General features: G+C 37.9%; 1 protein-coding gene across 1 annotated transcript; it reads left to right on the forward strand.

Moving 5' to 3' along the window:
• Positions 1-16,445: 16,445 nt before the first annotated feature.
• ANKRD50 (ankyrin repeat domain containing 50) lies at positions 16,446-47,642 on the forward strand. Its single transcript, XM_072788482.1, has 5 exons — positions 16,446-16,672; positions 18,252-19,197; positions 36,608-36,837; positions 39,434-42,984; positions 44,580-47,642. The coding sequence occupies exons 2-4, from the start codon at positions 18,686-18,688 to the stop codon at positions 42,979-42,981; spliced, it is 4,290 nt and encodes a 1,429-aa protein (XP_072644583.1). The 5' UTR covers positions 16,446-16,672; positions 18,252-18,685; the 3' UTR covers positions 42,982-42,984; positions 44,580-47,642.
• Positions 47,643-72,089: the final 24,447 nt, after the last annotated feature.

Consider the following 72,089-nt stretch of genomic DNA (forward strand, 5'->3'; position numbering starts at 1 on the left):
TTTATCCCAATGGCCATTAAAATAGAGTGCTACTTACTATTTGTCATTTTATTTCATCAATATTCTTCAGTTAACATTCAGTATTGGCAGCATGGAGAGGGTGTGGCTGTAGAAATGGACACTTAGAAAATCAAAGGGTGGTTCCAGCAGAGACACTGACTTGTGTTTCTTTTTTTTTTTTTTAAAGATTTTTTATTTATTCATGATATACAGAGAGAGAGAGAGAGCGACAGAGAGACAGAGAGAGAGAGGCAGAGGGAGAAGCAGGCTCCATGCAGGAAGCCCGATGTGGGACTCGATCCCAGGTCTCCAGGATCACACCCTGGGCCAAAGGCAGGCGCTAAACTGCTGAGCCACCCAGGGATCCCCTGACTTGTGTTTCTGACTTTAACCAAGGACACCCATTTTATGTGTATTGCTGAGATACTGCGGGCTTCTTACCGCTTACAATTAAAATGGGTTCATACACTCAAATACCAGAACAAAGTTTGAAATTGAGAAGAGAAAGTCAGAGGTGTTCAAGCAGAAGGAGGATTCAGTGTACCTTTGCTGGCTTTGAAGAAAGTGGGGTGGGGGGGCATGCACAAAGGTAGGTAGGTGGGCCGTAGGAGATAAGCCTGGGCCCCAGCCAATAGCCAGCAAGGAAACTGGGGACTACAGGGAACTGAACTCAGCCAACAACCTGAATGAACTTAAAGCCAGATTCTTCCTCTGAACCCCAACACAGGAGTCCAGCCTGGCTGACATACTGATTTTGTCCTTGTGAGATGCTGAGAAGCTGGATGAGCCATAGTAAACTCTGACCTGGAGAACTGAGGGACAATCAATTTGCGTTGTTTTAAGTCACTCCGTTTGTGGTGATGTGTTACACTGCAATAGAAAATGAATACAGTTTTAAACAGTCCGGCTCCAAAGCAAGGAAGATGGAGTTCGTTCTAAATCCAGCTGGTAAGGCCCCATTAGGTTTCAAGGTTTAAGGATATTCTCTGTGACTTTCACCTCTGCCTTCTGGGATCTCAGCTCTGAGTCATCTCTCCTTTCTCCTGAAAGGGAGATCCTGTTTGTAGCTGACTAGGATTATCAGACCCTGCTATCTACCTGGAGAATTTGGGTATGTGGAGAGTCTCCTTTTATTTCATATTCTTTCTGCCCTTTCAGTCCCAGCTGGCAGGGCTCCTGCTAGTAAAATATTCCCAAGTACCTTGTGGCTTTACGTGGATTTCTGGGGGGTTCACTCCATTAGGCAAAGGGCTCACTCATAGATTTTTTCCTGAGATAATTCATTTTCTATTTTTGGCTTGAGCTGAGATGGCTAAGAGACATTGCCAATAAGCTTCTCAGAGAGGCTTCAGGTCTGATTGAGATCTCTGGGGCACACCTTTAATCTCTGGTGATTGAACACTCTGACCTTTTGATCTTTCCAGAGTGACAGCAAAATGTTGTATAGACACACCCGCACCTTTTACTTGTGCCACACCTTCAGGAGTAATCTCTTAATTTTAGCATCTTTTGCCATCTATATAGGCTGATAATTTCCCAAATCCACATGTCCTGCTTCCTTTTTGGTTAACAGTCCTTCCTTCAATTTCTTTCTTTCCTCTTCTGTTTTATTATAAGAGGAAAGAAGGAACCAGGCCTCACCTTAAACACTTTGCTTAGCGATCTCCTCAATTTAATATCCAAGTTTATTATTTACAAGTTCTGCTTTCTTTGTAACAGCAGGAAACCACTTTTCTAAATTTTCCACTACTACATAGCAAGGATCTACCTTTCTCCAGGGTTCAGTAGCAAGTTCCTCACTTCCTGCTGAATCTGCAGCAGCATTTTATTTAAAGATTTCATTTATTTATTTTAGAGAAAGAGAGTGTGTGTGCACATACAAGCAGGGGGGAAGGGCAGAGGGAGAGGGAGAAGCAGATCCTCCTCTGAGCAGGGAGCTCTACCCACCTCAGGGCTTGGGCTGGATCCCAGGACCCCAGGATCATGACCTGAGCAGAAGGCAGATGCTTAATCAACTGAGCCACCCAGGTGCCCCCAACAGCAGCATGGTTAGTGTCCATATTTCTACTAACCGTCTTCTCAAAGCAATCGAGGCTTTTCCTATCATGTTTCTCAATCTCAGTCCGCCCCCCCCCCCCCCCCCACCAATTCCAAAACCACTTGTACACTTATGGGCATTTGCTCTGGTAGCATCATGGACACCAACATCAGCATTAATTTTCTATTGCTAGAGAATAAATGATCCCAAATTTGGGAGCTTAAAACAACACACACTTAATATCTCACAGTTTCTGTACATCAGAAGTCTAGGCAGGCTTGTGTGGGTTCCAAGTATTCAAAGCTTAACTAAAGGAGTCAAGTAGCTGCATTTTCATCTGGAGTTCAACTTTTTCTTCCAGGCTTATTCTCACTATAGGTAGAATTTTGTTCCTTGCAGCTGTAGACCTGAGATCGCCATTTCTTAGTTGGCAGTTAGTCAGGGTTACTCCGAGCTCCTTGCGGGACTATCCTGTCCTGCACATAGCCCCTCTTCCATCTTCAAAGTCACCAATGGTGTATCAAATCCTTCTCCAGCCTTGGATCTCTGTGTATATATAAAAAAAAAAAATTCTAAAAATCATCACTTATAGTTCGGTTTAGTCCAACTGTGAGGTTTGAACTGTAGATTTTTCACTTAATGTATACTTTGTGGACTTTGGTTTTAATGTAAACTCCCCACAATGAAGTCTTCAATAATTTTTTCTGCCTTGGTCTGAGAGCATATCTTTTTTTTTTTTTTAATTTCTTTTTATTTTTTGGTCTGAGAGCATATCTTGATGAAGGTATTTTCCTCTTTCCAGCCTCTACCTCTTGTTATCAAATGGCAGTACCTTGTCCCCTCTCAAATTTCAGGAACCATGTAAGGGTTTCCTTTATGTAACCTGTGTACATATCTGAAAGTCTTGCTTTTATCTTATCAATTGAAGATTATAGACTGAAACGCCAGGCACTTACTTATGTGACATTTTTAAATTCTTCCGGGAGCAAATAATAAATGTATATAAATAAATAAAAGTACTAAAATAAAATAGTCTTTATTTTAATTGGGATTTAGCCAACTTAAACCACCATGTGTCATAATACTTGTTTATATCACAAAGATTATATTACATAAGAACTATGTCTTCAGAAGGCATTTCTAATGTCAGTAATTAAAAATGAAATTATTTTTGAAAAATGTTATGTTGATGTGTGTTCCAACATACACTTATATAAGTTTTTCATTATTAATCAAAATTATGCAAAAACTCTACTTCACTTTCCTGTTTGAGAGATCTTTCAACAACCAGTAACTAAAGAAGATAAAAATAGGGTGCTTTTAGACTTCTTAAATTAAAAGAATTTAATCAGAGACAGAGTGACAAGTTGATTAAAGTCAAAAGATTTTTAAAGAACTAGAAAGGAGAAATTATCTTTTGTTATGTATTAATTTATATTAGTAATCATTTCATCCATAGTCAAGGAAATTATGAGTCTCTGTTCAACTATGATGTAAGTATTCTGTGCCTTAACTCTTCAAAGTCCTGTTAAGTAAAAACATAAATTTTAATATAGAATATAGAATCTAACTCTGAGAAAAATGTCAGTGCAGATGGCCATATATTTTTTTAATCTTTTGCAAATCTTTTTAACTGTATTCCTGTTTATTCATGTTACGTTGCACATTGAAGTTAGGAAGAGCTGTTTAAATCGGGGACTCAACCTGGAGTCCCATGATGTGAAAGGCTATTTTTGCTTTAAAATTAACACAGACTTTGTGCACATTTACCTTTTTTTTTTTTTCCTGGTGGAGAGTTTAAATTATTTGTCAAATTCTCAAACTTTTCTATTTGTAGTACCTAAAAATGCTAACACTAATATTCTGCATGTCTGTTTTTCCACCCCTTGAATCTGATCTGCCCTCCTAAATTGCTTTGACCTATAAAACATGGTGGAAGGGACATAGTGTGAGTTCCAGACCACAGCCTCAAGAGACTTCCCAGGTTCTGCCTTAGCTCACATGGAATTCTGAGACCACCTTGCTGTGAAAAAGCCGTGGGAAGAAAGCCCAGCCACCTCATTCTTTGCAGCCGACCCAGCTGGTGACCCAAACATGGGAGTGAAACCAGCTGAATACAACTACATTAGAGATCCTGGGTAAGACCAGCAGAACCACCCAGTCAATCCACAAAGAATGTGAAATATTTAAAGTATTGTCCTAAGCCACCAAGCTTTAGGTTATAATATGTGATGTAGCAATAGATAACTGATCCACCAAAAATCTAATATGCCTCCAAAAGCTGGATTAGAGGCAAATAGCAAGTTTTCCTTCATATACTTTTTCCTTTACTACAGAGCCATCTTGACAAATGTGCCAAAAATGGAGACTTTTTTTTTTTTTAAGATTTTATTTATTTATTCATGAGAGACACAGAGAGAGATGCAGAGGGAGAGCAGGCTCCTTGTAGGGAGCCCGATGTGGGACTCGATTCCAGGACCTCAGGATCACACCCTGAGCCAAAGGCAGACATTCAACCACTGAGCCACCCAGCTGCCCCTGGAGCCTCTTTATCAGCATTTTGATGCTACTTTTCGTCTACTCTTTAAGTCAAAAGGAGACCATACTGATTTCAGAAAAATGTATTATTTTACAATGCTTTTGTAATTTTAGAAAATACTTTTGAAATAATTTTATTAAATATAAATGTTTAGGGCAGCCCCGGTGGCTCAGCGGTTTAGTGCCATCTTCAGTCCAGGGCGTGATCCTGGAGACACGAGATCGAGTCCCACATTGGGCTCCCTGCACGGAGCCTGCTTCTCCCTCTGCTTGTGTCTCTGTCTCTCTCTCTCTCTCTCTCTCTGTGTGAGTGTGTGTGTCTCTCATGAGTGAATAAATAGAATCTTTTTAAAAAATAAAAAAATAAGTAAAATAAATAAAAGTTTACTGTGAGGTAGTCAAAATTTCCAGATCTTTTTATCAGTACAAGAGCTCACAGGCCTAAACCATATTCAGTTTCTCAGTTAGGCAGCCACTTTTGCAGGTTATATTTGCTCTGTTCTTTTACTGTCTGATTTTTGCTTTTTCTTGATTTTTCCTCCTTAGCTTAGAGAAGTAAGAAAGACTTTGGGGTAAAATTGACCTATGCCATTATAGGAAATAGAGCACAAGTCTGGGAAGTCTTGTGCTCTAGAAGGAGAAGTACAAGAATTGCGTGCCTCAGGAGATTGTCAACCAGGACACAGCTACTGCACATTGATCGGCAACTGCTTTCTTTAGCTGCCTCATAAGCTTATCGTCTTAGTTTCTTCATTCCCAATTCTTACAATAGTGTCAGTGGAATTTCTTGACCTTTTCTATGCAAATATATGGAATCTCCAATTGGAACGTTTAAAAGCTGTCATGGAGGAGGAGTCTGCCTCTAAGAAATAGATCATTTTATGTTCACTGTGTCTTGCCTTAAAAGTAGTTACTTATCTCTATCACCTATTCTAAATCTTCTTTGCCCTATGTATTTCCCATCTGAATAAATGCATAGGATATGAATTTTAATGTGGTTTAATTTAAACAGAAAGTGATCTCAATTCAGTGGTTGTTTATGATTTAAAATAAATGGTGTTGCTTTTCTTTTTAAAAAAGATATATTTATTTATTTGAGAGAGAGAGAGAGAAAGAGAGAGAGCGAGCATGAGCTGGGGAAGGGGTAGAAAGACTGGAAGAGAGAGTCTTTTTTTTTTTAATTTAAATTCAATGAATTAACTTATAGCATATCATTAGTTTCAGATAGAGTTCAATGATTCATTGGTTGCATATTATACCCCATGCTCTTTATATCATGTGCCCCTCTTAATGTCCATCACCCAGTTACCCCTTCCCCAGTCTACCTCCCCTCCAGAGACCTTAGTTTGTTACCTATAGTTAGAGTCTTCAGGCAACCCTGGTGGCTTAGTGGTTTAGCGCCGCCTTCAGCCCAGAGCATGATCCTGGAGATCCAGGATTGAGTCCCACTCAGGCTCCCTGCATAGAGCCTGCCTCTCTCTCCCTCTCTTCGTCTCTGTCTCTGTCTCTGTCTCTAATAAATAAATATAATCTATTTTAAAAAGGGTCTTTTATGGTTTTTCTCACCTCTGACTCCTTCTTATTTTATTTTTTCCTCCCTTCCCCTATGATCCTGTTTTTTTTTCTTAAATTCCACATATGAGGGAAATCATATGATAATTATCTTTCTCTAGTTGACTTATTTTGCTTAGCATAATACACTCTAGTTCTATCCACGTCCTTGCAAATGGCAAGATTTCATTTTTGATGACTGAGTAATATTCCATTGTGTGCAAGCACACACACGCATGTATGTATGTATTTATATATATATACATATATATACACACATATATGTACATATATATCTTTTGGATAAATACCTTGTAGTGCAATCGCTGGGTCATAGGGTAGCTCTATTTTTGACTCCTTGAGAAACCTCCATACTGTTTCCCAGAGTGGCTGCACCAGCTTGCATTCCTACCAACAGTGTAAGGGAGTTCCCCTTAGGGAACTTTTCCCTTAGGGAAAAGTTTTCCCTTAGGGAAAGAGAGTCTTAAGCAGACTGTGCAAGGATCACAAAGGGAGCTCAGTCTCACGACTCAGAGATCATGAGCCAAAAATCAAGAGTTGGGTGCTCCACCAACTGCACCACCCAGACACCCCTGGTGTGCTCTTCATTCAATGATTTATTCAGTTGTTATGTGACATTAAAAAACTTTGCACACACATTTTCATTAAAATATTTTTTTTAAATCCTTCGTTAACTCACTACCTATTTTTCTATTAGGTTTTCATTGTCAATGTGTTTATTGGTTTATTATTGATATTAACAAAAATGTTGGGATCCCTGGGTGGCGCAGCGGTTTAGCGCTTGCCTTTGGCCCAGGGCGCAATCCTGGAAACCCGGGATCGAATCCCACGTCGGGCTCCCGGTGCATGGAGCCTGCTTCTCCCTCCGCCTGTGTCTCTGCCTCTCTCTCTCTCTCTCTGTGTGTGACTATCATAAATAAATAAAAAATTTAAAAAAATGTTAAAATTTTAAGACAAATCTAAATAAAAATTTCTCCCTAAAGTTTAGTGTTAAAATAAATAAAACAGAACTACTTGGTGAATATTATGAATATTATTATGAATATATGAAGGTAAACAATCTAATACCAATAAAATGAAAGAAATAATAGACTTTCTCACACGAGGTATCTCCCCCAGGATTGAAAAGGAATCTTAATATTTCATTCTAAGTTTCTAATTCCTCTATCATTTTTCTCTGTGGGTGATACCCTTCCTAGTTTTATTGAACTTTTCCCTCAGTATGAATTGTATGATGAGCCATTTCAATAATGATATACGTACCCCAAAATAATGTGTTTCCTTATCCTTCTGAAATTCTTTCTTTGACAATCTCCAGCTCGGGTTTGCCCCCTTGTTTGCCTTCTCTATTCTTATCCTAGAGATGCTGACTACTTCTAGAAAAAGTGGCAAAATTATGCACATACTGCTAACTGTCTTCCTAGGTTTCTTTCTGTTTCTCCTTACAAATGGAAACCTGATTTTTTTCAGGGTAGCAATGTGTCTAGCTAATATAATCCATTTCCCAGCTTATCTTGGTAGTTCTGGTAACTTAGATGTGTGCTGAGAATTATTAGAAGTTTTACTCTCCTGACATAGGTTCTATGCACCCCTCATTCTCTACTTATCCTCATCTTCTTGTCTCCAAGATATGAGAAGGATATGAGGAAAGAACATGAGAAACTAGAGGCAGAATGCCATGTTGGCACCATGTAAGGTGACTAGCTGTCCTGGTTTACTAGGACTAAGGAGGTTTCTTAGATATGTGACTTTCAGTTTTAAAGCTGGGATAAGTTGGTCATCCCAGCATGATGTGACAATGAAAATGAAAGATATATACTTAGGATGGTAGAGGAGAAAGAAGAGGCTAGAAGGGTGATTCCTGATGGCACTCTGGAGGTACTGTATGAGCCATGCCATCTGGCTTTTTATTACTAAAAGAAATAAGTCCTATGTATCAAACCATTGGATGTTGTTTGTCATAGATGCTCAAATATGATCTCTAACTGCACTCACTATCTTCAAGCACTCTGATTTATGTGAAACACATGAGAGTCCATCTGAATGGTGTCATCTGCACTTGTACAGCACACAGCCTATGCAGACCAAAGCTATACTTTCTTAAAGCTACAAACCTCCTACGGTTCCAACAATGGTGATTTCCTGCAAGTAATGTTCATTGTTTCTTAGATATCTTCCCTCGCAAAATCTCCTCAAACTGTATCCCCTTTTTGTTCTTCATAGTTTTTTAGAAAAAAGAAATTAGTTCTCTTTTTCAAAGTGTATCTCTCCAAGTATGAAGTTGATTACTTCCTTTTCCATCTTACCTGGGGTCTTAATTTATCTGATTTGATTGAAAAATGTCTAGTTTTCTCTTTTTGAGATTATAACAATAAATTTGATGGAATTTATATGATGATATGATCCTAGGGTAAACTAGTTTACCTCCATGTTAAATATTCTAGTAAAAAAAATGAGATTTTGAATAAGTTATTAATGAGCTTGCTCACCTAAATCGTTCAAAAATTAGATTTATCTTTTATTTGTTAAGTTTCTTAATAGTATATTAAGAGCAAATATACAAAATCTTCTATGGAAAAAAATCAAAACCTCCTACTTAAGGTTAATGCTAAACTATTTTTTTTTTAATTTTGAAGTAGCTACAAACATTCAGAACTTAAATCAACATTGTTGAAATAATTTACTTCTGATTTATATATCCCCCTGCTGTCCCCAACATATCATCCTAGTTATATATAAAACTTCGGTAGTAAATTGAGTAAACCTGCTTCAGGTTTTCATTTATTAGTAAGGAGTTTGCTAGAACCTGATGTTTTTGTATATCTGGAAATATCATGTGGGTATCCAGTAGGCTAAAGTCAGAAACATCTTTGTTGAATAAAGGTTTCTAATGTAATAAGGAATATGCAGTGGAGAGAAAAAACACTTGGAAATAAATATAAGTCCTCATTCAGTCTATATGATCTTAAAGAGTTCACTTCTGTCTCATTTTTCCTATTTATTTCCCAAATGGATTGTGCATATACTACAGAAAAGTAGGATGGTATAAATAAAGGTATATTGTTTCAGATCCCCAGAGCTATTTAAATAGCCTAAGACACTGGGTGAAAAGAGGGACAGGAGAAATTATATGTAGTATTTGTGAAATACTAGATTTATTTCTATCATATAACATTTTAGTTATTTATTACAATATGACAAATCATTTTGCAACTTAGATGCTTAAATAGCAATCATGTTGACTATAATCACTTATAGTTTGTAGTCCCACTGGGCTCAGCTGGACAAATCTTGCTAGACAGATCTTGGCCTATTTGGGGTTCTTTATGAAATTGTAGTAAATGATGGCTGGGGTGGAGTCATCAGAAGGCCTAACTGGGATGATGGGCTGAGTGGGTCTCTCCACTCCTCCAGGTGGTCTCAGGGCCTCTCCACGTGGCCTCCTGGTGTGGTCTCTCCACACCAGCAAAGTAGCCAGACTTCTTTAATGGTGGTTTCCAAAGGTGACCATTCCAAGACATGACACAGAAGCTACCCGTTCTCTTCAAATCAAGGTTAGGAGACAGGATAGTGTCACTCTGCCTCATTCTTTTGGTTAATACAAGTACAGGTCAGACTAGATACAATGTGAGGCAACGCTTAGGGGTGTAGACTCCAGTAAGCATGGTTCATTGAGGGTATCTTTGGAGTCTACCTAGGACAGGTATTCTTAATAGCTTAAAGAAAGGCATAAAAACAGTGCTTCCTTTTTCCAGTGTGGGAATCGATAGATGTGCCTTTTAAAAAATAACTTTTGGGTGGTATTTTCATTATGTTTCTAGTGTACCGATTATCTCTGATAGAATGCTGTGATTCATAGTCAAGAGACTCAGCCTATGGTACTTCTCAACCAATTTGGTTCTAGACTTGGGATTTCAGTTACATTTTTCCATCAGAGGAATTTTCAAAAAAAAAAAAAGAGGGGGCTTAATCAAAATGAAATGAAAATAAAAGGAATGCTCTAAACGAATGATCATATATTAGGCTATCTGAAGAGCACAGGCACCTAGATAAAACTGATTAGGAAGGAGACTTCGAATTACTCCATGGAGGTCATTTAATATCTAGCTTAATGGAGAGAAAACAAAACAAACTTTCTGAGAAGTTAACCATTCTTCCATAGGTCTCTTGGCAATGCTACATTATGACTGTTCCCGATTCCACCATCACCACAGTGAAATATAAATGAGTTCCCTGGCAACATGTGTGGGATGGGAAGCGTGGGATTCACAGGAGCCTTTGTGACCTTAGGAAAATGTTTTCTAAGATGAACTACTCCCACACATTCTTTGGTCAGTTTATTTTTATGCTTTCTAGTATATTATATTAATCTTCCAAATTAACACAACCTACCTCTCAGAGATTGCTGATGCCACAGTGTACTGGTGTAGCAAACAAGAGGCTTGGAGAAAAAAAAGAATGGTGTCTAGAAAAGCAGAGAGACTGAGGACAATAAATAAATATCTGTCATTAACCTTGGGCCTATCAAGTTAACAAATTATGTGCTGCAAATCAAGAGGTTAATTCTGTCTCATATTTCACTGAAATTTTATCAAAGAATGCATAGTACATAGACATAATAAAGTTAGAGAAATCCACCTTGACAAATGACATTTTGCATTATTTTAAATTACTATAATTATATGTAATTATTGTTGTTTTTACATATGACCATATGACACAGGAGTTAGGAATATAATTTATTACTAAGTCAGTTTCAGCTGTTCTAGATATTTAAAATGTGATTTAGAGAATACACAAATGACCTTTATCCGGATACGAGATTTGATAAAAGGCTGATGGTGACATCATAGTTGGAACTGGGCATTTAAAGTATATATAAGTCTATATTAGAAAAGGTAGGGAAGGGCAGCCCAGGTGGTTCAGCAGTTTAGCGCCACCCTCAGCCCAGGGCGTGATCCTGGTGTTTCAGGATCGAGTCCCACATCGGGCTCCCTGCATGGAGCCTGCTTCTCCCTCTGCCTGTGTGTGTGTCTCTCTCTCTGTGTCTCTCATAGATAAATAAAATCTTAAAAAAAAAAAAAAAAAGGTAGGGAAATGCAGTATGAGAATCCAATGGAAGGACATATGTTAGCAGATTCTAATTTGCTACTTTAAACACCTAGCTGTCTTTGGTAGCTGGGCAAAGATACGAGTTTCAGATTTACGTGTACTATAGGTGTAATTTTAGGGTCTATTGAGAGTTTTTGCTCCATCTAGGAGCCTGTAGGATACAAAGAGCACTGTAGCAGCTACTCAGTAACCACAGCTAGGGAGTCTTTATTCGGGTTAGCTTTAACTCTGCAAAATACATCTTATTTTGGAGTTTGTTTAATCGTTTGAAGGAAAGGGGACTACACCTTACACATTTTATAAGCAAAAACTACTTTTAGGCTTGTTTTTAAGAACAGTAACAAATAAAGCTGGCAACAGTACTTTTAAAATGTAAAGCTTAAATAAGCTTTCTTTTAAAAGGAGCATATAAGCAGACAGCCACAGCTGGATGTTCCTATCATAATGCTTACTATGTCAAAGACTTCTGTAGTCTAGGGCCACATCAGGGCCAATTAACTAACATAACTTGTGTATGTTGGTGTAAACAAAGCATTGTTATGAGCAGTAACTGTATTACAATAATCTGGAAGGGGTTTGGTAGAACTTCATAGTTATTTGCAGCTTCTGCTATGGTCTTGTTTAATATTAATAGCGTGTGAGATGCATTAGCAGTGAACAGAGTTCTTTAAATTTGTGGGGAAATTTGAAAGACTGCCAGCAATAACTCTTTTCCGGACTCTTTCCAGATGCAAAGTAACTAACTCCTTCCTTTCAAGGGTAGTGTGAAGGATAGCAGCTGGGGAAAAAAATACAGTTTGACTATGGGAGGCTAGGTACAGCCAACTCCTGGTGTTTGTAATAGAGAAACTTTCAAGTTTGTTGATCCTACCAGGCATTTGGTATACCAGTCAGGTGTGCTGTGGCCTACTGCTGTTACTGTGGCTGCAGCCTTTGACATGCATGAACTCACCAGGCTGCCACTTCAGAGAATCAGGAGTAAATATGGAATGTTACAGGTAAGGTGTAGCTGAAATGGAGACTGAGTTACCCTGTAGGAGAACATAGAGCAAGTAGGCTGAATGCTTTGTGAAGTAAACAGAGTTCTTTAAACTTGTGGCATAATATGGAAGACTGCCTGCCATTGATATTTATTTTAAAAATTACAGTGTACACAAATCTGAGTGATGGACACTAGTTACACTAGAGGATTAAAAGGAATCCTTTGAATTTTCACTTAAAATCATTAACCCTAAAATTAAAATAGTAGACTTTTGCAGTTTTTAGGTATTGTAATTATTGAAAGCAAAAGTTGCAAACAGGAAAATATTGAAGTATACCTCTACCAATCAAGAAAGGAACTGAATGGGGGATCCCTGGGTAGCTCAGCAGAATAGCACCTGCCTTTGGCCCAGGGTGCGATCCTGGAGTCCAGGGATCGAGTCCCATATTGGGCTCCCGGCATGGAGCCTGCTTCTCCCTCTGCCTGTGTCTCTGCCTCTCTCTCTCTCTGTCTATCATAAATAAATAAATAAATCTTTAAAAAAAAAAAAGAAAGGAACTGAATGTACTTCACTATAGGGCACAGACATTATAAAAGACTTAGTTTTCAAATTCGTAATTGTAAAAAAAAAATTGTGATTGTGCTTTGGTGCTTTGGAGCACTTAAACTTGTGAGGAGAATCTTTTCATAGAGCTTCTGTTTTTCAGTGAATAAAATTATATTTTGTATCTAACTGGATTAAAAATGAGAAGACCCATAATTTTGCAGTATCTAAATTTGGTTGCAACTATAAAAATAAACATAAAGCAAATATATATGATGAGCTTTGTCTTGTAAAAGTATTTGTTGAATTATGTTACTCTGAGGTTGAAAAAAGAACACTCCTATGGAAAGATTTGGGCTGAAAACTGTGCATTTCAATAAAAAGACATTTAAATTGAGAATATATTTTATTTATTAGAGTTTGCTTTGAACTTACTAGGTACCTCAGCACTTACAGAGAAAATTTTCAATTGAAAACATCATGGTAGGGATGCCTGGGTGGCTCAGGATGTGATCCCGGTCCCGGGATCGAGTCCCACATCAGGCTCTCTGCATGGAGCCTGCTTCTCCCTCTGTCTATGTCTCTGCCTCTCTCTTTGTGTCTTTCATGAATAAATAAAACCTTTAAAAAATATATACCATGGTATACAGAGAAGCATTAATGGTGTCAATAATTTCAAATTTATTCAAATCTGAGGAAGATTTGAGGCAATTTTTATGAACAGATTAAAAATAAGGAAAACTACATTTTAAAAAAGTGCATTCTCTGGAAAAATACCAGTATGTAGTGCTAGTAAAAAAATACACTAAGAAATTGATTAATCTATGTGAATATGTACTGAGTATGCTGCTTATGCCATTTTTAGCATTCATGTAATTGATAAAAAAGCCATAAAATTTAGTGTATAAATATATATTTATGTGTTTATATATGTAACTTATATTATTGGAAAATAATATTTCAATAGAACTATTCGATATCTCCACCAAATATAATCAAACGTCCATTCAATAAATAAATATATCTAAGAATTAAAAAATTTTAATTAATTTTATTGTTTCTCTTTTTTTGTTCTCAAAAAATGTCCTGGTTAGATCGGTAAATAGGCCCACTAAGTGTAAACACATGAACATACACATACATATTAGATATATGCATGTGCACATGTCTAATATATATGTGTGTGTGTGTGTATATATATATATATATATATATATATATATATATATAGTTTTTTTTCCTCCCCAACAATGGAGATCTCAGCTTTTGGTGAGAGAGATTTAAAGGCAGCAATATGGTTTAGAGGAGGTGGAAAAAACAAAAAAACATCATTTTGGATGGATATTTCAAAAGAAAAGTAGGCTAAAATAATCCTGTTTCCTTTGCCCTGCAATAGTTCCCCAGATTTTAAGAAATTATCTTCATTCAGCCGCAGTCGTGTATAACCCATCACTAAGCTCAGCACAATGCCAGGTACGTTGGAAGCTTCAAGTAAGTAATTATGGAATGAAAGAACAAACGGGCTTTACATGCAGGGAACCTTGCTAAGTGTTGGGAATGCAAAGCTGTGTAGGGCATAGTCCCTCCTCTTCAGAAATGTTTCTATTCGGGAAAGCAAAAAAGCCATAAAAGTGAAATGTGAAATAAACTTTAAAGCCAAAAAATTCCAAACAAGTCTGAAAATTAATTACAGCTCAGTTATTGCTGATGCATTTCAAGTAGTGTTCTGAGATAGTTATCATAAATATATATATATATGAATCCCTGGGTGGCTCAGCAGTTTAGCGCCTGCCTTTATTTAGCCCAGGGTGTGATCCTAGAGTCCAAGGATCGAGTCCCACATTGGGCTCCCTGCATGGAGCCTGCTTTTCCCTCTGCCTGTGTCTCTGCCTCTCTCTCTCTATGTCTCTCAGGAATAAATAAATAAAATCTTAAAAAAGAAAAATTGGCCCACTAAACCAAGTTTCCGTAACTTCTCTCTGTACGGGGCAGAAATTATTTCAATTATTATATTAGCAAGTAGTTTAATGGAAATGCTAGTACGATGCACATATTTATAATTTTTTTCTCTAAACATAAATTACAGCCATGAAATTGAAGGAGTTGAAGACTATAAAGCTTCGTGGCGAACAAGCTAAGTGGTAATTAAAATGGCTTATTAAGCAAATGCAAATCAAAATTGTATTTTTAAAAAAAATCAAGTTTCAGCTCTCGAATTCTGGAGAATTTAAATCTTCTGCCTTTCTTGCTTGTGCTTTGGAATAGAACCTCAGGATTCACACACACACACACAATGAATTAAATAGTAAGATCAGAAAAAAAAATTAAAAAATAAAAAATAAATAAATAAATAGTAAGATCAGGGGATCCCTGGGTGGCTCAGCGGTTTGGCGCCTGCCTTTGGCCCAGGGCGCGACCCTGGAGTCCCGGGATCGAGTCCTGCGTTAGGCTCAGCCTGCTTCTCCCTATGTTTCTGCCTCCCTCCCTCTCTCTCTCTCTATCATGAATAAATAAATCTAAAATAAGAATAAATAAATACTAAGATCAGCAAGCTGCAAATGGATATTCCTAACCAGGAATAAACAGAGCGCAAGGCTAAGCCGAAGCGCAATCTATTCGGTTATATGTTTTTCTAGTTAACTGTGATAGCTGTACTTTGGAATTCCAGGAAAAATGAAAAAAGAAAAAAAGAAACAGATGGCAGGCTGGTTTAGTATTTGGGAAATAAATATTCAAATTAATGGAGAATGGGAGAAGGAGAGCTCGCGGCTCCAGCGTCAATAATAAAACAATGAAGATAGCGCGTTTTCCGCTCGGTCGGTCGCCGCACACCCACGTTCCCAGCACAAATGCGGCCTCCGGGGACTGCCCAGCCGGGTGACCTCGACCGTGGACTCTCCCCGCGGCGGCGCCCGTCCCGGGGCGGGGGGGGGGGGGCTGACAGCAGACCCCGACTCCTGCCGCCTCCACCTGGCGGAGGCCGCGTCCCTGCCACCAAGCGGGTGGGGAGGCCGCCCTGCACCCCGCCTGTACTTTTCAATCTTACGATAGTCTTCCCGGTTCTCGCCCGGCTCCCTTCCGTCCCGGACTGAGCGAGTAAAAGGCGCCCCGGGAATTTCAGGGATTGCAAGGGAGCCCGGGCGATCGGGGCGGGGAGGTGGCCTTCCGGGACGAGGGGTGTAAGGAGCTGCCAGCCGCAAGCCCCCAGCTCAGCTCCCATCCCGGGGGCGGCCAGGGCGCCCCCCCCCAGCCCGCGAGCCCCTCCGGCCTGGAAGACAAAGAAAGGCTCGGGGCCGAGCGGTGACGGGGTGGGTGGGAGCGGCGACTCGCGTGAGCCCCGGGACGTGAGAACGCAGCCCCCGCCCCCCGAGAGGCGGGGCCCCAAGGCCACCCCCGAGAAAGGTCGTCCCGCGACGCCGGCAGCGGGGTCCGGGCGCCCGCACACGCCCGGGCACAGGCGGCGGCGGCGGCGGCGGCGCGGGGGGGAGGAGCCGGCGGGCGAAGAAAGGCCGCGCGGGCGGCGGGGGCGGGGCCTGCGCGGGGGCGGGGCGGCGGGTGGGCGGGGCCTGCGCGGGGGCGGGGGCGGGGGCGGGGCCTGGGCGGGGCGGAGCCGGCCGCGTCCCGGGCTGCCTGAGACAGTCACTGCCCTGGCGGCGGCGGCGGCGGCGGCGGTTGGCCGGTGGGGGCTGGGAGGAGCTCGACCGAGGCTGCCGGGGCAGCTGGAACTGGCCGTCGCCGGGGGCCAAGCGGGGGATCTGGAGCCGAGAGCGAGCCCCGGGCCGGGCGGAGGACGCGGCTGCAGCTGGAGCCCGGGGAGCGCTGGCGGCCGCGGATTCTCGGAGGAGCAAGTGTCTGGGGCTCGGCGGCGGCGGCGGCGGCGGCGGAGGTAACCGAGGGGCGGCAGCGGCGGCACGGGCCAGGCCCCTCCTCGGCTCGGGGGCTCGGGGGCTCGGGCGCTCGGGCGCTCGGGCGCTCGGGCTGTGGCTGGGCTCGAACCTGACTCCCCGCCCGCGCCTCTGCAGCCCTTCGGCCGCAGACCCCACTTCTCCCCCTGGTTCTGCCCCGGGGGGTCGGGCGGGGGCGGCGACCCCTCCTGGGATCCGCGAGGACGTCGGGCACCCCTCCCCCCCCAGACACACCCCAAAATCTCGGGGCGGGGCGGGGTGTTGGGGCGTTCCCAGCCCTCTGGAAGGGAAGAGGTGCGTGGCCTCCCCGAGGTGGCCCCCCTGCGGCTCCTGGCGGCCGCGCCATCCCGAGGTGGTTCCCGTCCCTGGGAATCCCGGAGTTCCTTTTGTCTGTCAGCTGGAAGCAGAGGCCGGAGCCGTAGGCACCCCCCTCCCGCGCCCCCCAGCCCCGAAGCGCCCCGCTCCTCCCCGGCAGCCTTTTCTCGGGCCACTGCCGTAGGTTGCATCCCTCGGCCCCATCCGAACCCTTCATCTTGAGCGCGGAGGAAGGACGGACGGACGGACTCCCCTCACACTCGTAGTTAGATGTGTCATTCATGGAAGATCATCCCCAGCCTCCCCTCAAGAAAAAAAAAAAAAAAAAAAAAAAATTTTTTTTTTTTTTTTCTCCCTCCCTTCCCCATTCCCCTCCAGCCGCAGCCCGGGTAAGGATCCCCTAGATTTTGCGAACTATCAACAAAAGAAGTGTGACTTAGGCGAGTAAACAGAGCCCTTGACTGGCTGGACTGTGCAGTGTAATAGAGCTTCCTTTAACTGGCGCTGTTCTACCAACCTAGTCGGAAGGACCTTTTGGGCCAAGAGTTAAGGATGTTACTGTGTGTGCATAAAGCCCCTTTTTTTTTTGTTGTTTTGTTTTTTTTGTTCTTCCTACAGTAAGTTTACAAACAACAACAACAACAAAAATCTAGGGTAACGATTGAAATGTAAGCTGTTTGGGAAGCATAACCGTAGAGGAAGGAAAATGTAATTATGATTCTGGGCGGGGGGAGTAATTGTCCAACTTTTTGAAAGTGCCAAAGATTAAGTATATGGGTTTTTTGTTTTTTGGTTTTTTTTTTTTTTTGGAAGCATATGGATCTTTGGGATTATTTTAAGTGGCAGATTGTATCCTTTGTAAGCTTCTAAGTAAATAAGCTCTTAACATTACAATATTTTGCCCTAAGATCTATTTTGGTTACTTGTGGAAATGTTGATTTTTCCCAGGCATCTTGAACCTAGAAAACCTGTGAACAGGTTCCTTAAGAATCTACCCTCTTGAAAAGTGCATTTGAGGAATGCTTTGGATTATGAAGGCCTGTCATTTCTGCCACATAAAAAGCCATAATCTGAAACAGTTTCCTCGCTGGCAGTTGCCCAGAGGCCTGAAACTGGCAAGGTCTAATAGTTGGAGCCACTGTCCTTCCACAAGAAATATAGAGCTACCTACCTATCTGCTGTATGCGCGTAATCTATTTGATGGCATTTACTATAACGGACATATTTTCTGCATCTAATTTTCAGATACAGAGTTAACACTTCGAATCTGGAGAAGCATTTTGTACAAATTGAAAGATTGGGCATTCTCTTTAGTTTTCCAGATGTATTGTCTCATCTGTACACTTGAAACATCCACAATCACATAAACTCCAGACATAACCATGGAGTTATGTGACCCATCAAGATTTAGGGAAAGTATTGCCATGCTTTGGAACCAGGCAATTTTCTACCAGTTCAACAGTTAAACTAATATATTCTCTGCTGATAATCAAGAGTAAAGAGCCAAATAAAGTCATGCACATTCAGTTGGCAAGTGGCATCTGTGGCTATTGGGTTTTACTGTAACTCGTTATGTATCATTCAAAGTCAACTTAATATGCAAGTTATGTCCTAATGGATGTAAAGACCTGTGTTGATGTATCCAGGATCTAGCAGATGTTGAAGATAAGGAACCTATTATGACTAATCCTTGGGAAGAGAAAGTCTGCAAAATGGCTCAAACGAGTTTACTGCAGGGGAAGCAGTTTTACTGTAGGGAGTGGGTTTTCCACAAGCTTCAGCATTGCCTCCAGGAGAAAACTAACTGCTGCAATAGTGCTGTCAACACACCATCCCTTGTAATGAATTCTGGGAATAATGCTAGTGTTGTCTCTGGAAAAGGAGCTGCCTGGGGTGTGTTGTTGGTAGGAGGGCCTGGCAGTGGCAAGACAGCCCTATGCACTGAGCTGTTGTGGCCAAGTTCACCTACAAGCTTGCAGAGAGGTTTACATCGACAGGCTTTGGCCTTTCATTTCTGCAAAGCCCAAGACTCTGATACTTTGTGTGTTGGAGGGTTTATTAGAGGTCTAGTTGCCCAGATCTGCCGCAGTGGACTACTCCAAGGATATGAGGATAAACTAAGGGATCCAGCAGTCCAAAGCCTCTTACAGCCTGGAGAATGTGAAAGGAACCCAGCTGAAGCATTTAAAAGGTAACAATAAGAATGCCCTGATGTTGTGGTTTCTAAGCAAAAATTCACATGTTTTCTAGATTCTCTCTTTTTTTTTTTAGTTTTTTTAGTGTTTTTTTTATTTTTTTATTTTGTGGGGTACCTGTACTACCTCTGTATTTGGGGGTAATCTGTAGTTGAAATACACATGTCTACTTTGAGTATTGAAAGAAACAGAATTTAAGCTTTGTGTTGCATAGGATATGGATTAAAAGTATGTCTTTTATTTTACTTGTTTAATAACAGAATGTGAAACACTGTTGAAATTTAATTTTTTTAAACTTATGAATATTATTTATTTACTTTTCTACTGTTATCTATAACTGGTGAGGGCTATATGTTCTTATGGTAGAGAAAACCATTTAGCTGCCTGAAAGTGGGCTACGTTTTCGGGGAGAGCGAACTGAATATGATGCTGAATTTAAAGGAACTTTCAGCATAGAATCTACTATCTTTTTTGCTTATAGTATTATTATTTCTCTAAGACAAGTTCTCTTTGAAAGAGATCATTGACCATTGAGAATCTGCAGAAAATCTGTGTTTTGGGATTTATTCCCCTATCAAGTAAACAAAGTTAAGTGGTACTTTTAAATATGTGATATTTATAAAATAATGAAAATCTGGCATAATTTTAGTATTTGTAGTGGTCAATATGAAAAACAACTTTTCCCTAACCTCAATTAAGCATTTTCCCATAGGTAAATCAATTGGTCTCAGAAGTGAGCAAGTTGCTTTTTAGAGTTGTTGTAGATCCAAAGTGTATTCAAGAAAATGTGATTCCTTGAGAATAATTCTTTGCATATCACCCGTCTCTGCTCATTGTAGAAGAAGCAGGCAAATTGTTATTTTTGTGCTTGCTATTGCCTCACTGCTACTTGCATTACCCATTTTCCATAGACTTTTATCCCTGCACGGTAAATAGTTCTTAGCAGGCAAGAGTTTGTTCCCTAAAGCGGCAGGTATACCATGTGGTGGAGATTAGCATACCTGTGTGTGTGTGTGTGTGTGTGTGTGTGTGTGTGTGACCAAATGTCCATCTGTTTCTCTGTGTGTCCCTTAGAGTCATTGAAACAGGATTTGAATCGCTATGAAAGGAGTGATTTTTTTTTATGATGTCCTCAGATTTAATGGCATTAAATCTATTCATTTTTAAGTGATAATAGAAAATACTAATAATATAGCAAACACTATGTGTCAGTGTTCTAAATGATTTACAAATATTGTTCCGTAATTTTCATAGCAATCCTGTGAGATAGGTGCTGTGATTACTCCCACTTCGTGGATGAGGAAGCCAAGGCACAGGAAGCTTAAGTAGCTTGTTTAAGGTTACAGGCTAGTCAGTGGCAGAGCTAGGATTTGAAGCATGTGTGTATGTGCACATGTTTGTAATCATAGAAACTCTTTGAAGGACTCGAGGGGGAGAGTAGATTGGAAGTTTGTGGAGGACAGGGGTGTGTGTCACAGTTGTGATTTTGAGTGTAGGTTTCAGATTACTCATATAAGTGATGTGTAGTAGTAATCTGGAATGATCTTTATGGATAGTGGTATATGAATTTAAACATGGGACAGGTATATTAAAGTCACCCAAAGGGAGGTATCTTTGAGAGGTGTGATATTTTTGCAGTTTTTAATGTATAATTGTAATTCAATAAAACTCAGGGCAAATCTGCTATCTTTTCCTGTTAGCCACCAACATCAGGGTTAAAACTATTAGATCATTTTTAAGTAACAAGTAAATCTGATAGGTGATACTGGTGCACAAATATGAAATACCAGGTTCAGTGGACAGTTTTAAAAATGGAATCACTGTGAATGGAACCAGTAGTGTAGTCCTTAATATATAAAACTCTACTTTATAAGATACTTAAAATCTCTGTATATCAACAGCTCTTTTCCAATGGACTTTATACTTTCTCTGATGATCCTAACACTAGTTGAAGAGCTGAATTTTCATTTTTTATAATGTGATTTCTTGTAAGTTATGTGGATTTAACATATTAGTGTTTCAAAGAACTTAGCTAAGTTGAATTTATTAGTCCAACTAAATTAAGCAGTTTTACAGTTTATTCTCTTAGAATTCATATGTAAATTTCTAATGTCTTTAAAAATTTTAAATCATGTCTGATAACTCTATATTTTTGCTTTATTTTGATTTTGAGCATATCATTCTGTATGGTAGCATAGATTTTTCTGAAAAAGGTCCTTATACTCAGATGGTCCCCCTATTTTTTTCCCTGTGTGACTTTTAACTAATTGAAGGGAAATAAGCAATTAGAGCTATATGTAAAAACCCCACCAGTCCTGATTTTCTGATTGGCAGAAGGAACTAATCACTTTGTATTCCTAATCTGTATTTTGATAGAGGAAGCATAGCCTTTTTATTTGGACCATTTTGGTGCTCTTAATCTCTTCCTAGATTTTTCAAAAACCTGGGTCACTTTCTTTCTTCATCTTAAAGTAATTAATCAAATAAATTAGATGACTCTGGTATTGTAACAACTGTTTATGATGATTTATAGAGTACATTTCCTTTAAGACTGTGAAGCTCTAATATAACCGTAGTCAATTGCAAATATGACAATGCAGTTCATAGTTAAAGAGAAATATTTTTGCATTAGATGATCTAAGCCTTTACTTTTTAGACAGAGTCAAGATTTTATTTTAAGTTTATTGGTGATTGATTGGTTAAATAAGTCCTTTAGAGCATTTTAATAGGAATTGATTTTATTTAGGCAGGGAGAAATGTAATTTAACAGGTAAACAATCACTGTTTTCAAGAAGTTATAATATTTTAAGCGAGACAGAGATCAAAGCATATTATAATATGCTTTTGAAAAAAATTAAGGGTAGCCCCGGTGGCTTAGTGGTTTAGCGCCGCCTGCAGCCCAGGGTGTGATCCTGGAGACCCGGGATCGAGTCCCACGTCAGGCTCCCTGCATGGAGCCTGCTTCTCCCTCTGCCTGTGTCTCTGCCTCTCTTTCTCTCTCTCTCTCTCATTCTGTGTCTTTAATAAATAAATAAAATCTTTAAAAGAAAAAAATTAAAAACCAGTTTTGTATTGTTCCTTTTTAAACATCTAACACTTAATAATATTGATAGTTTAATATATTCACGTATGAGACAATTTAATAGTAATAGAAAATTGATAAAAATCTTAGTTCTTCACAGATTCACAAAGTTGGGGGAATTGCAGAGAAGCGATTTATTATTGAATGCATTTTTATACACTTTCTGCAATTTACTTCCTAAATTTTTCCCTAGTTTTATCTTCAATAATACTAGATAGAATATGTAATACCACAAAAAAAAAAAAAAACTTCTTACGTGAAGTCATACACCTACATGGTAACTTGTTAATTACTGGTCTATTGAAATCCTTTTTCCTATGTGATAATAAAAATAAGATGGGGGATCCCTGAGTGGCGCAGCAGTTTGGCGCCAGCCTTTGGCCCAGGGCATGGTCCTGGAGTCCCGGGATCGAGTCCCACATCAGGCTCCCTTCATGGAGCCTGCTTCTCCTCTGTGTCTCTGCCTCTCTGTGTCTCTCATGAGTAAATAACTAAAATCTTAAAAAAAAAAAAAAAAAAAAAAAGAGGAACGTTATTTTACTCTAGTTAAATGCTGCTTTCTTTCCTTTCTGTCATAATATAGTATCTTGATTTTTAGATTTAGTTGTCACAAAATTTCTTCTGATATTCATTGATTTTTATAGCAAATATTTGAGTCTTTTGTGTTTTAAGCACAGTTCAGCTGGAGATACTTCTTGAGAACCTTCTGTGTGTTAGGTCGAATTCAGCTGTGCATAAATCAGTGAATAGAACAGACAAAATGCCCTGCCTTCATGGAGCTTAAGTTCTTACAATAAAAGTTATTGGTATAAAGGGAAATAATATTTGGGATAAATACTTGTTCGAGTGTTCATGAAACACTTGAATGTTTTAACACTAGCTGCAAAGAGTTATGTGATCTGCTAAAGGGAATGATGGATGAAGACCCCTTAATTTATTTTTTTCCCTTTTCCCTGTTTCTCTTTTAATTGGTTAAAGTGCAAAGCTATTGTTGCTATATTTAGATTTTTTTTCTCATTTCTGTTGATGAAACTAAGTTAATGACAATTACATTTTTATTTGAGAATTAGAGACTGATTTCTTTTTTCTTTTTTTTGCCTTTTTCCCTTTGCCAGTTTTGCCTTTTCAGCCTCTTTTTGGAAAACTTTGTATATTTTGTATATTTTCTAAAGTTAGTGTTACAGTTCCCTGGCAGTCATAAAACTGTAAAACAAATCTCAGTTATTTTTGACAGAAGTATCAAGATATCTAAGTTAGGAAATGTGAGAAGGAGTGTGGTAGTTTCAGATCTTGTGACTGGTTTAGAGGCAGAAATGAATGAATGTGGTTATTTCATTCAACCAGAAACTCCTTTCTGAACCTTCCTGTCATGGTCCTTGAACCCAAGGGTGTTCTTGGCAATTTAGATGGATGTGGTGCTAGGAAATACAAATTTTTGTTCCTGGTAGATCTCATTCTGTAATTTTTATTTTTAATTAACAATCTACAGGACCAGGTATGAGTTTTCTATGTGTTATATCAATTTTCCTGAGTAAAAGAATTTTGTTCTGTGCGATGTGCAAATGGAATAAAATTGTGATGAAGAATTAGGATGACTGACTCTAAACTTTGAGAGTTTAGCAGAAAAACATGTGTTAGTAGTGAAATGCTTGTTAGAAAGGAATTGAAGGGATCCCTGGGTGGCGCAGCGGTTTAGCGCCTGCCTTTGGCCCAGGGCGCGATCCTGGAGACCCGGGATCGAATCCCACGTCGGGCTCCAGGTGCATGGAGCCTGCTTCTTCCTCTGCCTGTGTCTCTGCCTGTCTCTCTCACTGTGTGCCTATCATAAATAAATAAAAAAATTTTTTAAAAAAACACCTTTTTTTAAAAAAAAAAGAAAGGAATTGAAGACCAAATGACATTTGTTTACATCAGATGGGAATCCTCAAATGGTTAAATCTTCTAATCTTTTTATTTCCTTATCTTGAACATTTATAATTTTTCACTTGTATCTCTTTAGATTTTTAGCTTCTTTATGCATGCATCTTCTGTTATCTCCTCTATTAGGCATATGCTTCTTCATGACATTATTCATGACTGATTAATTTTTTTATGTTTACCATAGTGCTTTGAACAGCACTTTGCATATAGTAAGTGATAAATGATTATCATTTGAATGAGTGAATAATGCTACTTACCTATCTAGAATATGTTTGAACCTAATTGAAGGACAGCTGAAGCTCTTGCAAAAGAAAGAATTGAAATGGTATATCATTTAGGTCAGTTTTCCATGCAGACCAGTCTGGTATAGTGATTATTAATTTATTAACCTGCTGTGTCTGCTCTTTAGCATGTATGAATATGGCATTAGTCCAGATAGTTTTAAGTGGTCAGATGTCTATCTTCTGTCTTAACTGGCTCCAAGTATTTTTGGCATACTCAACAAAGGGACAAGAACAGAATGAGACTGGAATGTGTGCTTCCCTCTTACTTTTGGTTTTGGGGTATTTTCAAGGCAAAATATTCCCTTTCTATTATCTGTCTTGTATAACTAATACTATTTAAAATAATTGTCATTATCCATTCCTAGCAATTATCAGATTAAAAGATCTTGTAAAGTATCTTTACTGTTCATATTTTAAATAAATGAATATCATTTTCATAATCAAAATTCTATATTTCTTTTTAGTCTAAGATAGTCATTTTTCATTGAATTGTCTGTTGTTTCCAACTTTTAATCATGTTATTTTTACTTTAAGATGGACTTCCATTTATTCAAACCCGCCCATGTTCCCTTCCTAAAACCTCTTCTTTCTACCCCTGATGGATTCTTTCTCTTTTATACTTTATATCTAAGAGCCTTCCATTGATTCCCGTTCCTGGTACACCTTATCATTTTTACGAACTATTCCTTAACCTTTAGTCACTTCTGCTATAATGACATTACCTATAAAAAAAAAGGAAAAATGACATAACCTATTGGTCCATATTTATGCTGTTTGATTTCAGCCACGTTTTTAGTTCTGCTTGGTCATTCTTTCATTTACTTCTTAGCTCAGAAATTTTTTTTTTTTTTTTTTTTTTTTAGAACAGAGAGAGTAAAAGTTATGCCCTACAAATAGAATATTTTTTACCCAATTCAGGAAATTCCACACACACACACACGTCCAGATTTTTATTTGTTCTTGGAAAGAAATGGAAATTTTGACAATATTAGGTTCTCATTCTTTTGAATCAGTAATCTGGTGGAACTGAGTTAGCTGCTGTCTTTAGATGGGGCCTACATGCCCTCATTTGATTGAGTTTCCCCAACTCTATTACTCTATTCCAAGACTACTTCATTTGTCTATAAATCCAGCCTGGCCCCTACTGGCATTTTCATACAGAAACATGTTTCCTATTCCTCTGAAAAAAATATATTTTTTCAAATTTCCCACTAAATCTTCATATCTTGAATTTTTGTATGCAAATACTACTTTCACCTCATTTTTTAACTTATTGAAGTCAGACTTCTATGTATCCATAATCACAGAAAGATATTTATGCATAGTAGATTTTGAACTCATTGCTCACTCCATCTTAGCCTTAGAATTTGTTTCATTATTTGAATTTCTTCCTTTCCAAATCCCATGACTCTGTTGTTTGGTTACCCTCCCTAGAGAACCCTCTAGGTTCTAAGTATTTGTTCAACAAAGCATACTTAGGTCTTCCTTCTCTCTTTAAACACACTCCTTCAATAATTTTATTTACTTTACATGGCTTCCAATGCTCATGTCTAATATGATAGCAATGAATCTGTATCATCAGCTTTTATCCTCATTCTGATCAACATGTATCTTTTCACTTTCTGTGTTTTTCTTTTTTTTTTCTTTTTTTTTAAAGATTTTATTTGTTTATTCACGAGAGACACAGAGAGAGAGGTAGAGGCAGAGACACAGGCAGAGGGAGAAGCAGGCCCCATGCAGGGAGCCTGACGTGGGACTTGATCCCGGGTCTCCAGGATCACACCCCCGGCTGAAGGCGGCGCTAAACCGATGAGCCACCAGGGCTGCCCTTTCTGTGTTTTTCAAATCATCATCTTTCTTAACATTTCTATTCATTGGCTCATTCATTTATTTCTGAAATGAATATTCTGCACCTGCTGGGTGCCTGAAATACACTCAGTGTCAGGGCTAAAGTTGTGACCCAAACAGGACACTCACCGGGTTAAGTGTGTGTGGGGAAATACTTGGAACAAATAATCACAAAAATAAATGTAAAAATGCAACTTTAACAGGTGCCAAGATGGAAGGATACATGGAAAGCATATAATATGAAACTTGATCATTATCAGAAATTCTGGGAAAACTGACTTTTTTATCTAAGTTGTTTCTTAATTATTTCCTAGACTCTTTCTACTTAAAAGTGTGATCTTAAGATCAACATTATTGGCATCACTTGGAGGTTAGTAGAAATGGAGAATCTCAGGTCTGTTGAATCTGAATATGCCTTTAAACCCATTTCCTAAGTGAATCTTGTACACATTGAAGTTTAAGAAGCACTGCCCTGAGCTTGTTTCTAGAGGTGGTTTTTTTTTTTTTTTCCTATTAGTTTATTCTAAGGCATTTAATCTTTTTCTTAGAATGTTTCTTGAATCTTTTACCCTAATCTAGAATATTTATTCATCTACTCCTAGTTGATCTACTTAATTTTAGCCTCTATATCCCAATTCATTTTGTTCATAGTTTGCCAATTAACCATAGTAAAACAGTGCTTTCTTTGGGTCATTCTTCTGAGACTGTGATAACCTATACAACAAATTCAAATTTCTCTGCATATCTTTATAGCTCTTGATAATTTCATTCTGTTCCATCTAAAGCAGTATCCTGTTTCAGAAGCCTCATCAGAGCACATAAGGTTATTTGTTGTTTAAGAAACATTTTAAGCATGTAGGAGTGTTAAAGCTAGTAGGAGATGTGAAAAGTAAGAATATTCTTACTTTTCTCAGTGTTTAATGAGAACTTCATGTATGTAAAATAAAGGTATGGATTTTTTATTTTATATATTGTAGATTATTTTCTTCTTAGGTGGTTTTGTTTTGTTTTTACTTTGTTTTTAGCATGTTTGCAGTTTTTAAAAAATTTTATGAAATAAAATGGTTTCCATATAGTAGAGGCTTGAATTAATGAAGTAAATGCTTTTCTGCCCTTAAAAATATCTCTAAGGGGTATCTGACTGGCTCGATCAGTAAAGCATTTGACTCTTGATTTCCAAGGTTGTGAGTTCAAGTCCCATGTTGGGCATAGAGCTTACATTTTAAAAAATACATTTTTAAGTATATTCTGATTGGTTGCCTATTTACCCTCCCGTTGATTGGTTGCCTATTTACCCTCCCGTTGTTCTCATTATGTCTTTGACCATACTATATATAATTGTCTTACTTTTTTTCAGTCAGTTTTTTTGTCTTTCGTGTTATTCTAATCTGAGAAATATTCTACTGTTATTGTTTTTTTTACTGTGTACATGCATAGTTAAATATAGCCATTGGTAATAAAATAGAATTTTAAGTGCTCATATAATTGCTTAATAAATAAGTATTAATTAGGAGAACTAATTATATCTTGCGGTTATCTAGAAGAAAGATTTGGAGCTTTCCAGAAGTTACAGACCTTTTACAATTATGACTCATGATTTGAATACATAGAAACTGTGATAGATTGATTTGTTTTTGTTCTTCATCTCTCCATGTACTCTTGGTCTTTGCTATATGATATTGCAGGTCCTTCTACCAGAGGAGAAATATACTTCTCTGACTTTTTCCGTTTGGTTCAACCATGTGAGATTTGCTTTGGCCAGTGCAATGTCAGTAGACATGATTCAAACAGAGGCTTAAAATGTGCATGAGTAGTTGGGTTTATCCTCTTTGTTTGTACTATCACCATGAGAAGGACATGTTGTGGCTAGCTTCTCGGTTCAAGGAGAATGCTAGAGGTGTGGAACCAATACTATACCACTATTGTAAAAATAGCTAGCAGTAAAAAAGCTAAGGAAATAATACTTCACGTACAAAATCCATAATTTTCATCAAAACTTTAGAAATCATTGATTCCTCAATTTGACTCATCCCCTACATTCAATCCATTAACTATTTTTGTTTTATTTCAGTGATAAAACAAATGTCTTCACCTCTATGCAGCCCCATTTCTACTACTTCTGTTCTTTCTTGCATAGACTCCTGCACTGGCCTCCCAATATGGTTTTCCTGTTGCTGTTGTTGTCCCTCTTACCTTCACAAACCAGTTGGAGTATCAGATCATATTAATTACCTGCTTAAAATCTGCCAATGGCTTCTCACTACCTTTAGAGTAAAATATAAACTTACATGATCCAGTCTTGCCTAGCGTTTGACCTCAGCTTGTACCACTTTCATCCTTATTCATTGCTCTTTATCCACATCATTACCCTTGTTATGTTCTGAAATAGGTCAAATTCCAGCCAGTAGTTCTATGTGACTACTTGCTCTGATATCACTTAGATGCCAGCTTTAATATTACCTCCTCAGAGAGCCTTTCCTTTACATCACATCTTTAAGAAGTCTCCTACCCAGTCAGTTTCTTAAATCAGATCATCACACTTTTATTTTCTTCATTCCTTAGTTTTCAGTGTCTATCATGATCTGAAATTATTTTGTGCCATTTGTTTACTTTGACTTTATGCCTACCTACTGGAATGAGCAGACTATTTACCTGTCTTGTTCCCTTTATATCTCCAGGGCATAGAATATAGTAGAGACTCAGTAACTATTTCTTGACTGAGGAATAATATATTTTAATTTAAAACATTAGGAATTTGGGGGGCAGCCCGGGTGGCTCAGCGGTTCAGCACTGCCTTCAGCCCAGGGTCTGATCCTGGAGACCCGGAATCGAGTCCCACATCGGGCTCCCTGCATGGAGCCTGCTTCTCCCTCTGCCTGTGTCTCTGCCTCTCTCTTTATCTCTCTGTGTCTCTCATGAATAAATAAATAAAATCTTAAAAAAAAAAAAAAGGAGTCAAGTAGAGAAATAGGATCCATACAATGTGTGGACTTCAAGGCTGTTGTAAGTACAACATGTACATTTATTCATTTATTTTCACTATTAGTAGTTTGGAAGATATCAGGTCTTTTAAACAGCATAGTAACATCTAGCTTAAGATTTTAAAGTATCATGTTGGCTACTTAGTTGAGAACTAGTTTGGTGAAGGTGGAAGCAAGGCAATAAGTACCGGATTAGTGCAGTAATGGAAGTAAGAGGCAGTGGTGCTTGGACTTGGGTAGAGTGGTGGAGGTAGTGAGAATTACTGTGTTTTGATTATTTTTAAGATTGATCTGAAAGCACATTGGATGTGTGGAGTATGAAGAGAACAAAGAGAAGTAAAATTGTGGTTCTGAGAAACTGGAAGAATGGGATTGCCCTTTACTGAAATGGAGAAGACTAAGGGAAACACAAGATGAGGTTTAGAGGTCTGAAGTTTGGGTTTTAATATATATTCAACATTAGATATCTAAGCAGAGAAGTTGAGTAAGTAGTTGGATTCACAAGTCTAGATTCAGAAAAAAAGTTCCTGGCTGTGTATATAAATTTGGTTTTCAGTGGCATATAGATGGTACTTAAGGGCATTAATAAACTTATGTAAAAAGTGAATATAAATAGGTAAAGAGAAGATCCAAGATCTGGATATTGATATATTTCATAATTGAAAGGTTGAGAAGATATGAAGAAGAGTAGCTTAGTGTGGTAGGAGAAGACAGCCAAATCCTAGAGGAGGGGATACGGAGGTGGAAAGAGCTTCACTTAGCCTTACAACTTACACAAATAATGCAATAAATTAATTTGAGAATATAACTAGTACAAAGAAGACAGTTGAGATGCAGTGTTTAGAGTAGCAGTAGTAAGTGATGACAAAGTCTTCTTAAGACATGGTGATTAGGGAAGGTGTCCTTCAGGAGTAAAAGACATGTTTGATGTTAGAACTGAAAGGAGAGCATTGTGGCTGGAGCAAAAGGGAGAACTCAGGAATGAAACCTATGATTTTTGACTTAAGAAACTAGGGGATGGGATCCCTGGGTGGCTCAGCGGTTTAGCGCCTGCCTTTGGCCCAGGGCATGATCCTGGGAGTCCTGGGATCGAGTCCCATATCGGACTCCTTGCATGGAGCCTGCTTCTTCCTCTGCCTGTGTCTTTGCCTCTCTCTCTCTCTCTCTCTCTATCATGAATAAATAAATAAAATATTTAAAAAAAAAAAAAAGAAACTAGGGGATGATCGGGCACCTGGGTAGCTCAGTCAGTTAAGCATCTGCCTTTGGCTTTGGTCATGATTCCAAGGTCCTGAGATGGAGCCCTGTGTTGGGCGCTCTGCCCAGCAGGGAGCCTGTTTCTCCCGCCCACCCCCATATTTGTCTGCACAAGCTCTCTCTCTCTCTCTCTCTCTCCCCCCTCCCCCTCTTTCTGTTTCTCTCCCTCTCTTTCAAATAAATAAAATCTTATAAAAAGAAATTAGGGGATGATAAGATACATTAAGTGACATGGAGAAGGCAGGTGGAGAAGAATGTATTTGGGGGGAAAAATTGAGAGGATACTTCTTTAAACATTTAAATTTGAGATGCATATGGGGTATCCACAGGGATAGATAGTTTGGGGGATTTTTACTTTTGAGATTTAGGTGAGGTCAAGACTAGAAAAAATAGCTTAACATTTTTAAAGCCATAAACTGGCTTCTGGTTGTAATATGATTAAGACATGGAAAATAGTACAAAAGCAAGAAAGTAAAACGATAAAAGAGCTATAAGCCCAAACCTCAATATAATATGGAAGTTAACATCAAATTGAGATGCAGACAAAACTAGCAGAACATTTATTCTTTAAAATAAGTCCATACCCTGAATATCATCAAGAGTATAAAAGCTCTTATTTGGAACCATGGAGACAGGTTAAAGACTTATGTACTAAAAGCTCCCCTGGACCCAGTTAGGTAGAAAGGAAGAACAAAGAGGGCAGAGAAGAGTGAGTCAGACATTTGGGGGTAGTTCAGGAGAGGTTTGTGGTGAGAAACCATGCCTCATGTGTGTATCCCCACAGCTTCTGGTCTTAATTGGCTGGGGAGAAGTAGAAGCTCAAAGGCCTTTTTCATGCCTGTAACTCTGAGTCATAAGGAGAATTCTTACAAGCCTGGACACTGGATACACTAACCTGCAATTGCTGGTCCAGAGGGAACTTATCTTACTGAAGAAGAGCTGTCACAGATATTTAAAAATATATCTCAGGAACAAAAGAGGAAGGAATCTGAGAAACCGAGCACAGAAAACTCTCACCGGAAAAATGTTGCCATGGAACAAAAGAAATGCGTGGCCAAACATCATATAGCCTTAATTGAAAATGTAATTAATAAGCAATTGCTGGAGTTAAACTATTACATGAAGCAGAAATAAAAGTGCTTGGAAAAGAGATGGTAAGACAACAGAATGAAATGAAATATATCCAAAGTATATATTAGGACTTACTCTGTGAAAAGGGAGATATTTCAAATCAATAGGAGAAATATAATTTCATAAATAGTTTTGGAATATCTGTGGAGCCATATGGAACAATAAATTGGAACCCTAGGTCACATCTTTATGTCAAAATTAATTTGATTAAAAAGTAAAAATAAAATATTCAAAGCTTTTGAAGAAGACATGAGGAAATGTTTTTTAAGCATAAAGTTGGGAAGTACCCTCAGAAAAGTGACATAAAACTCAGGAATCATAAAAAAAAAAGCTCTGATATATTATCTACATAAAAACAAAGAAAGAAACTGCATGTTAAAAAATACCTTTAAAAGCCAAAAAGAAAAATAACATATAGTGGGTGAAAATTAGCAACAAACGTACTTCTTTAATACTAAGGCGTCCCTAAAAGAAAAATTGATAGTCTTTTGTAAAATGGGTAAAGAAATACGAAGACACAATTTAAAGAAAAAAAACTATGACTCCTAGGCATGTGTGAATGTGATTGGCCTCATGATAGGCAAATGTAAACTAAGACTATAATGATGCCATTTTCTGTGCATCTGTGGAAAAATTAAACAGGTACTCTTACATAACTTTGTGAATATATATGTAAGTTTTGAGGAGAATATTTTGTCAGTTACTACCAAAGTATACACAAGTATGACCATTAACCTAGCAACTGTAATCCTAAGTAATATATTTAACAGATGTACCTTTATATTGCAAAATGATACAGAAACATGGTAGACTTAAACTGAAGTATATCAGTAATCATATTAAATATAAATTGTAAATATCCTAACTAAAATGGCAGTTGGATTGCATAAAACATGTAAGATCTAATTATATGTTGCCTTCAGTATACTTTGTATAGAAAGAGACATATAGTCTACATGAAAAAGAATGAGGAAATATATACCCTGCCAACCCTACAAAAGGAAAAGCTTACATTAATATCAAGGGATGTAAACTTTGAAGAAAAGAATATTACCAGGCATAAGAGGGGAGCATTTCATAATGATACAGTGATAAATTCCTAAAGGATGTAACAATTGTAACTGTTTATTCCTAATAACACAACTTCAAAATATCAAAATTAATACAATTGCAAGAAGAAATGGATAAATCTACATTTACATTCTGATCTTTTAACCTCTCCTTTCAGTAATTGATAGAGCAAATAAACAGCAGATCGGTAAGAACAATTGAATAATACTATCACCAAATTGACCTAATTGACATTTGTGGAACAGTCTACCCAACAAGCAGAGTACACATTCTTTTCAAGTGCCCATACAACTTTTACTAAGATAGATATATTCTGGGCCACAAAACAAATCTTAATAAATTTAAGGGCATGCCTGTTATACAAAGTATGTTATCTGATCACAGTTGAAATAAATGATGATAATAACACAACAACATAAAAAACCCTGGGAAATCCCCAAATATTTGAAAGCTATAGAGCTCACTTCTAAATAACCTATAATTGAAAGAAGGAATCAAAGGGAAATTATTTTGAGCTAGATGATATTGAAAATACTTAGAAAGGAATACACAGTATTAAAGGATCATATTAGAAGAAAAGTATGAAACAATTATTTCAGTTGCTATTATAAGAAACTAGGAAAAGAGCCAACAACCTAGAGTGAGCAAAAGCCATCAAATAATCATATCCCATCAATTTCACCTGCCAGATTTCCCTCAAATCCTTACAATATGCGCCATAATTATTAGACCCTAATGGTTAAGAGTATAGATTAGGGTGACTGACCACCTGGTTTGCCCAGGAGGTGGGGGCGAGGGGGGAGGAAGGGCAGCTAGTTTCTAGACTCCGTGCTTAAAACTTAGAAAGTCTCAGGCAAACCGGATGAATTGGCACCTTGTGTAGTTTCTGGAGTCAGTCCTTAGACTTGAATCTCTTCCTTTAACTTAGGACAAATGATTTATCCTCATGTTGCTTTGATTTCCTCATCTGGAAATGGTATTATAATAGTACCATCTTAAAGAGTTAATGTGAGAATCTGATGAGTTAATGGATATGTAAACTACTTAAAGCATATAGAACAGTGAATGAAAGTTAGCAGTGGTGCCCTCCCCTTTTTTATAAGCAGTGGCCTTCCATGTCACTCTTCCCTTGTAGACTTAACCCTGCTTCAGGCTCTCCTTCAAATATAGCCAGTTATCTTTATAAACACAAATATAAACATATCAATTTCCTGCTTAAAATACTTCAGTGGCTCATTAATACCCTAATACCCTTAGGTCATACTCCAAATTTCATAATAAAGTTTATAAAGCCCAGTATTTATGCATTGTCCTAACTCTTCTCTTCCATACTTTGTTCAGTGGTCTTTCTCTTTTCAAGACTTTGCAGGTGAGGTTGCCTCAACTAGATTTTTGGGGGAGGAAATGGGGGTTCTGTGTATTATATTATCCCTACCCTAGCTCTTTCTCCTTACGAAGCTCCTTTTTTTTTTTTTTTTTTTTTTTTTTTTTTGTCTTCCCAAGCCCTCTCCCCTCCCTGTCCCTATCAAATGTAAGTTAGGTTGGCCTTCTGTGTACTCTCACAGCACTGTGTGTTATTTCTCAACTGGCAGTGATGATAGTACTTACTATATAATATGTTAAATACTATAATATATATATTAACTATAGTATTGGTTTTTCATCAACCTTCTTTGTTCTCCTAATACAGGAAATATATACATAAGATACAGGAAAGTAAATTTTCCCAAATTTAGCATATTCCTTCTGTCAGGGTTGCCTGGCTTCCCCTTCATTGTATTTTATTGTAAATTTATTGTAAATTTATTACAATTCCTGGAAAGTTATTTTTTTTTATTTTTTATTTATTTATGATAGTCACACAGAGAGAGAGAGAGAGAGGCAGAGAGACCTAGGCAGAGAGAGAAGCAGAAGCAGGCTCCATGCACCGGGAGCCCGACGTGGGATTCGATCCCGGGTCTCCAGGATCGCGTCCTGGGCCAAAGGCAGGCGCTAAACCGCTGCGCCACCCAGGGTTCCCTAATTCCTGGAAAGTTATAATTGGTTCTTCAAAACTTAATTCATCTTGAGCACCTAATATTTGGATATTTCTCTGACATCCTCTGCCTTTCCTCTCTACTTCCCTTGAGTTGGTCATTTCTTATTTACCACATTAGTAATGTTACTGCTGTTTACCATAGCACTGGGAACACTGCTTTGAAGTTTCCTGTTTTCCATTCTAGACTACAACAATGTCAAGTCTTTATTTAGGATCTATTATGGGCACAGCACTATGCTAAGTCTCGGGGTACACTATCATGGGCAAAACTGACATAGTCCCTGTTTTCTTGATGCTTACAGTGAAAAGGAAGAAACAAGGATTAATGACATTGAATTAGTAAGTCTAACATTGCAAATTTGATAGTGTTATGAAAGGAATATTTAATACCGTGAAAGTGTATTATAGGGATTCAGTCTTGGGAAAGTGACTCTCAGGTTTACGGTTGAAGATTAAGGATGAATTAATTACATAAAGAGAAAAAAGCACATTTCAGGTAGAGAAAACTGCAAATGAAAAGGTCCTCATGTGATTGTATATAATAAAAGTCATTGAAAGAAGGCTAGAGTGGCTGAAGTAGTATTGTAAAAAGTTGCTCTGGCTGCAGTAGGAACCCTGGGGAGTGGCTGGAGACAAGTAACATACAGAACATACAGGAGATTTTGATAGTCCAGGTGAGAGAGAGATGATGGTGGTGTGAGTAGGGGGTTAATGTTACAGACTGAGGTGGGTTTGAGAGATTTTTGTAAAGAAATATTGATAGGACATACTGATAAATTAGATTTAAAGTTTAAGAGAGTTGTAGGAAGGATTAGCTATAAATATTTGGTATTCATAACTAAATGGATTATGTCCCTTTCAGTGCCTTATTCAGTACATGACATGCTTAAGTAAATATTTGTTGAAAATGAATAAGCATTGTTTCAGTTATGAAAATGTTACATTGATTTGCAATATAAATTATGAGTAGGAAATGCATTGTTTGTTGAATTAAACCTAATAAGTTGTCCTTTACATTGAAATTTGAACATACACCAAATGGTCCCAAATGGGATCTAGATTATAGTGATTTATCTTTGTACTATCTTTTCAAATAAAATTTGTGTGTGACACGCCAGTATAGCCTGCAGTCATTTTGTAAGAGAAAGAATGATAAAACATTTCTAAATTCTGTAGGATACTTGATATTTTCTTTCTTTCTTTTTTTTTAAAAGATTTTATTTATTTGTTCATGTGAGACACAGAGAGAGAGAGAGAGACAGGCAGAGGGAGAAGCAGGTTCCATGCAGGGAACCTGACATGGGACTCGACCCCCAGTCTCCAGGATCATGCCCTGGGCTGAAGGCAGCACTCAACTGCTGAGCCACCCCGGCTGCCCGATATTTTCTTTTTATTAAAGCAGTCCCCAAAGTTGTTTTCTTTTTTTCTTTATCCTTTGCAACACATTTTTACTTGGTTATAAGCAATTCAAGCTTTTTACTGGTGACTGAAAAAATCAGGAAGGGAACACTGAAATCTAGTTTCTTGACATTCCTACTGTCCTCCTTATTTTTATGCTGAATTACTGATACACGCACACTCTCTCACATATTTTAAGGTGGAAAGTGTTACTGAAAATGTGAACTATTTAGGATGAGTATTCATAAAGTGAGGAACTAAAGTTTGTACAATTTGTATTCTAAAATTTAGTTTATTCTTAAAACATATTTATAACCTATGTTACTAATGTTTGAGTGATAAACTGAACATCATAGCCAATAATATTCAAAATGTTCATACGGGTGTGTTTTACAGATGTGTTCTTCTCCCTCTTTTGGGAATGAAGCCTCCTCAGCAAAGCCTATATCTACTTGTTGATTCTGTTGATGAAGGGTGTAACATTACTGAAGGTGAACAGACGTCTACCAGCTTATCTGGAACTGTTGCAGAACTTTTAGCTGGTCACCATGAGTTCTTTCCACCATGGCTATTGCTTCTGTGTTCTGCCCGAAAACAGAGTAAGGCTGTTACTAAAATGTTTACCGGTAAGTGTATGTTTGTTGATGTGTTACTGACATATTTCTAAATTATCTGTCTTATCTTCCGAACCATCTGTTGGCATTTTGGGGGAATCCCACATTGGTTTAATATTTAATTTTTTTTTTTGTACAGTTACTTCCTAGCCCTCTTTGTCACCAATATTTTATTCTAAATTATATAGTTTTACTTCTATTCCTCCAGATTGGCTTTAATAGCATACTTTTAAGAATTCTGTTAATGAAATAAAAAATATTAAATTTGGTTAAAACTTTTAATATAGGAGAAATTTGAAATATAAAAAGTGCTTTCTTTCCATCTATGAACATAGCATATTCCATTTATTTAAATTTTTCCTAGATTTTTCTCAGTTCTCTTTGCCTATGTCCTACATATTTCTTTCTGCTTTTCGCTGTTTTAAGTTGAAACATGGTTTTGAATTGAAATGAGTGTATTCAGAATTAAAATTTGCAGACGTATCACCAGAGAGAAGGAACATTAAGATTTTTACTGGGTCTAAATAAGTTTCATCCACTCGTATCTGAGAATTTAACATTTTTGGAATGAGATTTTCTCTTTCCTGATGTATTCACTGCACTAACCAGCAGCATTGTTATTAATGGCTTCAGGTGAGAGTTAATCTAATGAAAATTACTTTGGCCCTTAATCAGAATCGGCCTATGAGGGTATAACTGTGGGGTAACAGCATTGGACTTGTTATGGGACTGAAGGAAATAGCCTATTTGAAACTGTTTTGTGCACAAAGAAATTAATCCTCTAGTATTTTTGAAGATTTTCATATTTGTTTTATCTGGTTATTAAATAATACGTGCTCCATATGGAAAATGTTTTAAATGACAACATAGTCAAATATTAACATCCTTCAGGGATAAAGTAATAAGTAACCACTCCTTAACATTATGTGTTAAATTCTGTGTATGTCATCCTGCCTAATTGAGATCCTCCTTATATCAATTTGATTTCCTGCTTTTTGACATTTGTAAGCCTTTTAGTGTCACTATATTGTCTTTTTAATAACTATTTTAATGGCTACATAGTTTATTAATATATCAGTATGCCAGAATTTATTTGACTTTCTTATTGTTGTACTTTTAGGTTTTATTTTCCTAGACCCTCCCCTCCCAGATTCTTGAGGATAACAAATAATTTCAGTGAGCAGCAGGTTATAAAGGTTGGAGCACATCCTATCACTCTATCATTCTATTATCAGCATTGAGAAGTTTCATACCCTGGGAAATATTTTCAGTAAGAATACAAAGTGGTTCAACAGGGAAATGGTCCAGCATTTCAGTAAATCAGTTTTTTATTCTTTTAAAAGTTTTGAGCACTTTTCAGCCTTAGAAAAATTTGTTGAAGTGCTTCGATGGCAATGTATTAAATTCATAATAAAAGAGAATCACATATATAATGATTAGGAGTTTCAACTTTTAAAAAGCAATTATATTTTCAGTAGCTTTAACTCAAGATACTCAGATTATTAACAGGTATTCTCAGTTCTGTTTTACCGAACAGATAACTATCATTAATGATGAACATATGAATTTTTAATATTACTAAGCATTTAGATTTGGAAGAGCTTTGTTTTTTAAACTCTGTATGTATTCCTTATGAAAGTGTATTTATGGTAGTAATATAAAGGCAGTGACAGGTGATACTCTGTCCCATAATTAAGGCTGGCTAGTGTTCATTCAGTTACGTGGATGGAAATACATAAATTTTTCATGTGAAAAAGATCAGCTTGCAAAAATAAGCAAGTGTTATTTCTGGCAACTTTTTGTCCTTAGTCATTTGGGGGTACAGAAAATCTTACCAAGATGCTTTCATGAGTATGTATGTATGACTTTTTAGTGTTAAGATTACTATCTCTTGTCATTAGAGTTGAGAGGCGCCCTGAGCCACTAATAGGATAAGAAATATTTCCATTTGTACATCAGAAAATGAAATAGTTTATCTGCAACTAATGCGTTTTTACAGAAGGAAAGGACAATTGATTTATATATTCATAGATATTGTGCTACCTGGGCGGCTCAGTCGGTTAAGTGGCTGACTGTTGGTTTCAGCTCAGGTCATGATCTCATGGGTCATGAGGTCAAAGCCGGGTAGGATCTGTGCTCATCAGGGAGTCTGCTTGAATCAGATCTCTCCTTCTGCCCCTTCCCCCACTCATGCATGAGGGCTCTCTCTCATTTTTTCTCTCTAAAATAAATCTTTAAAATAATCCTTAAAATCTATCTATCTATGTATATATGGACGCCTGGGTGGCTCAGCGGTTGAGCATCTGCCTTCAGCTCAGGATGTGATCCTGGAGTTCCGGGATCGAGTCCCACATTGGGCTCCCTGCAAGGAGCCCGCTTCTCCCTCTGCCTATGTCTCTGCCTTCTCTCTATGTCTCTCATGAATAAATAAATAAAATCTTTAAAATATATATGTATATACATGCTCACAGATGTTTATTAATATTAATTGATTTGTTATTGATTTATTTGCTTATTAGTTTATTATATATTGAGGACATCCTCTTCAAATATATGGCAACTTCTGTAATCACTTTCAACTGATGACGTCACTTTTTTGTCTCTCTAGGTTTTCGGAAAATAAGCTTAGATGACCTTCGGAAGGCATACATTGTTAAGGATGTTCAGCAGTACATCCTTCATCGTTTAGATCAAGAAGAAGCTTTGCGACAACACCTCACAAAAGAAACCGCAGAGATGTTAAATCAACTGCACATTAAAAGCAGCGGATGCTTTCTTTATCTAGAACGAGTTCTAGATGGAGTTGTAGAAAACTTTATTATGTTAAGAGAGATTCGTGACATCCCAGGAACTCTAAATGGTCTATATCTCTGGCTGTGTCAGCGACTTTTCGTAAGGAAACAGTTTGCAAAAGTTCAGCCCATTTTGAATGTGATTCTTGCAGCCTGCCGGCCATTGACCATCACGGAATTATATCATGCAGTATGGACTAAAAATATGTCATTAACCTTGGAAGACTTCCAACGTAAGTTAGATGTCCTCTCCAAACTTCTTGTTGATGGACTAGGAAATACTAAAATACTGTTTCACTATAGTTTTGCAGAGTGGCTTCTGGATGTGAAACACTGCACTCAGAAGTATTTATGTAATGCAGCAGAAGGACACAGAATGTTGGCCATGAGTTATACCTGTCAAGCCAAGAATTTAACACCATTGGAAGCACAAGAATTTGCATTGCATTTAATTAACTCAAACTTACAGTTGGAGACAGCTGAGTTAGCTCTCTGGATGATATGGAATGGTACACCTGTCAGAGATTCCCTGTCTACTCTAATTCCCAAGGAACAAGAAGTGCTACAGCTGTTGGTTAAAGCTGGTGCTCACGTCAACAGTGAAGACGATCGCACATCGTGCATAGTCCGACAAGCCTTAGAACGAGAGGATTCCATTCGGACATTATTAGATAATGGAGCTTCAGTAAATCAGTGTGATTCAAATGGAAGAACATTATTGGCTAATGCTGCATACAGTGGCAATCTTGATGTAGTGAATTTACTGGTCTCCAGGGGAGCAGATTTAGAGATAGAAGATGCACATGGACATACACCACTTACCCTAGCTGCTAGACAAGGACATACCAAGGTGGTTAATTGTTTGATTGGGTGTGGTGCAAATATTAATCATACTGATCAAGATGGTTGGACAGCATTAAGATCTGCTGCTTGGGGTGGCCATACTGAGGTAGTTTCTGCACTACTTTATGCTGGCGTAAAAGTGGATTGTGCAGATGCTGATAGCCGAACAGCTTTGAGAGCAGCAGCTTGGGGAGGACATGAGGATATTGTACTGAATTTGCTACAACATGGTGCTGAAGTCAACAAAGCTGATAATGAAGGCAGAACTGCCTTGATAGCAGCAGCATATATGGGACATAGAGAAATTGTCGAACACCTGCTGGACCACGGAGCAGAAGTGAATCATGAGGATGTTGATGGCAGGACTGCACTCTCTGTAGCTGCACTCTGTGTGCCTGCAAGTAAAGGACATGCATCGGTTGTTAGTCTTTTAATTGATCGAGGTGCTGAAGTAGATCATTGTGATAAAGATGGCATGACTCCACTGCTGGTAGCTGCCTATGAAGGACATGTTGACGTGGTTGACTTGCTTCTAGAAGGGGGAGCAGATGTGGACCACACAGATAACAATGGTCGTACACCCCTTTTAGCGGCAGCTTCTATGGGCCATGCCTCAGTTGTAAACACTCTTTTGTTTTGGGGTGCAGCCGTGGATAGCATCGATAGTGAAGGTAGGACAGTCCTCAGCATAGCTTCAGCCCAAGGAAATGTTGAGGTAGTACGTACTCTATTGGATAGAGGGTTAGATGAAAATCACAGAGATGATGCCGGGTGGACACCTTTGCATATGGCAGCTTTTGAAGGTCACAGATTAATATGTGAAGCACTTATTGAACAAGGTGCTAGAACAAATGAGATTGATAATGATGGACGAATACCTTTCATATTAGCTTCACAAGAGGGTCATTATGATTGTGTTCAAATATTATTGGAAAATAAATCCAACATTGATCAAAGAGGTTACGATGGAAGAAATGCACTGCGGGTTGCTGCATTAGAAGGGCATAGGGACATTGTTGAATTACTTTTTAGCCATGGAGCCGACGTTAACTACAAGGATGCTGATGGGAGGCCTACGCTTTATATTTTGGCCCTAGAAAACCAACTTACAATGGCTGAGTATTTTCTAGAAAATGGTGCAAATGTAGAAGCAAGTGATGCCGAAGGAAGGACAGCACTTCATGTTTCCTGCTGGCAAGGCCATTTGGAAATGGTGCAGGTTCTGATAACCTACCATGCTGACATCAATGCTGCGGACAACGAAAAGAGATCTGCTTTGCAGTCTGCAGCTTGGCAGGGCCATGTAAAAGTGGTCCAGCTTCTGATCGAGCATGGTGCCATAGTTGACCACACTTGTAATCAGGGTGCGACTGCACTCTGTATTGCAGCCCAGGAAGGGCACATTGATGTTGTGCAGGTTTTATTAGAGCACGGTGCTGATCCAAACCATGCTGATCAATTCGGACGCACTGCTATGCGTGTTGCAGCCAAAAACGGACATTCTCAAATAATCAAATTATTAGAAAAATACGGTGCATCTAGTTTGAATGGCTGTTCCCCCTCTCCCGTTCATACGATGGAGCAAAAACCTCTGCAATCAGTATCTTCAAAAATGCAGTCGTTAACAATCAAATCAAATAGCTCTGGCAGTACTGGTGGAGGGGATATGCAGCCTTCACTCCGTGGTTTACCTAATGGGCCAGCTCACGCATTCAGTTCTCCTTCAGAATCTCCAGATTCTACAGTCGATCGTCAGAAGTCGTCATTGTCAAATAATTCCCTGAAAAGCTCAAAAAATTCATCTTTGAGAACTACTTCCTCTACAGCAACAGCTCAAACAGTACCAATTGATAGCTTTCATAGCCTGTCATTTACAGAACAAATTCAGCAGCATTCATTGCCGCGCAGTAGAAGTCGACAGTCAATTGTTTCTCCGTCTTCCACAACACAATCCTTGGGACAGAGCCATAATTCACCGAGTAGTGAATTTGAGTGGAGTCAGGTAAAACCCAGTTTGAAGTCGACGAAAACAAATAAAGGAGGGAAATCAGAAAATTCCAGCAAATCTGGAGCACCTGGGAAAAAAGCTAAACAAAATAATTCTTCACAGCCAAAGGTTTTAGAATATGAAATGACTCAGTTTGATAAAAGAGGGCCTCCAGCCAAATCTGGGACTAGTGCACCACCTAAACAAATGCCAGCAGAATCTCAGTGCAAAATTATGGTACCTTCGACTCAGCAAGAAATTGGTCGATCTCAGCAGCAGTTTCTTATTCATCAACAAAGTGGGGAGCAGAAGAAGAGAAATGGAATAATGACAAATCCAAATTATCATCTTCAGAGCAACCAGGTTTTTCTTGGTAGAGTTTCAGTCCCAAGGACAATACAAGACAGAGGGCATCAGGAAGTGTTAGAAGGATATCCTTCCTCAGAGACGGAATTAAGCCTTAAGCAAGCCCTGAAGCTTCAGATTGAGGGTTCTGACCCTAGCTTCAACTATAAAAAGGAAACACCGTTATAAAAGGTAACTTTTCATCAACCTAAAGAATAAACTATCCAAAGTATGGTTCCCTTTACTGAGGATACTCTTTTTCCCTCCTAGTCACATGGCTAATTCTCTCACCTAATCTCTATTCAGATGCCATCCCCTTTCTCAGCAAAACCTGCCTTTAGCTTCCTTGTGAATTTGAATTGTCCCACCACCAACATTCTTTTCCTTTCCTGCTTTTTGTTATCCAAAGAACTTACTATTTAGCATACTTCATGTATTTTATTTATTATTATGTATTTTATGTTTATTTGTCTCTTCCCAACTAAAATGTAAACTCTGTGAAAGAAGGGATTTTTATCTGTTCTCTGCCATATTCCATGCACTTGGAATACTGTTTGACCTATAGTCTTTTCTCGGTGAAAATATATTGAGTCAGTGAATGGACGAGTGGATGAGTGAATGAATAAATGAATGAACGAATATACTACTTACGGATCTCTGATTAAGAATTTCTTTCGAGACAGTCATTTCCCCTCTTTAAAGTTCTTTGATGGTAATGGAGGGGAGAGGACCATTTCTGTAATACTCACATTTTTATTTGAATAAAATAGTGTATGTAGTGCTTAGTAGATAGGTAGTCAATGTTAATTTCCTTCCTTCTCACCCTGGAAGAAGTCAAAGACTTAGCACAAAGTAGCTTTTATGATGACACATCTCTTAAGAATCTTCCGAGTAAAATTTGCACACACCAAGAATAGGTGAGGGAAGATGATAAATTGGGTGTATTGGTAAGAGGGTATTTAGGGCCTATACTTAGACATAAGAATTATGTTTAAAGATCAAAATAAAGTCATATTTATTAAATAAAACCTTTTACTTCTTTACACTACAATGGATGCTTCACTACTTACATAGGGGAAGTTAATGAGAAAGTATATACGTAATTTTATATAATAGATACTTTTTCAGAAGCACATTTCTCTCCATTGAGATAAATTCCAAGGTTTCATTAGGAATCTTTGCTAATTTATACTGCAAGTATATTTATCCCACTTTGCTTAATCATTTTTCATCCTCTAACAGAATTGTACTCTTTACTTTAGCAAACTGGTATTTCCTCCTTTCCCTTCTTTGTCTTTGGAGCTATATTTTAGGGGTATTTTAGGTGAAGCATTATTATAAATTATAAACTTCCTGTGCTTTCTAATAGTAAATACCCTTCAATATGAATAGATGGATGACTGGTCAAATCCCATTCAAAAATAATTTGTATAAAGTAGTTCATTCTGCAATGTGATTTATTTTAAGAATGTTTAGTTCTAATGGTACAACTCTCTAACTCTAATGATATCTTTTGTAAAGGCAAAGTATAAATCTATATTAAACAATAAAACACATGAATTAGGGTAAACATTGTGTGGAATCTTTAAAAGTGATTTCTAAATTGAATAATGAATCTCTAATTGATGTGTCTACTTTGCTTCACATAGTATATATATATATGTATATATATATACTATTATATATAATTATATGTACTTATAATTATATATGGTCTTAAAACTACATGTAGCTATATAGTAAGTATAATGTAGAAATTAATTTTTTTTTTTTAACTTTTACATTAGTTTCCTATTCTGTGAAACAGAAGACATTGTGATTGGAGTGGTTCTTCAGCTACTGGATGAAAACATAAAATGCCTGTTGATTTGCTGAAAAAAAAAATGAAGAATGTGATATCTGCAGTACAGTTACCTTAATTACTGTAATGTGCCTAAATAGTAAGGCTGCCTTCTCAATGTAACCCTCTGTGCTTAAAAAATTTCATTTTGTGTGCTTTGTATTCACTACACAAGAATAAGCACTTTTGTTTTTAAATGCAGGTATATACTGCAGTTCGCTGATAAAAGCTGAGAAAAAAATTTAAGTTAAGATTTGATAAATGTGCATGTGCCATGATCAATTATATACGAAAAGGCAGTGTTCTTTGTATTTATTTTTTTTTCTTTTTAGTGGCAAACGAAACGTAAGCATATTGTTTCAGTCACATTTGCATTGTTGTAGTGTATGGCTTGTTTCTTGTATCTTAAAAAATGTTGCTCAATAAAATAAATCATGCAATTATTTTATGTTCAGTACACCTTCAGCATTGGTTGAACATGTGTTTCTATTTAATGCCACATTGAGGTGAAAAATGGTTTGTTGACAGTTTTAAAAAATAATTCTAGTGTTTTAGGGAGCTGCTCTAAGTAGTTTAAATTTGAATTTCCCAGTAGAATCCTCCTAATCTCTGGCTAAGGATGAAAAAAAGAAAGAGAGAGAAAGAAAGAAAAAAGAAAGAAATAACAAAACAGACTATAGGCAGAACAAAGTTCTGTTTCATTCACTGGGATGCAATTTCACCTTCCACTCACTAGTCAGTCCACCCATCATTTCTGAGGCATGGAAATTCTCAGGGACAAGGCTGTGCCTCAGGGCGAGTGTACGTAGAAGGAGATGCACCTGAGGGTAGATTTTTGATCCCTGAACAATTCATCGACCACACTTATCTCCTGTCCAGTTAAATAGAATTGACCAGTGTAAATTTCATGCTGGCTTCTCTCTCAGTTGTTTCTATCTTGTAAATCATTGAATGACCAAAATAGCCCCCACTCAAAATCAATTGAAGCAGTTTTAGTGGTAGCTGGGTGAATATTTCTAATGAACGTAATATGTGGGTCCTTCACAGGTGACACCACTAACCTGCCAGTCACAGCACATGTGTATTTTTTTTTTTAATTGAGTTTTGGTAAATGATAGTGATAGATTTGCACTTTTCTGTCCACATACTCTTTCCTGTTTTCTTCTTTGGCCAGTTGCTCACAGGATAACTGGATGGTAGGGTTAAAGGTGAAGTCTATGACCAAGGAAAACCAAGGTGACTGGCCCAAATGAGCAGGGGACCCACAGCCTGGGCCTCCTGGATGGACTAAACCAGCAGAGCTAACTTAGGTGGGTTGTGTGATGTCTGGAAAGGTTAGAATTTATTGTTGAGAAGCCATTGTTGTGGGTTTGATTTTTGGATAAGCCCCGTGAATTTTAGACAGCCCAGAAATTCTATTTTCCCATGTGCATTTGTTGATAAGAAAGAGGAATGAGGAAAGAGAATTTGGAGATTCAGCATAAAAACACTGCTACTAGAGCAAAATCTTGAGTAACAAAGGTCTTCGTAACAGAGGTCAGTAATGTCATCCTCATCTATGAAGGACACATGTGATGCATTGTTCACGGAAATAGAAACGTGTAATTGGTTGTGATAAGTGTTTCACTTGAATCTTCGTGTAAGGTTTTTATTTTCTAATTTACTTTTTAAAGTCAGCAAAACACATTTTGTTTGTGTCATCGGTAAGTCATAATCAGGAATAGGAGAGAAGTTCAATCGATATAAGATGACATGGCAATATTGATAACTCGAATGTGAATGTTTCAAGTATTGAATTTTTGTCCCCATGGGACATTTATTAAATACACTTAATAGGACTCTTGCAAAGTAGCCTTAAAAGTGTTAATGATTCTATTGATAAATATGAATACATACTATTATTAGAACCAATCTTACTCGTATCTCAAATACAGTACATTTACATTACTGTAGAAGATGAAGCTCTAATTTCTTATTAGGTGTATTTTTCTTTAGAAAGAGAACCCTGAAAGCTGCCAGTTTTTCTATAACTTTGAATTATTGGAATTGTATTTATTTAATTTTATTGTTTTTTACAAAAATGCACCTTGTGGCCAAAGGGCAAAGATATGACTCATTACATAAGGGATTTATGTTTTTCAAAGAGCTGAATGTTTTCATATCCATATTATGTACACTTGAAACAGTTGGTAGGAAGAGAATATGTTGGAAAAATATGATTTTCACAACTAAGTACTCCTCTGGATTTTTTTGTATTGTGTTTTGGAATAGGAAAGAAATGGCTTTTAGTTAGGATAAGGATGATAAGGGTGCTGAAGATGCCCTGCTTTGCCTATTTGTTTTTGTGGGGGATTGAATAACATGAATGAATGTGGCTTTTGCTTCATTAAGAGTAAAAAAATAGCCCCCTCAATTTAAAATGTCTAAATAGCTATTTTAAAAATCAAAATGTTTAAATTTTGTAAATCACCTGATGTCAGTACACACCTATAATGCCATGTGCTTATAACTTTTTTTAACATTCCATCTATGCCCATTCCCTAAAAGTCATGAGCTGGTAATAAGGGAAGTGATAAAAAAAAATACAGTAAAGAAAAACTAAGATCTGAATATATGTTGGAAAGGCTTTGGAAAGAAAATTGACTGGAACCCCAATGTACTGCAGAGTACAGCCAGTATCTTGTGTCTCTCTTCCTCATTCCGCACCCCTACTGGAATCCTTACCAAAAATAATTCACTACTTTAAAAACAGGAGTGAATAATTTGCTCAATATTGTTTGGCTATGCAAATGTTTGTTTTGCTTAATGTTCTCCATTTACACTTCTCAGCAAATGTAGTTGCAGACAAATGCTTTTTTTTTTTATTTTTTCCTTGGTTTGGGGTATGTAAATAGCCTAAAATGTACATTGAATTTCACATTGTAAAAGTTTTATTTTATTCCTTGTATTATATTAAGCAAAAATCCCTATGTATATGAAAGTGCATAATAAATATATTTGCTCTACAGAGGATATCTTGTTTTAATTTTAATCCTTGACCCAACAGAACATGCATGACATTTGCAGAAAAAAAAAAAAAAAACAAGTATCAGTTTTAAGTTTTTGACTTATTTTAAATAAATACTGAGAAGACGAATTTGGAAACATTTTACCAAAAAAAATGAGATATAAAAACTTCACAAAGGAAGATGGAAAAACAAAAAGAACTTGACTTATGTCATCTAAAAGTTACTATAAGGACTTAGTGGTTTGTTTTTTTTTCATCTAATAACTGTTATTACTGTTGTCACCATGTCAGATTTCATGACTCTGAAATTGCAGTAATCCAATCAGTTGTGTACATGCATGCTCCTTGGTCATTAGAATATTATGGCCATCTCACATTTGATATTTTGGAGTTAATTGCAAATATGGTCCTTTTCTAAATAAATTTCTATGTATTCTTAGTAAAGTTGGGTCACTTCATGATCTGCCTCTCCCACCAGAACACAACATCATATGCATGTATCTATATTTGTGTGAACATATACAATATATTACTCTAAAGAGGTTTGTGCAAAAGCCAGCAAGGAATTCTGTGTTAGGTGATTTTATGATAATTATAGAGTTCTACAGTAATTACATATATTCTTTATAAATGGATTAATAAAAATCTGACTCAAACATTTTTTATTTTTATTTTTAAAGATTTTATTTATTTATACATGAGAGACACAAAAAGAGAGAGGTAGAGACATAGGCAGAGGGAGAAGCAGGCTCCCTGCAAGGATCCTGATGTGGGACTCTATCAGGACTCTATCCCAGGACCCGGGATCACACCCTGAGCCCAAGGCAGATACTCAACTGCTGAGCCACCCAAGCATCCCTCAAACTTTTTAATAACAATGTTTAAACACAAATTGTGAGGTACTTAGGAGAATTTTGAAAAAGACTGGTTAACAAACTTCTATGGAATTTTCTAGCTGGTAATCCAAAGAAATACACTGTGAGAACTTGGCAATGACTAAGGTTTTAACTCTTTTGCCCTAGTAGTTGGGAGGATTCCAACTAATAGTAGTGTTAGATATTATGAAGGCTTAGATTCCTGGATTTGGGGGGAAATTTCCATTAAGCAAATATATGCACTAATCTTACTTTCAAGATAGGGTTTCTGCTGACCTATCTTACTAGTACAGTAAAATTAAAACTATCCAATATTAAAATGGAGTCATTTGAAATTTACTGCATGTTTAGAGTACTACTCAAATGTACAGTCATTCTCACATTGACAAAACTTAAATTATGAAACATATTCGTAGAAGGATATATTTGCAATGTTCAGAAGAAGCTTTTACTGGGGATCCCTGGGTGGCTCAGTGGTTTCGCATCAGTCTTTGGCGCAGGGCCCAATCCTGGAGTCCCGGGATCAAGTCCCACGTCGGGCTCCCGGCATGGGCCTGCTTGTCCCTCCTCCTGTGTCTCTGCCTCTCCCTCTCTGTGTCTATCATGAATAAAAAAATCTTAAAAAAAAAAAAAAAAAAAAGAAGAAGAAGCTTTTACTTAAAGCTTTTGCATGTTTTCAGTCTTCATGGTGAAAAGTGATGTAATGATAGGTCCCAAAAGAATTGATTTACATTTTTGAAGAGTGTTATTCCCTTTTTGTTTGTAAACTTATGCTGAACTATAACGTATCGAAAATACACAAATCTTAAGGCACTGTCCTATCATTTTTTACAAATTGAGCATACCTATTTAACCATCATCCTGACCAAGATATTGGCCAAAACATATATTTATAAACCTCCTGCATCTGAGAATAATGATTATTGTGAAGGTAGAGGTTAAAAGAAAACGTGATCTTATGAGATTCGATGGTGATTTAACTCCATTAGTAGCTTTCAGTAGGTAAAGATAGAACAAACACTTGTATACATGCAAAAAAAAAAAAAAGAAAGAAATGCTATAATTGTGATTAATTCTCATAGGGAAAGGCAAGTTATGCATTCCCAAATAACCTGCTAAAAATAACCTGCAAACACATTTAAATACACCGTAAATTCAGTATATCCAAACCTAAAGCCGTCAACTTTCTCACCTAAACACCAGTCCTCTTAACTCCTTTGTGAATAGTTTTTCATTCTACTTTCAAGAAACTGAAATCAGATATTGTAGATGATGCTCTATATGTGTGGCTTATGCATGGGAGAGGACAGGGAAATCCCATCAGAGAGCCCTTCTTCGTAGACAAGGCTTTGGTCCTTCCTCAAGAAATTAACCAAGGGATGATGCACTGCTATATATTTTTAGCTAAAATACAATGTGTTGTGATTAAAATTTTAAATAGTTAATGGTTTGATTAGAAAACCAAATATCCTGTTGGCAAATTGAACTCCAATTAAAAAAAAAAAAAAAAAAGAAAACCAAATATCCATCCTAGCTGAATTCCTAAGAGGGTTTCTACTTTCCACATCACTCTCCTAGGCAGGTAGGTTTAAAACTCCAAAGTAACATTACTGTACTTTGTTTCCAAAAGGTGTTGCTAGGTCTAAAATAGATGTTTATGTTATACTAGGTTTTCTAAGTGCTGCATGCTATTCTTCTCTTGGCCAGTCATAATGCACATCATCATATCAAAATCTCTGAGGGCAGGACACCTGAGTGGCTCACTCAGGGCATGATCCCTGGGTTCCAGGATGGGATCCAGTCCCCCATCGGGCTTCCGAGGGGATCCTGCTTCTCCCTCTGCCTATGTCTCTGCCTCTGTCTCTGTGTGTCTCTCATGAAAAAAATCAATAAATCTTTAAAATAAAATAAAATCTCTGAGAGGTCCTTCAGGAAAAGATAATTTAACTTTGTATATACTAGTGTTTTTTTTTTCCAAAAAAAAAAAAAAAATTTGATGATTGCACTCCCTGCTCCATAGTCTTAAATAATGCCTGTTAAATAAAACATGGGCTAGAAATGCATCACAGAGTTGCCTTGCCTCTCTTCCCTGTTCACAAGGTTAGTTGTCACCCGTGAGTTCTCACTCCCACCATTCGTGTTGTGGCCTCATCTGTTCCCCCAGAACCCGCTCTTCACCAGGACTCCTCTCCCCTGTGCTGGGCCTCCTCCACCCCTACAGACTGAACACATCTATCTCTGAAAGCATGGCCCTCTTCTTGTCACAGGCTCCAGCCAGCCTCTACTCTGTCTCCTGTGAAGTCTGTCCTTCAGGTAGCCACCAGTTATCTTTTTAGAACGTCACTCTGATTACAGTTTACTCCTGCCCAGAAACCTTCACCATCTGCCAGCACAGTTCATGCCTGTCACCAAGAGCCCCCCACAGATTAGCTCTTGCCCCTCCTGCCCGCCACCCCTGCTTCCCTGTCCTCTACCACTCCACCCCACTGGCCACACACCAAACCCTCTGCTCCCCAACCCCCACAGACATATTTGCTATTGCTAGAACACTCCATGCTCCTTCTGACCTATATTTCTCTGCCCACGTTCATCTTTCTCCTCATCTCCCAACCAGAGGGAAGGGCTTTTTAATTACTCTTGTATTTTTACACTTGCCTTTTGTGGTCCTTCTTATGCATTATGCTAAACATTGTCCCCTTTTCTCCCACTGTAATCTTCTTTCTTGACAGGCATTGAGTCTTAACTCATCTTTGTATCTTTTGGATTGTCTCGAACATAGTAAGTGTTCATTTACTATTCTTCTCATGGCACTTTCTTCTCATTCAGAGACAGCTGTGGGAGAAATATTTAAATTCTGCTATTTTTGGTCCACTGGACAAAACATACTGAACTTACCCAACCTCCAAGAGTGATCAAACTCGGTAAAAAATAGTATATATTTTCCCATCACTGCTTTTCCATCTGTTCTACTCACTTAGCTTGTATTGAATATTGCAGAAAAACAAGCCAATTATTTATCATTTATTAGAACATGTGACAGACTCTGATTGCTTTCAGCTGATAACCTGACCTGACCTCTTTGTAACTGGAAACAATTAAGTTGAATTCAGTTTATTCTTTTAAGGAGAACTTAGTAACCGTCACTAAAATTGAGAAAATGTATCCATTTGTCCCTTAATTATGCAGCAAACATGGAAAGCCAGAGGGTTTCAGGGACACAACAAGGTTAAGTGTAAGTGACGGCTCTGTCACAGATGCATCACTCCCCGACCTTTTCCCTAAGAAGCCAACGTAAGTTCTTCCAGTATAATAATAATAGGCATTTGATTTGAGATCCATAATAATTCATTTGATGTAGATTTTAATAGAAGCTGCAATGGGAACAGTTGGGCATGTGGGAAAAAATAGCCTATTAAAAATGAAATAAAACTGGTGAAATAAAATTTTAAAAAATATGTGCCAGGATGGAAAACAAAAGAAAATATGATCTTAAAAGAAACACAGAGGCTCTGAAAGGGAAAGGAAGATGAGATTGTATGAACTAATTAACGAAGACAATGGTTTTGCCTTAAAGTTCTGAATTATATTTCATTTGATTTGTGCAAAAAAATACTTTAACTGTAAATTAAATTTTATTTACATTTATTTTATTATTTGCATTTCTTACATTTATTACTTGTTCTCTTTAAAGGTAATCATACTTTCCAGTTAAATTCTTATTAATAAAGAATGACTTCCAGTGTCCTTTGGACATAGAGACTTTGTCATACTATTACTAAGTTAAGACTTAAATACAAAGATAACTTTATTTATCCTCTCATCCCTTTGGGATATTTGCTTTTAATCTTCTGTTTTGGACAATTGTTTGTGACCAATAATGCAGACATTTCAGTGCCAGCAACTTCCCTTTAGAAGTGAGACTTATTTTTTTAGTCAGTAAATATTTATTAAATACTTAATAAGCAGTCACCAATAAAAGTGATAAAGAAGAAAAACAAGGTTTTTGCCCACAAAGCATTTATATTTTAACTGTCTCTCTCTCTGTCTCTTTTTAAAAATATTTTATTTATTTATTAATGAGAGACCCACACACATACACAGAGGGGAGAGACACAGGCAGAGGGAGAAGCAGGCCCCACATTGGAAGCCCAATGTGGGACTTGATCCCAGGACTCCAGGACCACGCCCTGGGTCAAAGGCAGACACTCAACCACTGAGCCACCCAGGCGTCCCTTAACAGTCTCTTTTTAAAGAAAGAGTAAAACTAGGATGTATAATAGAATGAGATTAGAAACTGTATAAAAAAATAGACATTTGCCCTTTTGTTCATAGTCCTAGCAGTTCTTAATATAAAGAAGGTGATCAGTAAATATTAGTTAAATTAATAAATGAATGCTTTGAAATAGCTTTGCAGGCAGAGAAAAGATCTACAGAATCTAGATATTTAGTTGTTTTTTTTTTAAATTTATGTGTCTAAAACTGTCTTGTTTCTAACCCCAAAACTCTACATAGTGAAGGATAATCATGTTATGTGAATACACAATCCACAACACACATGAAACGCATTATGACTTGCAAAGTGCTAGACTGAGGTGATTATTTTAGAAGTCTTTGGTTGAAGGAAATAAAAACCAACTCAAGCCAAAGGAAATTCATTTGGGGAATATTAGGAACTCGCAAAATTCATGGGAAACATGAAGAAACTGGGCTGGACACAGGCAGAGTTCAGGTTATCTATAGATTCTAAAAAAAGGATATTCAGAAATAGCAGGAAGTACTTGTTTAGGTTGCTGGGATAAATGAATACCAATTGTTTTTCATTGTGTCTGTCATTCTGTTTAAGTTTCAGTGAGGTCAACTTGGGTCATGCTCCCATCTCTTAGCTAGGAGAGGACAGAACATGAAATCATTTTCCCGAGATACTGTCCAATAGGGAATACAGAACTCTCGAGAGGGCATCGGGTTGCTATTAGGAAAGGAAAATAAATGCTAGGGAACCCCAGCTAGAAAATGCTAGCCATAGTGCTTATGTCAACTGAGTGCTTATGTCAACACCAAGAACTGTGATTATCCCACTTACAAAGTCACAAGTCAGCGTGTCACAGTTTCAGAGATATACTAGCAGAAGACACAAGACTTTTAGATCAGAGACAGAACTTTATTATTCATACCAACAGCAGGCCTCATGGGTTTCGTGTTTGAGTTGGTTCTCCTTATCCCTGAGCTCAATGGGAATGATGCAGAAGCAGGCCCAGAAGAACATCACATGCACAACCAAGAAACTGTGAGCCTAGGACTCTCAATCTTCTAAAAGGGCTGCTAGCACACTTGCCTATACTCATCCCAGAGAGAGCCATCGTTTTCATCTTGGACAGCAAAGAAATCTTCCCTCTGGACTGAAAGGAAATGCTGTATATTCCAAGGCTATTTGCAACACAGACATCCTTGAAAAGACATTCCAGACAAATTATGTCACAAGATGGGCAGAAACATGAGGGATTCATGGAGAATTGTCTACTAACAAGATGAGAGAATGAGCTGAGAGGAGCAAAGAGACACTGATAGATGAAAGTCTGATTCAAACCAAAGAAGAAGAAAAACCCAATGTCCAAATCATTAAAACTGGAGTTCAAAGGGACTAGAGAATAAAATATGGTTAGGGACATACAGCTGAGGGATTTGTGTAGGTTGTGTAGGTTCAGAGGGAAGAGGGCAGCAGTGCTGGGGCTGGTGTTGGGTAGTATCCTCAAACCCTGTCGTTTGCTTCTGGTATGTGTCAGGCAGCCCTACGACACCAAGAACAGGATGGATCTTTTGCCAGTTTGCGCCTCCATCTGCTTGGTGGAACTTGGAGAATTATATAAATGTATTTGTGAAGAAGATGCAGGAACACGAGGAAATCAGGCAAAGCTGTTTGGGATTCAATCAAGAGACCAGCTTTATGCCGTTGCCTTCATGTCAGAGTACCTGTGCTTCCCTCCAGAAGCTGTTCTTTGGTATTCCCAGAGGAGTGTCTGGGCCTCCATAGGGTCTTAAGGGAGAAGAAGACTGTGGCCACCTTGCTTTGAAATAGTTTCCCCATCAAACATTCCTCTCTATCATAAAGGCACCTTCCCTATCCAAACACATAGACTTCCTGAAGAAAAGAACCCCAGGATAGTCACTGTGGGCTCCCGCCCTTCTCCCAGGGCAGTGATGCAATGTAAGCGTGGGACCAGAGCCCAGAGCGACACCCTTAACCTTGACAGGACAAGAGGGTCAAGAGGGGGCCATGACCTTAGTTATCCTACATGTGATAGTTTCTCCTGCAATGGGCCTCACAGGAATGTTCACAGGAATATCTCTGCCTTAAAAACATATCAGTGGCTTAGGGTAAAAATCAAGAGTTACAGGGAACAAAAAAACAGTCTTTAACTCGCATTAAAGAAAAAAAAAACCTTTTTTTTTTTCTTTTTAACCAAAGTATATGCTAATACAGACCAAAACAAGAGTAAGAACTTCAAGTGATTACCCCATGGAGGTGATAAACAATCAAAAATATATATATTTTAAGAGAAAGAAAAACTGGTCAGTCATTTTTGAAAATTAAGTAATGAAAAGCTAGAGAGAGTATAAAATAGAATGTACATTAAAGAAATGTTTTATCAGTTATAAAGTCAAACAGAGGCTTTATCTGAAGTATTTCCTCCCTTTTTTTTTTGTAGTGATCCTATTCAAACCTCAAATAATGAATTCCTTTATGATAATGAAGTACTTCAGAATAACTCAAAGAAAATTTTGATTTCATGGCACTAAAACTGCTATTTACAATATATTTCAGTCAAATATGCTCACAAGGGAATGCATAAGAATAAAGATTGTAGGTGATCTAGAATTTCCAAGGGATAAGATGCTCTTATAAATAAGAATATTTCTCTAAGGTCTGAAAATGCATATGTAGACTGGTTTAAGAACACTCACTTTTTCAATCAATTGGTTGTTAGATAGGAATATCACTTCTTTCTGCAATGGATATTGTTATAGTCCTACTTAAAGCAGTAAATTTTTTTGTAAGATTTTATTTATTTATCATGAGAGACACAGAGAGAAGCAGAGACACAGGCAGAGGGAGAAACAGGCTCCATGCAGGGAAGGGAGCTCCATGCAGGACTCAATCCCAGGACCCTGGGATCACGACCTGAGCCAAAGGCAGATGCTCAACCACTGAGCCACACGGGTGCCCCAAAGCAGTAATTTTTGATGTAAAATTTATCTTGGATCTGTGGATTTCCAAATCCAGCTGGCCACTTTAGCAGCTTCTCAGTATCTTCTGGACACCAGCTGTGCTCGTGAAGCACTGCCCTGGGTCTTCTGGTTCAACCTCCTCCTTTAACGGAATGACTCAGAAAACTTAATCTCAATCATGTGCCAGACCTTCTTCATCCAAGCTGAGTGATTTCCCATTCCCAGGTTTCCCACATCAACCTCTAAGATTTTACCTTTCACTTTTTGTCTCGATTATTCTGACATTCTTCCTCCCCCATTGAAGGGAATCCACGGTGAGGTTTTATTATTCTTTTATGTTTAAACATTTTTTAAAAAATATTTTATTTATTTATTAATGAGAGACACAGGGAGAGAGAAAGAGACACAGACAAAGGGAGAAGCTGGCGCCTCGCAGGGAGCCTGATGTGGGACTCTATCCCCGGATCTGGGATCACACCCTGAGCCGAAGGCAGATGCTACTGCTGAGCCACCCAGGCATCCCAAGTTTGATTATTTTGAAGAACAGTGGATCATATTTCTTTCTTTAACCTCACACTACTGAACAAAGACGCCTGTTTTCCCATCAAAGATCAGTACAGGAAACAGTAGCATATATTCCAATTTTGAGAAAATTTTTATCCAAGTTTTCAAGTGAAGATAACCATGCTATATGGAAATACAACCATGACATAATGAAACACATATGAACCCTGAATGAGCATAGACTAAACAATATTACTGAGTTTCTTACTACATCTAAGCATACCTAAATATCTAAAAGGTCTGAGTTTCTATAAAAATAAAAATAGGGGCACCTGGGTGGCTCAGTCAGTTAAGCATCTGCCTTTAGCTCAGGTCATGACCTCAGGGTCCTGGATCAAGCCCCACATTGGGCTCCCTGCTCAGCAGGGAGTCTGCTTCTCTCTCTCTGCCTCCTTCCCCTCACTTGTGCTCTCTTTCTCTCAAATAAATAAATAAATAATCTAAAAAAAAAGAAATTGATCTAAGAATTAGAATAAAAGTTTGCTCAAATGTAAGTACATTTTTTATTTTTCTTGCAAAAATGATTTAGGATTCTTGTGTATTCTTCACCTGGATTCTCCCAGTGATAATATTATATAGCCATAGTATACTTACTAAAACCAGGAAGTTGATACTGAAAAAATACTGCTAAAAAACACCCATAAACCTTATTTGTGGGTTTCCTGGGTGGCTCAGTCAGTTAAGCCTCTGTCTCTTGGTTTAAGCTCAGGTCATGATCCCAGGGTTGGGAACTTGAGCCCTGCATCAGGCTCTGAGATCAGCGAGGAGTCAGCTTCAGATTCTCTCTCTTCCTCTCCCTTTGCCCCTCCCCTGATTGTACTCTCTTCAAAATAAATAAATAAATAAAATCCTTAAAAAAAAAAAAAAACCTTAATTATACTCCCCATGTTTTTGTTTTTCATTTTTTAAATAGTTCTATGAAATTGGATCACACACATGAATTTATATGATCTCTGCTACAATCAGGATATAGAATTGTTCCATCATCCCCCAAAAACTCCCTCAAGCTCTCCCTTTATAATCACACTTTTCCCACAAACCAAGCCCCTGGCAGCTACAGTGACAAAGGTATTCACAGGTCATTTAGTTATGAAAGTCCTACTTTTTTTGCAATACATGTATATGTTAAATAATAAAATTGTTTAACTTTGTGTTGAAAAGCCAGTGATTACTTCTGGTAAAACATGAAATGCAAGGCATCAATTTCCCTTTTGTCTTTCTGTATTTTATACAAAAGTAGCAAGGTGAACATTAACAAAACCTGTATGTTCATTTTCAGTGAAATCGGAAGACAACCATCATTCACAGATGCAAATAAAAGGATAGGGTCTGCTGTGCATAGTAAGAGCATCTCCTAAGCTTCTCGGGATGAAGATCAGCAAATATAGTTTCAGGGAAAGGGGACAGCAAGATGGCCCAGTGGCAGCAGAACCCCAAAAAAACAAAAGAATGCAGCAAAAATACACTTTCTTAAGGTAAAAGACCAACCTGAAATAACCAACCTATATTTGATGCATACATTGAGATCTATTTAATGTTAGATACATTTGAAAATCTGAAATGGATAATTTTCCTACAAAATCTAACTTAGGGACGCCTGGGTGGCTCAGCAGTTGAGCATCTGCCTTTGACTCAGGGCATGATCCCGGGTCTGGGGATCAAGTCCCACATCAGGCTCGCTGCATGGAGCCTGCTTCTCTCTCTGCCTGTGTCTCTCTGCCTCTCTCTCTCTCTCTCTGTCCCTCTCATGAATAAATAAATAAATCTTAAAAAAAATCTAACTTACCACTACTGACCCCAGACAAGATTTTTTAAAATCTAAATATCTTATTTCTATAAAAGAAATATAGCTATCTTAGAGTAGAAAAAAAAGAAAAGAAGCAAGAATAGATCACCTCACAGAATTCTATGTGACAAAGAGCTGAAAATTGTCATGTCTTTAAAACTGTTCTAAAACATTGTGAAAAAAAATTCAAATACTTTGTATGCAGTCTTCATAATGCATGAACTTATTATAGTTTAGTTTAATAACACTAGTTCCTCAACAACGGGGTTCAAATTTCAGTAACCAAGATGTATTAACCAACAGTAATTGCATAAAACAAACCCTTCACTGTAGCTTTCAGTCCATAAATCACTATGTACATAACAGATATGCATTATGACCAGTGTCCATCATGTTACCTCTTTCAAAGTCTATTGTGATGGGTCACTGAGGATCCATCACTCACTTTATGCACAGACAGCAAAACATGAAATCGTGTTGTTTCTTTGTCTCCCAATGACAAACCCTTGTATCATTTTACAAGGATGGATCATTGAAAGAGGAAATTGGCCAACAAAGACTTAAGCACAGCAAAGACATGAAAATGGATGATGCCAGAGTAAAACTGGATGTGAGAAGAAGATTTAACACCAAAGATGGGGTGAGATTGGGTCTCCACGAAGTTATAGTACAAACCATGTTAGCCAAGTTTGATAAACATAAAAAACAAACCGAACTTGTTTTAACATCTTTTCGTTTAAAATGTGCTAAAGACAGGAAACCACTGTGGTTGAAACCGTATACAGCTGTTATGAGAAGACTGACGTTTATTTCACTGCCAATAAATGTTGGTTTCGTTGTCTCAGGAGTTGATGCGAATTGGTTAACGTCATCTGGTGAAACTGTCAGCACAACCCTGGATGCTGCTGAGAAATGTGCACTCAATTTCAAAGGTTATTAAGATCTCTTTGCATGATTTCAGTGTGCAGAGTCAATTTTACATTTTCACACTGCAGTGCAAAATGAGTTGGTAATTGGTACCAACTTACATGAAAAAGAAAATAATGGACCCATAGACTGACCTTACTTATGATTTTTTTCTTTTTTTTTAATTTTTAAAAAAGATTTTATTATTTATTTATTTATTTACTTACTTATTTATTTATTTATTTATTTATTTATTTATTTATTTGAGAGACGAAGCGTGTGAGAAGGATGACAGCACAAACTGGGGGAGGGTCTGAGGGAGAAGGAAGAGTAGACTTCCCACTGAGCAGGGAGCCTGATGTGGGGCTCCATCCCAGGACCACCCAGGACTTAACTGACTGAGCCACTCAGGCACCCTCCTTATGATTTTTGATTAAAAAAAAACTTGAGTGGGGGCATCTGTATAACTCAGTCATTGAGTGTCTGTCTTTGGCTCAAGTCATGACCCTGGGGTCCTGGGATTGAGTCCCACATCAAACCTGCTTCTCCCTCTGCCTACATCTCTGCCTCTCTCTATGTGTCTCATGAATAAATAAATAAAATCTCTAGTTAAAAAAAAAAACCTAAATAAATATTGGCAACCAGAAACTCAAGCATGGTTCAATATTGGGAAAGCTATTCATATAGTAGTTCTTTTAATTATATATACACACATCCTTCATGGATTCTGAAAAGACATTTGATGAATTACAATAGTTTTTGGCAAAAACACTATAGAAATAGGATAAAATATATTTCTCAGCATAAAATTCATTTTTAGGCTTACTGAAGAAATAGGAGATACAGCCCTCTAAAGTCAAGAATAGGGGACACCTGGGTGGCTCATCGTTGAGCATCTGCCTTTGGCTCAGGGCATGATCCTGGAGTCCCTGGATCGGGTCCTGCAACAGGCTCTTTGCAGGGAGCCTGCATCTCCCTCTGCCTATGTCTCTCTCTCTCTTTCCCTGTGTCTCTCATGAATAAATAAAGTCTTTAAAAATAAGTAAGTAAATAAATAAATAAATAAATAAAGTCAGGAATAAATCATGAAAATTCACTATCCCTATTCTTATTCAATATTGTTCTAATGTCATAGCCAACATGATTAGAAAAAGAAGAAAAAAGAGTTGAGTTTGTAAAGAAGCAGGGAATGTTATTATCACTATGTGCCAACATTGTCATCATATACTTAGAAAAACCCAAGTGAATCAACTGAAAAACTACCATAAGCAATTAAAGATTTCAATAAAGCAGTGAGGTACACCGTTAACATGTATTTTCAGCAGTTTTCACATATACACTCAATAACCAGGTGCAACATACAGTGGAAGAAAAACATGAAAATGACATTTTTGGGGTCTATCAGAATGACAAAATCCCAAAATTCAATCATTCAAAACCCCCTTTTTGAAACTCTGTGAGAAAACAGGCATGTTACTACACTGCAGAAGGGAGTACAGGCTGCTACGATTTCTGTGGAAAGCAATTTACTTACTACATAATGAAATTGCAAATTAATTTTCTCTTCGATCCAGAAATTCCACTTTGATAGTTTACTTACAGATAGGCCTGTACATGTTTGAAATGAAGACGGCACAAGTTAATTCATTGAAAGAGACAATAGCCCAACAAAAAATGAGAGTACAATTAAGAAACAAAAACTGAAATGGCGAGACATCTGAAAGACATGTCCATTGATGGGAGACTAATTCAATACATTATTTGGCCTATTTATGCAGTGGAACAGTATGGCTATAAAGTAAGAGCAAGGGAAGGGACGCCTGGGTGGCTCAGTGGTTGAGCATCTGCCTTTGGCTCAGGTGGTGATCCCAGGGTCCTGGGATTGAGTCCTGTATAGAGCTCCCCACAGGGAGCCTGCTTCTCCCTCTGCCTATGTCTCTGCCTCTTTCTCTGGGTCTCTCATGAATAAATAAATAAAATCTTAGAAAAAAAAAACATAAAAGCGAGAATGCTCCCCGTGTACTAACACTAAGTGATCCCCACAACATTGTGTCACGCGAGAAAAGCTTGATACACAACACCTTAAGCAAAAGGGTGATGATGATAAGTTCTGTATAAACAACAGTTTCCATGTAGGAGGAAGAGGATGCCAACTGGGCCCTCAGAGCCAAGCTAGAGGGAGACTTTCTCACTGGATACCTCTTATTTATCTACCAAGTGAATGTATTCCCATTTCAAAAAGAATGGCCAATGAAATGGGATAGCAGAATTCTCATTTTCCTTGTCAATATTTTTTTAAAAAGATTTTACTTATTTATTTATGAGAGACACACAGAGAGAGTCTGAGACATGGGCAGAAGGAGACGCAGGCTCCCTATGGGGAGCCTGATGTGGGACTCGATCCCAGGACCCTGAGATCACTAACTGAGTCAAAGGCAGATGTTCAACCACTGAGCCACCCAGGTGCCCCTCCAGGTCAATATTTTAAAATATTATTTATTTACCAGGCGTCCATTTAATCTTTTTCCTGCATGTGAAGTAGGTCCCATTTGCCACTTCGTACATGGGCTGGAATTACGCCAACATGACTCATCACCACCTCCCTTCAGCATTCCCTGTTTGCAACCCCATGAATGAGCGAAAGACATGAAGCAGTTTCCTGCCTGGGCGGCACGCCACGAGCAAACTATAAGAGCAAGGTATAAACTGCTTTAGTCAGACTTAATTTCATATCCAGTATCTACCATTTCCTAGCACTGCGACCTTAGGCAAGTTACTTAACCTCTCTCTGCTTCGATTTCCTTTTCACAAAATCAGGACCATAACACCTTGACTGCAAGGTTGGGAGGATTCCAGGAGTTAACTCACGTTGAATACCTGTTGAGGCACAAAACAAATGCCAGTTGCCTTTTTTTTTTTTTTTAGTTTTTCCCACCTGCCTTGCTAGGTTTAGCAAATGATACTCTAAATTAACTGACTCGAATAACTAGCCCTTATTCATTCATTGATGACTCTTGTAGTCATCAGTCTAATTAAGTGTGAACAGTTCTGATAAAACTCTTTGGCCATATGAGTTTTTTTGCCTTCTCCGGTATTATGGCCAAGACTATAGACACAGCCTATGAACGTACGTTCACCTGGGCTGCCAGTTTAAATGAACAGCATAGTCCTTCACGAGATGCTGACTGATAGCTGGTTCATGGATTTCTTGGGACAAGTTCATTCCATGAAAACTGCGAAATGGGTTTTTGTGTGCAGACTTTTTTTGTTTCTTCCTTACTAATCAGGATTAATTATAGTGTAGACAGCTCTATGCTTTGATTTAGCAACTAGGGGTAATGCAAAATGTTACACCTGGTGACTACCATGTTAGGAGTGAAGGTAAAGCAGAGGTAAATAAGAAATAGATACAAGCAAATTAGAAGCCAAATTAGCATTAGCAACAAGCTTCCCCTTCAAAGGCTAATAAATACTCTGAAATATTCTACTTAGGAAAATGAAACTGCGGGTTAGGTCATCCAGGGGGGACTTGTGATTTATTTGGGATGTCCCATGAAGACTGCTCCTGACTTCTAGAAACCAGGCATCAAAGCAATAGCATTTGGTTCCCCAAATGACTTTCTGAAGGAGTTTTCTGCATGTTTCATGTCATAATCAAGATAGTGATATTTGAGAACAATGCAGAATGAAAATCGTGTTGCAAGATTTGTGGTTGTATTTGATTTCTCACAGTATTACAACTTGAAAAAAGGCCAAGGGACAATGAGGATTGTAATGTGGACCGAATGAACAACACTGGCTTCCTCTTCTTCTCGTCTTAACTTTACTGGATGGATGAAGGTATCTTCCACTAAGTTTTGAGAGAAAAAAAGACATCTTCAGAACTACATTGACCACTAATCACCTGTGGCTCCTGTCATCGTCCTAATACAATTATTGAAAAAATAGAATGGATAGAAAGGGAAAAGGAGGGATCCCTGGGTGGATCCCTGGGTTGGCCCAGGGTGTGATCTTGGAGTCCTGGGATGGAGTCCCACATCGGGCTCTCTGCATGGAGCCTGCTTCTCCTCTGTGTCTCTGCCTCTCTCTCCCTATCTGTGTCTTTCATGAATAAATAAATAAAATCTTAAAAAAAAAAAAAGGGAAAAGGATCAGGAAATGGATACAGTCCCTATCAGTTTCTACAACAAATGACTTGTGCTTCATCTTAGCACATTTTAACATTTCTTTTCCCCCAATGAAAGGGGACTTCTTTTAAGACACAGGGATGTGAGGAGGTGATGGGCAGGAGGCAGCACCCAGGCTGCCCCCGAGTTGGTGGGAAGTTAACCCTGTAATGGCCTGAGGGGACTGAGCCATCTGGTTTCACAGTTCATTACCCTTTCACCCTCAGGAGCAACACATTCTCAGGAGCAACACATTCTATCAAGAGTTGCTCTTTGCTTGCTGAGCAGTTTAGAATAGAAACTAACAACGGGATTAAGTTCATTCTGCTTCCCTGCAGGTTTCCATCCTCAGGGTGCCCTCAATTTGAAGAATAGTAACGTCAGCTCTGGAGTTGGGGAAATGAGAACAGCGGGCGGAACACATGGGTGTAAAGCAATCAGAGGCTACATTTGCAAAGAAATAGCCTATTTAGGATGAGGCCGGTAGGCAAAACCCCAAACAGAGTCAGTCCTGCTAACACCAAGGCAGTGGGTAGTTAAAGGACAGAACAGCATTAGTGAACTGACCAGAGTGGGGAGAAAATCCTGCTTCCGGAATCCATGAATATTGGTAAAGACTAATTTAGTGGTTTTCTTTTTCTTTCTTTTTCTTTCTTTTCTTTCTTTCTTTCTTTCTCTTTCTTTCTTTCTTTCTTTCTTTCTTTCTTTCTTTCTTCTTTCTTTCTTTCTTTCTTTCTTTCTTTCTTTCTTTCTTTCTTTCTTTCTTTCTTTCTTTCTTTCTTTTCTTCTTTCTCTCCACCCTCCACTTCCATATTCTCTTCCTCCCTTCTCAACTTCCTTCCTTCCTTCCTTCCTTCCTTCCTTCCTTCCTTCCTTCCCTCCTTCCTTCTTCTACAGAGAACCATCTTATGTTATAGACCTTCCCCATGCTCCTCTCCTCAGCTTAAGAGCTACAGAGAATAGACTATTTACCAAGTGCTTTTAGGCACTGTGCTCAATGCATCATATACAATTACTTTGCGTGTAATCCTTACAAAATTTCATGAAGTTATACTACTCATATTTTATGAATTGAGAAATCATGTTACGAGGACTACTTAACTTGTTCATTGTCAAAAAAAATTAGTAAACAGATAGTGCCAAAATTCTGGATTTGCTTTACTGAATATTAAGTAGAAGGAAAAGCTGAAGAAGCAGGTGACAATTTAGGGTGTATGAATGGTCACGCAAAGGGAGGTTGGAAAGTGTGGAAAACAAAAGGTGAAGGGTGACTCAGCATTACTTCCAAATTCATAAAATCTATAAGGAAAATGTTTTCTTTATTAAGTTTTTAATTTTAATTCCAGTATAGTTAACAGGAAGTTGTTAAATATTAGGCTGTACCTTACATATAGAAGAAAAAAAGGCATAATTTACATTCAAAACAATGTGTAGTGTTAGTGAATGATCTTTGTAACTGGGAGAATTTAAGTTAAGGGTAACAATCCTTAGAAATGTTTTTTAAAAAGTTTATGATTTTGGTGGAAGAAATCTGCCTGTAGGGAAGATTTAAAAAGAAATGATCTCTTAATTATTATCTCTTATTATCTCTTAAGTATGAGAGGGGAAAAGATGAGCAAACCTGAATATGCGCCAGTGGAAGTGAAAGAAAGGCCAGATGATCATATGATTTTCTTCTTGTGTTCTGCAATTTGTTTGCAGAGACTTTTAGTAGTCAGCAAATCATCCAGGAGGATTCCCAGAAAGTTTTCGAAAGTGAGAATCTGGCTTGTCAGCATGACTTTGTGCGAAGAGAGGAACAGTCACCATAAGCATTTGGTTATCTTTGAATATAGGGAAGAACTATATATATGATAATATGCTAAGTTATCACATATAAACTGATTTTGAAACTTAAAGCCCTCATCTACACAAAACAAGAGAAAGAAAACAAAACAGAACACCTGCTTCCAAAACCAGTTCACATCGGAAGGAGCTCTCATTCATTAAAACCACAACAAAAAATGTGTTCCTACCTTTTCACAGAGATCCCTCCATTAGCAAGGATAAATAAAGTACTGTTAGTTACTTTCTAGTAAAACTTGGGGATTACTGGGATTATGATTTCTGTTGGCACGAAACATAAATTCCATCCAGTAAGGATTCAAATGCTAAATTGGAAAATCCCTTGCACCTACATGTAAGGGTTATTTCTGGCAAAATTATCTTTAGCATGAATGTTAATGTATGTAGAACATTTAAAAAAACAAAACACAAAACTTCCTAGGTTTCTATGGAGACTATTCCTCTGGTAGCATACTATTGGGAGATTTTTTTTTAATGATTTGCATTATATTGGAAAGAGTGCTGAGTTTCCAGGAAACCTGAGAAGTCGTCTCTGTTCTGCTGTTCTTTGTTCCATATTGCTTCCTGAGATACTGTTTTCACATTTATAATTTAGAAATAATAATTCTTGCTCTTCCAACTCTTCATAGGATTATATGAAACTATTTTACAAGAGGTATTATATCTAGATTTCAAGTACTGGCAAATTTTAATACTGGGGACTCAGTTTTAAATTATTCCTAAATTTTAATGAAATTAAAATCTTCAGAATTAAAATTTGTTTTGTTGGAAATTCCAATATATTCCCAAATAACAAAGTCACATGAAATGTCAAACACTTACAAAGAAGAGAACAAGCAGGCTATGCAAAGAGAGAGAAATTTGAAAACCACATTCAAATACTGAAAGAGAAATTTAATTTAAAGATAGTAGTTGGCAATCTGTTTACATTTTGTTCAGCTTAGCCTCCCTGTAATGCTGGACCTTGGCAACATTACCTTGCATGTTCTGCTCCATAATTTTGTCATTTATTGACCTTTTGGAAGACTATGTGATCATCTGAATCCCTAGAGTTAACCTGTCACTTCTGTCTTTTCTTCCATTTCATTTTTTTAAAAGATTTTATTTTTATTATTTATTCATGAGAGACACAGAGAGAGGGGCAGAGACACAGGCAGAGGGAGAAAGAGGGTCCCCCCAGGGAGCCTGATGTGGGATTTGATCCTGGGACTCTGGGATCACGCCCTGAGCCGAAGGCAGATGCTCAACTGCTGAGCCACCCAGGTGTCCCTTTCCTTCCATTTCAAACTTCGGTTCCATACCCACCCTTCACATGGCACCAGACACCAACAAAGTTTCAAAACCCTCCCTAATTCTGGTTAGACTGGAAAAAGCATGTGTTTCTTGAAGAAGCTCAGTCAAAGAACAGACAAGATCTTTAAACAGATTCTTTTTCCCAAAGCATGCATGTAGCAGGACACCTGGGTGGCTCAGTCCATTAAGCGTCTGCCTTGGCTCAGGTCATGGTCCCAGAGTCTTGGGACTGAGTCCCACCTCCTGTCGGGCTCCCTACTTAGGAGGGGCATCGGTTTCTCCCTCTGCCCCTTTCCTCACTCATGCTCTCTATCTCTCTCAAATAAATAAATAAATAAATAAATAAATAAATAAATAAATACAATCTTTAAAAAAATGCATTTATCTTCTTAATTATGAAATAGTAGATTTCAGTTAGCAACTGATATGGGATTCCAAACATATTCCCCCCAAAGAAAGTTCCAATGGCATTTCCAATCTGTAAATTAAAAGGTGAGAGGAAATTTAAATTTCTAGAACCACATAGCTTTGTTTTTAATCTCCCAAATAAGCTTTTCATATTGGTAAATTTCTCTTTATTATAAATACATCTCAGGCACTTTAAAGGAAGAGACATGCATTTGGCCCAGGGCACTTCAATTGATCTAAACAAAGGCTGGGCTCCAAGCAAATGTAACTTGGGAGATCAGAAGATTGCAGCTGCTGGCAAATAAGTAGGTTTTGGGAATTCATACTTGGGGAGGCCTGCTACGGCTGCTCAGGCCCCTTGCATTTTGTCAGTGGTTTATTGAGCAATCAAAACATTTAGAATTCTCATGGAAATTTGCCTGCAGCAGGCATGAACCATACTGAGGTGTAAAGTAAAGATTAGTTCATGAGTAGAGGTGTTGCCCAGCTTTTTGTTTTTTGTGGGGTTTTTTTTTGGTCTGTTTGGATTACCGTTAATGGGAGCAAAGAACACAAAGGATTTTCTGAACATGTACAGAGTTGTATTTCTCACGGAGTATTTGTAGCTCCTTACATCAGAATCAGGGCATGGGCTAGGCAATGAGAACGGAGCTCTGAGAAATGAACTGCTAAAAGTCCCTGGTTGGAGACTCATGACCAACTTCACACTTAGATTTACTTTCACATGTGATCTATTTATGGAACAGGACTGTGTTCTGCCCTCCTGCTCACAGAGCAAAATTCACTGTAAAATTTGTAACAAACCGGAATGGCTCATGTGCCCTAAACCCACTCCTGTCCTACAGCCCTGAAACCACTACATTAAGAATGTTCTCATATATTTACCTGAATGCCCTGAGCTCATGTGAATATAAGTCCTCTTTGGTCAGAATCTGAATTCAAATCAATGTTGTGGGGCAGAGACAGGCCCACTCATAACAAATCCAAGGAACTTGCTGTTTTGTCGAGAGGACACGGTGATAGTCCTAGACCCATTGTTAGAAAATGCAAGCACAGATAGGTGTAAGGCCTTCTAAACTGGATAAGGCAATTTTAGTTACAAATGTCTCCTGAAAGGAAAAAGTATCAAGTCTTGAAGTATCTTTGAAAACCTACTTCCTGTGAGACATTTTCACAGGACAGCAGAGGTATATTTGCTTCACGTGGTGTCAGCCGAGTCTTGTGGAAAGGCCATGCTAACCAGGAAAGGGAAGCGAAGGCCTGACCAGGCCAGATTTAGGATCTCATCAAGGGAAGGTGAATCACTGGCCACAGGCGATAAAAATAATTCATTTTGAATCTTTTGGTTTGCAAGGAAGGGAAATCCATTCAAATCATTTCTGGCCAAGAGGAGACTTTATTGACAAGCTGGATTGCCTCACCGTAGAATGGCAAGATGTTACTTAACCTTTAGGGGTGACCCAAATCAGGAACTGACACCCTCCTGTCTCTCTTCTGTTTGTAGGTGAGCCTCTTTCATAGGCTCGCTGTCTTCAAATCACATAAAGCTGCCACTTAGAGAGGGATTGCTTCTCTTCCCAGGAAAGGCTGAGATTGGCCCACCCTGTGATAAATCAACTTTGACAAGGAAGGTAGGTGAAAAATTCAAGGTTAAGTGCAGAAAAGAATAGCTGTGAAAATAAAAAACAGGAGACTCCCAGAAAAAGGGACAGGTTGCGTGCAGCAAAGAAAGCTGGATGTAGGTCATGCACCTGAGAATGAGAAGTGATCGATTGTGCTCAAGCCCATGATCCTTGGCCAGAGGCACTGAGGACAAGGAAACAAAAGCAGAAATTAGAATGTGGGAAGAGGGTTGAGAGTAATATTTCTAACTGAGAAGCATCAGGCTGTATCCTGTTCAAGTGACTGTTAACAAAAGCCTTGAAAATGACCAGGCTGGGAGGTCAACAAGAACAAAGACTGCTCTTTAGAAATACAATTTGGGCCAGTGAGTGATTCTGGCTTTGAAATTGAGTGACTCTGGAATCCCCTGAACCCATTACTAGTCTTCAAAGGACCGCAGGCTCAGGGCCAGTGGAGCCCTCTGTCGGGTCCTCAAAGTACCGAGGCTGTGGCATCGCTGCTACCGCTGATCTGACTCCGTACCCCATCCCTGCTGACGGTGCTAGAATTTCCTCCTCAAATCAAACCTAGGTCACAATTTGTATTCAGCAAGTTCAATTGATTGACCAATGCACGATTCTTTTTCTTTGCTCTTACGAACTGGCGAAGTCTGAAGACAAACTAAAAAGGCAAAGCAGGGGCAGCCCCGGTGGCGCAGCGGTTTAGCGCTGCCTGCAGCCTGGGGTGTGATCCTGGAGACCCTGGATCGAGTCCCACATCGGGCTTCCTGCATGGAGCCTGCTTCTCCCTCTGCCTGTGTCTCTGCCTCTCTCTTCACTCTCTCTGAATGAATAAATAAATAAATCTTTAAAAAAAAAAAAAAAAAAAAAGGCAAAGCAAAACAAAATTTCCTGAGAACTGTTTCAAAATTTCTTGCCTTCTGATCTTGAACCTTAGTAACCCTGATAAAAAACAAAAACAAAAAACCCAAAAACCACAACTGTTTTTGTTGTGGTTGTTTAGAAAAAGTAGTGAATATATGAGACTGATAAAAAATATCTGTAGGCAAAGGACTTGAGCAGACATGTTTCTCCAAAGATGATATACAAATGGCCAACAGGCATGTGAAAAGATGCTCAATATCACTAACCAATAAGGAAATGTAAACCAAGACCACACTGAGGGATCACTTCGCACCCATTAGGATGGCTACTATAAAAAACAAACAAACAAAACAAAGAGAAAACAGTGTTGTAAAGGCTGCAGAGGGACGGGAACCTTTGTGTCAGTGGGAATGTAAAATGGCAGTTACAATGGAAAACAGTATGGTGGCTCCTGAAATAATTAAAAATAAGTATGTCATATGATCCAGCAACTCCACTTCTGGGTACATATATTTTATATATGGATATAAATTATATAGAGAGAAATAAATTATATATATATATTTTTTATATCTATATCTATACCTATATATATCTCCAAAAGAATTGAAAGCGGAGTCTTGAAGAGCTATCTGCATACCCATGTTCATAGCAGCACTAGTCACAATAGCGAATAGGTGGAAACAATCCAGTGGTGAATGGATAAACAAAATGTAGTATATTGTTTAGCTTAAAAGAGAAAGAAATTCTTACATATGCTACAATATGGATTAACCTCATGGACATCATGCTAAGTAAAATAAGCCAGTCACGAAAAGATAGTTGCGGTATGATTCCACTTATATAATGTATCTAGAGTGGTCAGATTCATAAACAGGAAGTAGAATGGTTGTTGGGAGAAGCTCAGTGGGGAAGCAAGATTAGGGAAAGAGGGAGTTGTTTAATGGGTATAGAGCTTCGGTTTTGCAAGATGAACAAGTTCTGGTGATTGGGTGCACAACAATGTGAATATCCTTGATGCTACTGAGTTGTAATCTTAGAAATGGTTAAGATGGTAAATTTTATCTTGTATGATTTTTACCACAATAAATACACAAATTATGACCAGAATTTGTTGATGTGAAAATATCTGGAATGTTTCTGAGTCCATTTGATATAAGCAGATTTTTTTTTTTTTGTATTTCTTGTAATTTATACTCCTTTATATTGTATGATGTTTTCCTTTTAAAATTGCATTTGGGCAATTGCTGCTAAGTTTATAATTATTACATTAACCTTTAAAAATTTATAATAAGATGTTTATAAACACTATTGGTTTTAAAATTCAATTTTTCCCTATAATTCAGCTTTTAGGAAATAAAATATAATGTATTTTAAAAAGTGTTTAAATAAATCATAATTAATTATATTTCAGATACATCGACTAGGCTGGGTCCTATAATTAGAGAGCTGATTATGTTGAAAATGCAATTTCACTATTCCCCTGGGCTTGTGCAGTTATTTCTGTGCTCTAATTTTGGCATGCAGTGTTTTTTGCCACCAGGCAACACCTGATAAGAATATTTAAATAATGCAAGGACAGTTATATACCTATGAAGACCTGCAAAAAAATAGTTTTATGAGAGAAAGATGATTATCTGCTTAAAATCTTGAACACTTTCTTTGATTTTCATATGTCTCATTAATTATAACTAGGCAATGTAGCTCTCACCACAAATCTAGACTGCTAAAAATACTGGTTTTGAAAAAGTGAGATCATGGTCAAGACTTCACATATAACCCCTGATTCAAGGCATGAAGAGATGTCAAGTAGGTGGCGATCATTTTGTAGTTGAGAAGTTAGGATACTTAGCAGCTTAATGCAACATAGAATTAAGAGGCGTGGATAGCTAATTCTCATAGAGAATGGACCTGACACAGAGCAAGTAGGTCTTCTAGGAGGTGGCTTCATGCCTCTGATTTTTATTCTGTGACAACAGAAGTCCTTTAACTTTTTTGAATTCCAGTTCCTTCAAGCATTAAGAAGAACCAACAAACACTTGCTCTTAATGCTCTTCTGAGAGCACTAAAACAACAACAACAAAGCAAACAAAACCCTTCTGTGTATCTCTTTAGAAGAACACAAGTTGTTTCAGGAATATTTAGGATTCCTTTTTATTAAGACAGAGGCAACGATCTGCTATGCAGGGGAGAACTTTCACTGGAATGGCAAGAAGCGTGTCTTTCACAGTGTATTACCAAGATGTGGGTTGTTAAAAAATTACAAACAAAACGGTCTTCAAAACACATGTGGAAATTGAATGTTTGTACATTTGTTTCTGAAAATCAGAACCCTCTCATAATTGTTTCTACATCTTTAATAAAAATGAGCTTATACCAAGTAAAGCAATGTGGAGAAATATAATAAATAAAAACATGAAGAAAGTGTGTATATATACTAAAAAGATTAGACATGAAATTAAGATGAGTCCATTCTTTTTGTATTAAATATAGAACCATAGAATCAAGCAATAATTAAATTTCTGTGATAAACCTTTCATGTATTGAAGCACTATTGTAATTTCTGGTGCCAAATGTCCCCTAGCATCTCTCTATGAAATTATTAATTCCAAACAGGCTCATAATTTTAAATGCATACTTTAGAAAAACAGAAATATTAGGTCAACAAAATGGCCTCTATATTTTCTAAATCCTTCAGAATTATAACAATGTGATCAAAAGATATAGATCTGAAATACATCTATATATTGGATTACAAAAGTCAATAAGCCACTCATTATTTAGACTTCTATTTTAAAAAGCTTACTGATAATTTTATTAATGCATTCATATCCATTGATTATTTCTGCTTTCTCACCACTGAGAAGGCTAGGAATTACCTTTAGATGTAGTTACCA

Source organism: Canis lupus, chromosome 20 (genome assembly GCF_048164855.1).
Source record: "Canis lupus baileyi chromosome 20, mCanLup2.hap1, whole genome shotgun sequence".
NCBI lineage: Eukaryota > Metazoa > Chordata > Mammalia > Carnivora > Canidae > Canis > Canis lupus.

Coding starts and splice junctions, on each gene's coding strand:
- ANKRD50 (XM_072788482.1), top strand. CDS start 18,686: ATGACTAATCCTTGGGAAGAGAAAGTCTGCAAAATGGCTCAAACGAGT. Junction 19,198..36,607: donor CCAGCTGAAGCATTTAAAAG/GTAACAATAAGA, acceptor TGTGTTTTACAG/ATGTGTTCTTCTCCCTCTTT. Junction 36,838..39,433: donor TGTTACTAAAATGTTTACCG/GTAAGTGTATGT, acceptor TTGTCTCTCTAG/GTTTTCGGAAAATAAGCTTA.